Below are 72,089 nucleotides of genomic sequence, written 5' to 3'. Positions count from 1 at the left end.
TGTTTCTAACTTACTGTCACTCAGGTATGATGCCAATGTTTTTGGGTACAACTTGTACAGCTAAGAAGACAATAACATTGCAACAGTGTCAGTCTGAAGAATTTGTGCAGCGTCTTTATTGTCAGTCACCCGAAAAGGAATTTGAGAAGGAAATAAAATCAGAGTTGTTGAAACCAGTAAACTGCAGGGTTGGATTGTGTTTCTTCAGAGAGAAAAACAGAGAAGTAGAGTATTCAAAATGTTGAAACACACTAGAACAGAGAAGTTGATTGTGCACATTAAGCAAAAATAAATTGTAACTAAGCCTTTTTGTTATTAACGAATTCTGTTGTTTTTTTGTAGAATTTTTGGTATGTTTTCAACTTTCCATGTGCAGAGATATAATCAGGGGTCATTCACTGCAATGTTTTTTACCAGAGTTAAAGTTTTTACTGAAGCTGTTTTATGCTATTTTTCACAAATTTAATGGTTGATGCATTTAAATCCAGAGTAATTACCATCAAGCTAAAATCTATGCTTGTCTAAAAAACAAGTTTGTGCAAATTAATGTTGTAATGGTCCAATTTAATCAGAAGTTGTCCAGTAACACCATTAATTAAGCAGTGATGAAAGAAGTACTCGTATGTTTTACTTATTTAAACATTTAAAATGCTCTATAATAAATTAAAGCCTTGCATTTAAACATTTACCCACATGTATTTACAAAAGCATTATCAGTCAAATGTACATCAAGTAAATAAATGTTTGAGTAGCACCTTTGATAGTATGGATTATACATTATTGTTGGAGCAATTCAGTTAATTTATTTCATTGTTTAACATTATTTTTCTTACCGTTTTTGCTAAATGTAAATAAAAAGCAAAAGGGGCAAGATTGGAAAACCCAATATTGTACTGCATGATATTGGATTCTTGGCATAAACTTCCGAAAACGACATTCTCGCTTGAACTTTGGATATTTTTCCCTGCGTAAGATTTGCTAGCCGGTTCTTCAGTGGCAGTTTTAGTTTGGAGTTCATTTTCTGTTTTATTTCTTTATAATTTAGCTGCTACAATTACAGTATGAATTACTTTCTGGAATATTATTGCTAGGGGTGGGGGAAATAATCGATACAGCATAGTATCGCGATACTTTGCGTGGCGATATTGTATCGATACACGGATGGCAAGTATCGATATTTTATTATATAAACTTTTTTTTTTTTTTCTTTCATTTCATTTCATTTAATCGTTTATTTGAACAGGGACAATGCACATTGATGAACACTTTAAACAAATAATGCTTCAAATGTAAATATGCTGGATTTGAGCTTTGAGCTAATTTCCATCCATAGTCCCTCACATACAACATATAAGAACATGACATTTATATAAAAAAAAACATAAATACATGATATGCAGAAAGAGCAAGAGCAGCATATACAAGTATTTACCACATGGCAGTACAATGTAGCAGCTACGACATGTAAAGTGCAAGAGAAGATACAAGAGCTACCTAAAGTGCAAGAGGAGATACCCTTGTGTTAAAGTGCATTTAGCGGTGATTGCACGTCTGTTTGTTTCTCAACCATTCTCTGAGTTGACCTTTAAAACTATTGAGAGTGGGACAATCCCGTATCTCAGTTGGGAGGCTATTCCAGAATGAGCTGCCTTTAATGGAGAGTACATTTTGTCCAAAAGTGGTCCGTCTACGGTGGACTTCACAGTCTCCTCTGGTTTCATTTATAGAAACTGTAGCATATCCCTCCGAAAGATGGTCGTATATAAAACAGGAAGTTACGTTAAGACATGTATACAATTGCAATGAAAGTAACAAAAACAATGCCATCTCCTTTTCAGGTTCTAATAACACAAATTGTGTTATTTACATAAACTATTCATATTGCAAATATATTTTTTAACCAGGAAGGGAAGACGGACATGGATATGAAGCATGTGATTTGCAATATCACAATATATCGTATCGCAATACTTAGCATATCGTAGAATCGCAATACTATCGTATCGTGGCTTAAGTATCGCGATAGTATCGTATCGTAGGGAGCACCAGGCTCCCCACCCCTAATTATTACTGATGCATTGTAGCTTAAGCAATATTTGAATACTATATGATGAGCAAATTATTTCGTACACTATACGCTGTTGGATAATATAACAAATAAAATGTTTATAAAATGATCATATTAGTTAGTTAGTTTTAGTGTTAAAGTATTTGGACACTATTTTCCCTTCCTGCCGGTGTAGTGCAGTAGATGTATAAAGCAGATTATATTGGGAATACTAATAGTAGTAGTAGTATCTTTAAATTGTACTTAAATGCAATAACCTACATTCCACCACGACATGAGTTTTTTTAATTCATCATTATTAAAGTTACTTTACATAATATTAAACCGATATTATTGGTAACACATTGGTGTGTATTGAGTGATCTTTACAACAAGTCCTCCAACTCATACGACCAAATAGGTCGATTGTTCAAGCGCTTATTACGACCTATAATCACGTTTTTAAGTTTTCGACCTCTAGTGCTCCCGTTGATTGCAAACGTTACAGAGGGTCGTTTATTCACAAATAACCCTCTCTGTAAAATCCTAAATTGTAGGATAGTTTGGCCATTAAAATGCTTTTTGATTAGATTTCTAGTGAGAAGTGTATATTGAGACATGATTGTCCAGAAGGTAAGTCAGTGAGGGTCTGAGGTATCAAATAAGCATCAAACCATCCAAACTATTTAGTACATATGTGTGGATGACTTTCTAAGGTTTCTTCTCCTGACGCAACTATTCATGCAGGGCTCCTGCAGGTTTCGCCAACTCAAATTTAAGACTTTTTAAGACGTTTTTTAAGACCACTTTGAATAGAATTTAAGACCTATTTCACGGCAAGAAAGTATGAAGGAAAATTGCTAAGAAATACGTCCCATAATTACTTACAAAGTAAATTAATTCATGTTCAACATAAGAACAATGACTGAACATAACAGCATAACAGTACAGAACTGTGTTAGACAAAAAGTGTGTATGTGTGTGTGTCTCTGTGTGTGTTTGTGTGTGTGTGTGTGTGTGTGTGTGTGTGTGTGTGTGTGTGTGTGTGTGTGTGTGTGTGTGTGTGTGTGTGTGTGTGTGTGTGTGTGTGTGTGTGTGTGTGTGTGTGTGTGACAAGAGCTCTATTCAGAGCTCTGCTGCCTTGGCTACAATCTTTCATCGTTGCTGTTGTATGATTGGTGTTTAACTACGGTATTTAGCGTCTACAGCACCTCCGCTTTTAGGGTTGACGTCCCCCGGAGGTCCCCCGGTGTTGTTGCGGGAGTAGCTGCACTAGCTAACTCTGCAATAGCTAACGCTACATTAGCAAAACAAACACATTTTTTTTGCAAAAGGTGCAGCGGGCTTCAAACATGTTCCCCTCCACTGGTTTCAACCAAGCACTAAATCAGATGTTTTACAACCAAATACGGTTGACCTTACACTTCCCCATATTTATTTGTAAGTAGATTCGAAGATACATGAGTTTCTGACTGCCGCTAGCTGAAGCTTGGTTGCTAGCTGGGTGTTCTCCGATAAGGGGCCTGGGGAAACAAAGTTAGTGATTACTGGTTCCATGTTAATTTATTTCAATACAAATTGTTGGGGGGAACTGAAAGGCTCTCACCGTACTGGTTACTTTGCAGCCCGGACATTTCCCCCAAAACACATTTAGACGCTATCGCAACACAGAAGTACCTTTCAAATCCGATAATTTTTAAGACCTTCTAAATCATATTTAAGACCTTTCTTATTTTTTTGGTCATATTTAAGACCTTTTTAAGGCCTTCATTTCAGATGTTCACATTTAAGACTTTTTCAGACCCCGCGGGAACCCTGTCATGGTTTGATTATAATTTACCAACTGTTGAATAAAACAGTGAGTTTGGAAAAGATAACACAACAGAAATAAGGTAAAACATTTAAAATAGAACTTATGCATTGTTTTAGCTCTTGTTTCTATTTTAACTAGGGCTGTCAAGTTAACGCGTTAATAACGCGTTAACGCAAAAAAAGATTAACGCCACTAATTATTTTAACGCGAATAACGCATGTGTATTTTTTGTCCTCGGCCGCCCCGTAGTTTCAGAGCGCATCGAGTTTAAAATACCATCTACAAGCTGATGCTGACAGCCCCGCTCCTGCCGCCCGCTTGTGGCAGACTACACTTCCACGCTCACTGGCAGGCCCGGACTGGCCATCGGGAGGACTGGGAGGGTGTGTGTATGTGTGGCGCAACTCGAGCGAGGCACACCTTACGTGTTGTTGTTGTTGTTAGCATCTGGTGCTAGCTAGTTGCGCTAACGGATATAAGGAGCTGTTTCAATGAAAACAGAGGAGCGACATTTCGCCAAGCACTTGACTTTATGCAGGTAGCCAGACAGTGGGACATTGTACGAAAAGTCAGCACACTCACCACGGATAGTGCGCGCAACATGATTGCAGCGTCCAGGCAGCTCCCGTTCGAGCATATATGCCTTGAGCTGCACATAGCTCCAACGATCCATCACAGTGTCTCCACATTCACACACACACACACACACACACACTTTGTATTGAATTATTGTATGAGAGAGGTTCCAGGTTGAATTGAGGCGAATATTTGTAATGTTCAGAGGTTGTTGTGTTTAATATTCATGAGAATATTTGTCATTGTTCAAATGATAATAAACAAACATATAAAGCATATTTGTCCACTCATATGTTGATAAGAGTATTAAAAACTTGAAAAATATCCCTCTGAGGTACATTTAGAACAGATAAAAAATGTGCGATTAATTTGCGATTAATCGCGATTAACTATGGACAATCATGCGATTAATCGCGATTAAATATTTTAATCGACTGACAGCCCTAATTTTAACGCTACTACGATTGTTAACTGGTTACTTGCTGTGTTATGGATATTTGATATCAACTTGTACTCTTTTTGCACTTGGAGCTCGCCGGCCAACATATTTTTGGACAATTGAAACCAAATGAAAACAAAATGTCATACTTAAACCAGTCAGAGCAGCGACCCAATATTGTCCGAAGGATGATTCTCAGTTTTCAGTCACGTCTGCTCAATGTTAAGCTACTGCTTTATAATGTTGAATAATAAGTATTCACGGGGAAAGTACAATTTTCATTCTCCAGGACATTTACACAATTCTTCTGTGACTTGTTATGCGTTTATCATTTTTAAGACTGAAGAAATGGGACAAATGGAAACCCTGAACTAGACTTTATTGTAGGGTTGGTCATAGAGCATCTGGACCTTGTTGGTCAATTATTTTGGTTCCAGCTTCATGAAGACTCTGGATATGTTTTGAGATATTCCATTTGAGAGTATCAGGGAAACCAAGAAGAAGCAGCAGGATTTGATTCACACGTCAACTTGTTCCTAACCTCTTGGCCCTCAGGTATGATGCCAATGATTTCGGTTGCAGATTATGCAGCTCAGATAACGATAACATCGCAATAGTTTCAGTCCAAAAAATGTTGTGCATACACACGGCAACTTGTTCCTAACCTCTTAGGTCTGATGCCAGTGATTTTGGAGCATCAAGGAAGCAGGAAATGCTACATACAATATCTTGTTTCAAACTTACTGTCACTCAGGTATGATGCCAATGTTTTTGCGTGCAACTTGTACAGCTAAGAAGGCAATAACATTGCAACAGTGTCAGTCTGAAGAATTTGTGCAGCGTCTTAATTGTCACACACCCGAAAAGGAATTTGAGAAGGAAATAAAAGTTGTTGAAACCAGTAAACTGCAGGGTTGGATTGTGTTTCTTCAGAGAGAAAACCAGAGAAGTAGAGCATTCAAAATGTTGAAACACACTCGAACAGAGAAGCTGATTTAAGCAAAAATAAATTGCAACTAAGCCTTTTTGTTATTAACGGATTCTGTTGTTTTTTAGTAGAGTTTTTGTTATGTTTTCGACTTTCCATGTGCAGAGATATAATCAGGGGTCATTCACTGCAATGTTTTTTTTACCTGATGCTGTTTTATGCTATTGTTCACACATTTTGGTCAAACACATTTAATGGTTGATGCATTTAGTTGGCTATAACTCTTTATTATACACAGTTTACAAATGTGTGCAAATTAGTGTTGTAATGGTCCAATTTAATCAGAAGTTGTCCAGTAACACCATTAATTAAGCAGTGATGAAAGAAGTACTGGTATGTTTTACTTATGTAAACATTTAAAATGCTATATAATAAATTAAAGCCTTGCATTTTAAAACATTTACCCAAGTGTATTAACAAAAGCATTATCAGTAAAATGCACATCAAGTAAGTAAATGTTTGAGTAGCACCTTTGAGAGTATGGTTTATAAATGATTGTTGGAGCAATTCAATTCAGTTAATTTATTTCATAGTTTAACATTTCTTTTCTTACAGTTGTTGCTAAATGTAAATGTACCTTAAAAAGCAAAAGGGGCAAGATTGGAAAACCCAATATTGTACTGCAAGATATTGGATTCTTGGCACAATTATTCTCGCCTGGACTTTGGATATTTTTCCCTGCGTAAGATTTGCTAGCCGGTTCTTCAGTGGCAGTTTTAGTTTGGAGTTCATTTTCTGTTTTATTTCTTTATAATTTAGCTGCTACAATTACAGTATGTATTACTTTCTGGAATATTATTACTAGGGGTGGGGGAAATAATAGATACAGCATAGTATTGCGATACTTTGCGTGGCGATATTGTATCGATACACGGATGGCAAGTATCGATATTTTATTATATAAACTTTTTTTTTTTTTACTTTTTTCATTTCATTTAATGTAATCGTTTATTTGATATTGATGAACACTTTAAACAAATAATGCTTCAAATGTAAATATGCCGGATTTTAGCTTTGGGCTAATTTCCATCCATAGTCCCTCACATACAACATATAAGAACATGACATTTATATACATAGCAAAAAATAAATACATGATATGCAGAAAGAGCATGAGCAGCATATACAAGCATTTACCACATGGCAGTACAATGTCAACACACTCTCACTCCATAAACGTCCAGGAGCGATGCTTGGTCAGGGTCCCGAGGCGTGCAGTTGGGACGCTCCTAGGCTCCTTCAGCTTCATAAAGGGACGCAAATAGCTTTCAACTGATTGCAATGTACTCCCATCTGCGGCGGGATTTGACGCTCATGGAAGCACGGCATTCGTTTGTGTCGGCGGCTGTTAAAGGCAATGTGAGCATCCATTCCCATTGGATAACGAAGAATTGTACACCCGGAAGTAAGTATTCCCCTTACTGTCGATTGATTTGACAGTGATATCTGCACTACTCATCAACTCAAAAACACCAGATTATCCTTGTTAATTACACAACCTTGATTGGTTTAAATTGTGTGCAATGCTTTTGTGTTTTTCCCCTTCGATTCGGAGAAACAAATATTTTTTCAGAGTTTAGGATGGCAGAAGACACTACACTACCCAGAATCCACAGCTATCGTTTGGGACTACACCATGTGCTTTGTTTGACAAACCCCGTGATTGGTTCTCATTAGACCTCACGTCCTCCTCTGGTTTCATTTATAGAAACTGTAGAATATCCCTCCGAAAGATGGTCGTATATAAAACAGGAAGTTACGTTAAGACATGTATACAATTGCAATGAAAGTAACAAAAACAATGCCATCTCTTTTTCAGGTTTTGGAGTCGGTTGCCGAAACTCTAGTCCATGCGTTTGTCACCTCCCGCTTGGACTACTGCAATGGTGTCCTGTTTGGGGTTCCCAACAAAACCCTGGACAGGCTAATCTAGTGTTGTAGCTGCTCCATCCAAACTCACAACAACGTCATAAAGACAGAAACAAAACAGCGACTGTATTCGCCATGACACAGACAGTCTGTGTTTTGTTCATGTTTAACTTTTGTCCAGTTTCTGAACAGATATGAGGAGCTGTGAGCTCTGAGTGCTAACAGCTAATGGCTCATGTTTTGGTTTTCTGATTCAACGTCAGTGACGGCAGGCTGAGATCCTCACCGCTGATTGGCTACCACGAGAACGCGTCTCGCGAATTTGACGCTCAAGTTGAAAAAATTGTCGCGGCCCCCTTCAATCGCCTCAATCGCGCCGCAGCATTCGCGTCAACCGCTTCATTCGCACTACTGGAGCGGATTTGCGTCTGTCCGCGTCTTTGCATTGACTTGTAATCGCGCCGACCCCCAAAAATCGCATCGCGTCCGGTGTGAACGCACCATAAGACGGTGTCTACGATCTTTCGGGTCTAACTCCATGAAAACATGTATTAAAATGTCCATTTCATTGTGTTGGGATATTACAAGACATTGAAGGAAGTCCAGGAGAATGGCTGCATTGTTTGCTACACACGGAAACTTGTCCATAACCTCTCAAGTATGATGCCAATGTTTTTGGGTGCAGCTTTTGCGTCTCAAATAATTACAATAGTTTCAGTCTAAAGAATTGTGTGCAGACTCTTCCTTCTGACATACACGGAAAGGAATCAGTGGAGATTTATTTTTTTACTGCACAGCATTCTTAACATTTGTCCCACACATTTTGCCGATGTCCCGCATTTGATTGACAGTCGCACGTCTAAAACTTGGCTGTTATCCAAAGGTGTTGAGGAAACAAGAGAGCTGTGTTGGCTGTGTCAGCTGTCAAACAATCAACAGAAAACATTGATTAACTTGTGGGTGTAGAGGGAGATTCCCAGACAGCTTTTGTGAGATTTGACAGAATTCTTTTTCAATTGTTTCATTGAGGTGCATATCTTTTGAAGCAACGCTTCACAGAAACACACAAGAAATGCCAGACTCATAAAGAAAATATCAATCTATGGATACATTCTTCCTGAAACCAAAAGCGTATTACTGTTAGATGTATTCGTTGTTTTCGTTGTTTCCAGGAGAGAAACTTAAAATAAGGAGACTAATGGAGTCTCTCAAAAGGTTCAAATGGGTACTTTAATTAAAGGTAGGGTAGGTAAGTTTGAGAAACCGGCTTGAGATACACTTTTTGTTATATTCCATGGAATGCTCTTAACATCCCGATAGCAATGAATATCTTAAGTGCTTTGACAAAAAATCCATAAAAAAATGTCATCTGTGGAAGCCGTAGTACTGTAAAAAGTACGACCAATCATTTTAGCCGGCCCGGCTAAAATAACTCGATGGCCTACCTGCCTGTCAGCCTTCCATCTGTGCACAAACTTATCTCGTGCCCTCATTGGTCATGTGCACGTTCGTGTGTGTTGTAGGAGGGGCTCTATAAGGAAGTGGCAGATTTTCTCCGGTTGTGTATTTTCAAATTCTAGCGATCTCGAGCCGGTTTCTCAAACTTACCTACCCTACCTTTAAGTAGCACGGTAATGAAACAAACAGAGCGAGTACAGGTGGAGACAGAGCAGCTGTTGCCTCGCAATGGTTCCGGTGGGAAGAGGCCAAGACACGTTGGTTCTTCCCGCTTGTATCTCCCCTTCGCTCCTCCTCTCTGGGGGCTGTGACGTGGGGTTCCGCCCTCCTTTCTCCAATGTCCGATATTGCGCATAACAGAGGATTTAGACGTTGTGTATTTATTGCATAACTCCACACGCCTTTTCTCCTCATGGACTCATGACTTTTTATTTAATGCATTTTAACGACTGTAATCGTTGTTAACGTAATACCGGAAGTTAAGCTCACTGTTGATATCCGGAGACTTCTTCCGGTAAAGCTTTTCAAAATAAACTTTAGCAACAACGTTAGCCACAGACGAATGCTAACCGGAAGTGTTTTCAGAATAAAACAGTTTTAAGCTTACTGTATGTTTAAACTAAATTACGTCATTAAACATTGATATTAATTTCTTACAATCCCTCCTTACATACCCTTTAAGGTATGTAATTAATACTGAAATCAATGAGTTCTTCATCTGAACTTTGCATAGTACATAAATCATATCAAAAACATAAAATCAAAAATGGAATGGTTCAATAACCGTCATCAAAAATACAAAAATACAAAAAATACTTTGGTTGGTCTTCAAACTAAAAGTTTTTCTTGGTGCATAACTTCTAGTGTTAACATTCAATATCACTCTTCAAAATAGCAGCAATTAGCTTGGTATCAGGATATTTCTTACTCCCTCCTTTCACAGAAATCGTTCCTATTCCACATTCAGTGTTCAGACCGATTATTAAATGTGTTCATGAGATAATGTAATCTGACTCCATATCGTAATCTCTTTCCTTCTCATAATTACAAAAATAGTTTGCTAAAAGTTCTACCATGTTTTAATGTTCTTCTACTAATCTGTGGATGATTTATATTTAAATGCTATATGCTACTCACAATTTTTAAAATAACATTCAACCTCTCCCTCCTGTGGTGACAGATATGGCTCTATATAGCTGGATTTCAAAATGCCCTTATGGGCTTCATCATTGGTATGGATGATACCAGGCTGTCAGTGGCATTTGATTCATGTTTGGAAATCCTGTTCCTCTGCCACTTTGTCTTCCTCGGAAACCTCCTCCACCTCTTTGTTGATTCTGCACCTGAATCTCTGGCACTACCTGAGTTTGAACTGTTTGAGGTGTCTGTAAACTATAAAATCTACATCATCACACTATAAACACTACAACTTTACTCTATAAACACTACAACTTTAATCTATAAACACTACATCTTTACTCTATAAACACTACATCTTTACTCTATAAACACTACAACTTTACTCTATAAACACTACATCTTTACTCTATATACAGGGGTGCACACAACTTTCTCAGTGAGGTACTCAGATGAGTACCTGGAGTCAGTGTTTGGGGGGGGGGGGGGGGTGGTAGTTGGTAGTAGAGTACAGAGCTTCGTGACCGCAGAGCGTGTGAACGTTGTGATCAGCTGTTTTAGCGCAGGGCTGCTGTACAGACCGACGTTAACAACTGCCCTGTCTGTGCACACGGAGAACTAACCGCCTTCTGGAAAAGCTTCACATTTACGTCGGTACGCAAATGCGCTTTGTGACACAAGTGACGGTACGCATTTCAGATTGTTGCCGCGCATGCGTACCTGCGTACCAGTTATGTGCACCCCTGTCTACAGTATATACACTACATCATTACACTATAAACACTACATCATTACACTATAAATGTTACGGTTTTGTATTTATGTTTTCATTTTCCACCTTTTGTTTTGAAATGTTTTCCTCCTTGTGTCTTCTCTGTTCCTTCTTCCTGTGTTTGCCTTCCTGTCATTAGTTCCCCTGGTGTGTCTGATTGTGTTCACCTGTTGCCCTTGTGTTTCTGCCTCTCTTACCCCAGCTGTGTCTTGTCTTGTGATTACCCCTCCCTGTATTTAGTCTTGTCTCTTCCTGTGTTCCCCTGTCGGTTCATTGTTGGTTTTTCCTGTCTTCCTCCATGTCAGTCACGGTTGTCTCTCCTGTCTCCCTCCATGTGGGTCACGGTCAGTTTTTTGTACAACCCATTTGTTTCATGCCTTGTTTTGATCAGCTTTTAAAATAAAGCTCGCTTTTTGTTACGAGACCTGTTACCTTTTTGATAGTCTGCATTTGGGTCCTACCCTTCCACGCCATCCTAACAATAAACACTACATCATTACACTATATACTCTACATCATTACTCTATATACACTACATCATTACTCTATATACACTACATCATTACTCTATATACACTACATCATTATCTATATACACTACATCATTACTCTATATACACTACATCATTACTCTATATACTCTACATCATTACTCTATATACTCTACATCATTACTCTATATACACTACATCATTACTCTATATACTCTACATCATTACTCTATATACACTACATCATTACTCTATATACTCTACATCATTACTCTATATACACTACATCATTACTCTATATACACTACATCATTACTCTATATACTCTACATCATTACTCTATATACACTACATCATTACTCTATATCAGGGCTATTCAATTGGCGGCCCGCGGGCCAGATCCGGCCCCGGGGTGATATTTACTGGCCCTTTGAGTATAATGTTAAAAAGTAATCAATTTTTTTTTTTAAAGATTTTTTTTTTTTTTTTTTTTTTGCCATAGTGCCTTTATTCCAGAGAGGGTGTTACATTGAGAGATAGAGGGGTAGACAATGCCTGAAAACTTCGACGGGCTCGGGTTTCGAACCCACCTACTATACTGTAGTGACAACTCCTGTCATTGATTGCATCTCTGCGTGAATGATTAGATCATTTCACCTAAATGAAATCAAATGAAACATGTAGGCCTACTGAGTTCTGAACTTGCCATTTAGATCTATAAAGGCCTTGGGGCTATGTTGTTTGATTGAATTAAACACAATATATGCACTCCACTATGCTGTTGTAGTATTTACTGTATCTGAAGCTCTTAAATATGATTGCTCATATTTCAAGCCATCTTTTTCCCGGCCCCTTGCTTTGGATCATTTTCATCAACCGGCCCCCATTCCAAACTAATTGAATAGCCCTGCTCTATATACTCTACATCATTACTCTATATACACTACATCATTACTCTATATACTCTACATCAGCGGTTTTCAAAGTGTGAGGCGCGCCTCCCCTGGGGGGCGCCAGAGAGCTTCAGGGGAGGCGCAGCGTGAGAAAAAAATAAAGAGAAACAATGAAATCTAGCTCGTTAACTTCAGCTAACTTTATGCGAGCGGCAACATGGATCGATTTTTAGTGAAGTTACCTAAAGTGAGAGAGGAGACAGCGTCTGGCCACCCCAGTTGGCAGCTTTGTTTTGAAATAAAAGTTGTGGCTCATCGGACATTTATCAGAGAAAATCCCTGATGTCCGAGTGCAAGTGAATGCAGCACAAGACGCGAGCCTTGTAACCCTGGCGCGAGCGAGGAAATGTGATTGGCGGCGATTTCATTTGAACGGGCGGCAGAAAACGAGAAGCATTCGGACCCAAGTACACGGAAGGAATAAGGTATTTGCGGTCTACAATGACAGAGAAGAGACTGTCAAGTTTGGCTGTGCTCAGCATTGAATCAAAACGCACTAAAGCTTTGGATGTTAATACGTTTGTGAGGCGTTTTGCTGAACAAGATGGTAATCGCCGCATTCAGCTGTAATAGGCATGCCAACTTGATGCTCTGCTCACGGATGACTCGAGCATTAAAAACTGTTAAGATGATGACCTTACGTGTGTACATATATTTTTTCTTTGTGGGGGTCTGCCCTGAGAAAGTCAAATAAGATGGTGTGTAAAACTACACTGCCCAGACAAAAATAAGTAACCACTTTGATTTAACTAGGCCAGTAGGTAAGGGCATTCCACTGGATAATAATACCCCTGCATTATAGCAACAACAATAATAATAATAATAATAGCAATAATAATTGGGAGGGGGGGCGCGGCTGTTCTTATATTCTCTGAGGGGAGGCTCACCTTCCCACACTTTGAAAACCCCTGCTCTACATCATTACTCTATATACACTACATCATTACTCTATATACTCTACATCATTACTCTACGTTAGTAGTGCGTGAGGCCATATGTACAGATGTGTACATGGGACATGAAAACAGTGCATCTCATATTGACAAAAATAAACCTCACTAACCGAGTTTTCCAAATCACTCTAAAAATAAGCCGTTGTGATACACGTGTAGACAACATCTGCAGAATCATAAATGATCATTACATTGGGGTCATTAAACCATTATTTCGCTAAGATCAAAAACATTAATGTTTTGGATTTTAGTGTAATTCACAAATGTTCCACCAGATTGTGCCACACACACACACACCCAGGGGGAAAATATAATATATTAACCCAGCAATAAGTGGGCAAAATATGGGTACATTAGTGTTTAAAGTCGGGGGAACTGTTTTAATTCAAGAGGAGAGTGTATTTTAAGTGTTACCCGGTGAGCAGCGCCGCAAACATGGCCACATGAGTGTTAAAAGTGGTCAAACTGTTTTAATTCAGTCATAATTGTCATTTTTAGACTGTGTACATTGGAGTCAACAAACAGACAGAGATATGGACATAAACCTGTCAGTATAGACAGAACAATGTACATATTAATCATATTTAATTTATTAAATGTACAATAAACTAAAAACAGCAGAATCACTGCTTTAAGCAGCATATCACACTCAAAGGCACACACACACACACCCAGGGGGAAAAGAGAACACATTGACCCAGGAAAGAGTGCTCAAAACGTGGGTAAAAGTGTGTTAAAAAGTGGGGGAACATGTTTCAAATGACAGCAGACTGCTGCTTGTTGGCAGGCTGACTCAGTTCACTTGTCTCACACACCCAGAGTGTTAAAATCAGGTCAAACTGTTTTAATTCAGTCATAATTGTCATTTTTAGACGGTGTACATTGGAGTCAACAAACAGACAGAGATATTGACATAAACATGTCAGTATAGACAGAACAATGTACATATTAATCATATTTAATTTATTAAATGTACAATAAACTAAAAACAGCAGAATCACTGCTTTAAGCAGCTTATCACACTCAAAGGCAGCAACCCTGTCTCCTAAAAATTACGTTCCCACAGAACTAAACTGCATTCTCAATTACGTTTAGCTAGAAACGTATTTTCTCCCACGTTACGTTGGTTATGAACGTATCTCAAATACGTTTATTTTCTACATATCTTCTAGAAACATATTTTCTCCCACGTTACGTTTGTTATGAACTTATCTCAAATACTTTATTTTCTACATATCTTCTAGAAACATATTTTCTCCCACGTTACGTTTGTTATGAACTTATCTCAAATACGTTTATTTTCTACATATCTTCTAGAAACATATTTTCTCCCACGTTACGTTTGTTATGAACTTATCTCAAATACGTTTATTTTCTACATATCTTTGCCATTTATTGTCTTGCTTATAATAATGATAATAGTCATTTATAAATATCATTTTAGAGCACACATTTGAAATCGACGATCGGGCTTGATATCCTATGGTTAAATTAAAATCAGTAGGCGAGGCTGTAATTTCGCCAGCTGCGAGGCAGAAAATAATAGTTTTAACATGCCAAAAAGCTGCTGTGTCGTTTATTGCACCTCAAACATTAAAACAAATCCAGAGTTACGTGTTTCTGTACTTCCTCTAAGAAGAAAGGACAGTATACAACAGAAGAGCTCTGTGGCTTCAGGCTGATCGCCGTTCAAATGACAGCTGGTTTCCCCAAAAGTGGGCAGGGCTGTAAAGTGACGTAGGAAAGATCCTCAGCTCGCTGATTGGATGTTTTAGCCGCAATGCACGTCGGGATATGGTGTTAATGCGATATGAAATCCGAAAAGAAAATCAGAGTTTAGGATGGCCGAAGACACTACACTACCCATAATCCCCAGCTATCGTTTGGGACTACAGTCCCGTTGACAAACCCCGTGATTAATCTTCAAGCTCTGGGATTGGATGTTGGAGTGGCAGTGCGCCAAGGTTACGCCGAGCGCCAAACAGCTCTTTGAAATGGAACGAAACCACGGCAGACTTTCCAAAACTGGACTCGAACGCCCCCCCAGAACTACACATGCGGGCTATTGTGTTTCGCAACATGTTCTATGGCACGTCTCTACTGGGAATTGTAGTTTTAAAAGACGTTTTCGTTTTTCCCAAAATTAGAAGTTGACAGTATTAAACTGTGTACAGCCCTGGAGGTTTAGGGGATAGGAAACAAATTGGTGTGTACAAATGTAAAACATGTAATTAATAAATGGGTGAAAATCGCTTGTGTCCATAATGGGAAGCATTAATATATACCCACATGCCAGCTCATTGTTACTTTGTAATTCTACTCCACTACATTTCAGAGGTTAACCTGGTATTTTTACTCCACTACATTTATTTTAGTTACTTTGCAGATTCTGATTAATGATGTGAAATATAAACAACCCTTAAAGCAGACTTTAGTTACACCTGAGTAAAATTCAGGGAAAGGTGATTGTCAAGTGCCAACAATCAGGAGAGATATTAGTTGGTGCTTGAGAAGACTAAACATTTATCTGCAGATCTCTATAAAGTATATTCATTACTCGTTATTCTCTACTAATAGTTAATTAAAAACTGTATATAATAGCTATTTTGCACATCCCTTTCAAGATTTTCTAAGGTTTATTGACATATCATATACACAACTATGTTGAAGTTATGCAATTAATGAAAAACTTGGGTCACAGGTTCCTCAACAGTGCATTACAAGACATCTATCAATATGTGTGTATTCCTCCACCATTAAACTCAAATTCTGCACATGTCTTATACTATCTACATACATAAGAGTATAATTAATATATATATAATATCAGTTAAAATAAGTGCTTCAACACAGTTAACATTGCAGGAAAGCAATATATTAGACGTTAAGTACTTTGTCAGGCTTAATATTTATCTGTAGATAGATACCCCCAAAGCTTTTTTCTTATTTGAAAGAAAACCTAAAGTATTCTTTAATGTGTTAATAAAGGTTAATTAGTTTGTCTGTTTTGCACATCCTCATATTAATATCTTTGTACATCAGGCACTAAACTGTTTTATTGTAGAGATCACTTACAGTATCTTCTTGATTTTTTATATTCTATATTTCTATCATTGACCTTCTACTTTCCCCCTATGAAAGTATGTACTCTTAATATTTTATTCATCAAATAACATTATTCAACAAAAATAACATTATTCAACAAAAATAATTAAATAACGTGCTTTAACCACTAGGCGGTGCACACAAGGTACACACAGTATACTAATAATAACTTTGTATTATTAGTGTAGGACACTTATGTATGTATAACATCTGAAGATGTGTAGTTTTATTCATGTTTTTACATAATTGTACAGGATATTGCTATATTATTTCTCATGTTTACTTCTACACATTAATATCTGATTTGTAAAACATCAAAGACAGAAAGGTATATCCGTCATTTAATGGTAAGCTATTGAAATTGTGATTCCAGAGATGTGTCTCCCATCACCCAAATCCCCTGACTATTCTCTCAACTCAGTATTTACATTCTTATATTCAAAGAAAATCAGTAATATCTTTAAAAACTACAAGTCCTTTTCTATCAGCTGTGCACCGTTATGGTGTAAATATAACCTATCTACCAATTGGATCAAATATAAAAGTCAGCCGTATTAGTATTGATACTGCAAGGAGACGTATTTTGTGAAAAGAAATGTAAGATGTTGTTTAATTGTTGATATATTTATGATCCACGTCACGTATTCAGTTTCGGCGGCAGTTCTTCCTGTTTGTCCAGAAGTCTTCTCATCAGGGCTCTATAAATAAAGAACTATGGCAGATGTGTAATATTTAATGCAGCCGAACCGTGTATTACAATGCCGTTATGTGATGACTTTCAAAGAGAAAAGCAAGAACACTCGGAATAAAGTATTATTTTTTTTTTTTTTTATGTTTTCGGATTTCACATCGCATAAACACCATATCCCAACGTGCATTGCGGCTAAAACATCCAATCAGCAAGCTGAGGATCTTTCCTACGTCTGTTTCCGGTATTGTTCCTGTAATGAGAGTTCACATTTATGCTACATTGAAGGGTGGAATTGACTACACATCTTCAGAAACATAATTTGCTTCAGATATACTGTAACTCATAGCAATATTGTAACCATTAAGAAAAGCCAACTGCATTAAAAACCCAGTTAACAAACACTAGGTCAAGTATTTTTCCTTCAGTAATGAAGATGTAATTCCAATGTAGACACACCTGGGGTCGCTGTTCAGTCTGTTACGCTGAGCCATGCATTGTCTGGAACGAAAAAGGGACGAAGAAGACAAAGTGAAGTGACGTACTTCCGGTTCAATGTGAAAACATTCCCAGTTAAACCATAGATATATATAAAAACATATGTTTATATATATCTATGAGTTAAACAACAGAAACAAATCGCTTAATAAAAAGATAAAACACTGGCATGTAATTTACGTTAGAATAAATAGAATGGTTTTGAATAATAGATGAGAGTAAAATCTACGTCACAGCCCCACCCACTTTTGGGGAAACCAACGCTGTCATTTGAACGGCGATCAAGCCTGAAGCCACAGAGCTCTTCTGCTGTCCTTAGAGGAAGTTTGAGGTGTTTGAGGTGCAATAAACGACACAGCAGCTTTTTGGCATGTTAAAACTCTGCCTCGCAGCTGGCGAAATTACAGCCTCGCCTACTGATTTTAATTTAACCATAGGATATCAAGCCCGATCGTCGATTTCAAATGTGTGCTCTAAAATGATATTTATAAATGACTATTATCATTATTATAAGCAAGACAATAAATGGCAAAGATATGTAGACAATAAACGTATTTGAGATAAGTTCATAACAAACGTAACGTGGGAGAAAATATGTTTCTAGAAGATATGTAGAAAATAAACGTATTTGAGATACGTTCATAACCAACGTAACGTGGGAGAAAATACGTTTCTAGCTAAACGTAATTGAGAATGCAGTTTAGTTCTGTGGGAACGTAATTTTTAGGAGACAGGGTTGAAGGCAGACATACACACACCCAGGGAGGAAAGAGGACACATTGACCCAGGAAAGAGTGCTCAAAACGTGGTTAAAAGTGTGTTAAAGAGTGGGGGAACATGTTTCAAATGACAGCAGACTGCTGCTTGTTTGCAGGCTGACACAGTTCACTTGTCTCACACACACACCCAGGGGGGGAAAGAGAACACATTGACCCAGGAAAGAGTGCTCGAAACGTGGTTAAAAGTGTGTTAAAGAGTGGGGGAACATGTTTCAAATGACAGCAGACTGCTGCTTGTTTGCAGGCTGACACAGTTCACTTGTCTCACACACACACCCAGGGGGGAAAAGAGAACACATTGACCCAGGAAAGAGTGCTCAAAACGTGGGTAAAAGTGTGTTAAAGAGTGGGGGAACGTGTTTCAAATGACAGCAGACTGCTGCTTGTTTGCAGGCTGACTCAGTTCACTTGTCTCACACACACACCCAGGGGGGGGAAGAGAACACATTGACCCAGGAATAAGTGTCTGAATCATGGGCACTTTAGTGTTTAAAGTCGGGGGAACTGTTTTAATTCAAGAGGAGAGTGTATTTTAAGTGTTACCCGGTGAGCAGCGCCGCAAACATGGCTACATGAGTGTTAAAAGTGGTCAAACTGTTTTAATTCAGTCATAATTGTCATTTTTAGACGGTGTACATTGGAGTCAACAAACAGACAGAGATATTGACATAAACATGTCAGTATAGACAGAACAATGTACATATTAATCATATTTAATTTATTAAATGTATAATAAACTAAAAACAGCAGAATCACTGCTTTAAGCAGCTTATCACACTCAAAGGCAGACACACACCCAGGGGGAAAAGAGAACACATTGACCCAGGAAAGAGTGCTCAAAACGTGGGTAAAAGTGTGTTAAAGAGTGGGGGAACGTGTTTCAAATGACAGCAGACTGCTGCTTGTTGGCAGGCTGACTCAGTTCACTTTTCTCACACACCCAGAGTTATACTCTACATCATTACACTATATACTCTACATCATTACTCTATATACACTACATCATCATTACACTATATACACTACATCATTACTCTATAAACACTACATAATTTAATAAAATTATAAAATGCAATAACGTGCTTTAACCAGTAGGTGTCCCTTTCTATCAGCTGTGCACCGTTATGGCGTAAATACAGCATATCTACCAATTGGATCAAATATAAAAGTCAGCCAAATTAGTGTTGATACTGCAAGGAGACGTATTGTGTGAAAAGAAATGTAAGATGTTGTTTAATTGCTTATATATTTAAGATCCACGTCAAGTTTTCAGTTAATATACACACATTCCTTCACATTTAAATTTTAATTTACATTAAAGTATTTCGTGAGGCCTTCTAACTTCTAAACTTCTAACTATAACTACGGTTGTAAGGCAAGGCAAGGCAAGGCAAGTTTATTTATATAGCACCTTTCAACACAAGGCAATTCAAAGTGCTTTACAAAAATGGAAGACATTAAGAAAATGGCATTTAAAATCAGTCATTAAAAAGAAAAGATAATAAAATAAACATTAAAAGAAAAAATACATGGATAAAAGTTACAGTGCAGTTTAAGATGTGAATAGTTCAATTAAAAGCAGCGGCAAAAAGAAAAGTCTTCAGCCTGGATTTAAAAGTAGGAAGAGTTGCAGCGGACCTGCAGGTTTCTGGGAGTTTGTTCCAGATATTTGGAGCATAATAACTGAATGCTGCTTTACCATGTTTAGTTCTGACTCTGGGGACAGAAAGCTGACCAGTCCCTGATGACCTGAGAGTTCTGGATGGTTCATAATTTAGCAGTAGGTCAGACATGTATTTTGGGCCTAAACCATTCAAAGCTTTATAAACCAGCAACAATATTTTGAAATCTATTCTTTGACACACATGAAGCCAGTGTAAGGACTTCAGAACAGGAGTGATGTGATCCACTTTCTTAGTGTTAGTGAGGACTCGAGCAGCGGCGTTCTGAATTAACTGCAGCTTTCTAATAGATTTTTTAGTGAGACCTGTAAAGACACCATTACAGTAGTCGAGTCTACTGAAGATAAAAGCATGGACAAGTTTTTCCAAATCCTGCTGTGACATTAGTCTTTTAATCCTAGATATGTTCTTTAGGTGATAGTAGGCTGATTTAGTAACTGTTTTAATGTGACTGTTGAAACTCAGGTCAGAGTCCATGACTACACCTAGATTTCTGGCTTTATCTGTTGTTTTGAACATTGCAGACTGAAGCTCAGCGCTAACTTTTATACGTTCTGCCTTGGCTCCAAAAACCATTACCTCAGTTTTATCTTTGTTTAATTGGAGAAAGTTCTGACACATCCAGTCATTGATTTGTTCAATGCACTTACTCAGTGTTTGAATTGGAGCATAATCTCCTGGTGAAATTGTTACGTAAATTTGTGTCTCATCCGCATAGCTATGGTAACTTATTTTGTTGTTTTTCATTATCTGAGCCAGTGGTAGCATGTAGATGTTAAAGAGAAGAGGCCCCAAGATGGAGCCTTGAGGTACCCCACATGCAGAGATGGGGTCGTTACTAAAAAAAAGTAATATATTACATATTACATATTACTTTAAAAAAAAGTAATATCTTACACTACTTCGTTACTCTCTACATAAAGTAACTCGTTACTTTACTCGTTACTTTACTCGTTACTTTACTCGCAGGGCCGGCCCGCCCCTCCCTGCGGGCAGATCACGCAGACTGCTAAAGTTTCAAATGTTCTCTTTAGTTCAGTTTCCATTGTCGCATAAGACTGATCCAGATAGCTCTGACTATGGCTGTCCTCTGTCTCCTGCTATCTGTATTTTGCGCAGTATATCTCTGAACGATGCGATGGTGATTCCACTGTGCAAATGGGCAACATTACCTCTACTATGAAGGATGCTACAAGCCTGTCCATCTCTGCTTTGGTTACCGGTCCTCCAAATTCTAATTTGTGCCGCTTCAGAGTCGGCGGCGGCGACTCACAACATCCTCACTCTGGGTTCGGGGGTCCGGTCCTTAGCTATTAGCTTCACCTTAGCATGTGTTCTTTGCAGGTGTTTGTTGAGGTTTGACGTGGTGTTTGCAGCAGTGTATAACAGCTTCTGGCCTGGACACAGTTTGCACCTCACCGTCACATTCCTGTCTATTCTTCGGACGAACTCAAAATAATGGGCATACCTCCACCCCTCGAAAGTTATCGCTGACTCAGCCATGTTTATGCAGCACTGTGGAGATGTGGACGCGCAAATCGCGCAGATTACGTACATAGAAACCTGCGGCGGAAACCCCTCTTGTCTGTCAGTGTGATTATGACTGATTTTATAAAAGTAACGAAGTAACGCGTGTCGGGGCACTTACTTTGTAACGCGTTACACCCAACTCTGCCCACATGTCATATTTGTCAACTCAGATGTGTATTTACCTATAGAAACAAAGTTGTTTCTGTCCTTTAAGTAGGACTCAAACCAATTTAGAACTGTTGCCGAAAGTCCCACCCAGTTTTCTAGTCGGTCTAGTAATATGTTGTGGTCAACAGTGTCAAACGCAGCACTGAGATCTAATAATACTAACACTGAAGTTCTGCCACTGTCTGTGTTTAAGTGGATGTCATTGAAGACCTTTACAAGAGCAGTCTCATTGCTGTGGTTTGGACGAAATCCTGACTGGAACACATCCAAAGAGTTATTTAAATGCAAGAAGTTACTCAACTGTTGAAATACAACTTTTTCAATGATTTTACCTAGAAATGGCAGGTTTGATATTGGCCTGTAATTGTTCATTACTGAAGCATCTAGATTATTCTTTTTTAAGAGCGGTTTAATGACTGCAGTTTTTAGGGCCTCTGGAAAAATACCTGAGTGAAGAGATGTGTTTACTATATGAAGTAGATCTGAGGCCATGCAAGGAAAAACATCTTTGAAAAATCCTGTTGGAATAATATCAAGGCAGCAGGAGGAGGATTTCAGAAGTTGAATAATGTCCTCTAAGTTTTTATCATTAATCTGATGGAATTGTTTCATGGTGTTTGAATTGATATTAGGTGGACATAGGGACAACACATTTACTGTACCTGATGCAGAGGCACTGACTGCTTGTCTAATTTTCTGAATTTTGTCAGTGAAGAAGGAGGCAAAATCATGGTGGATAGAAATTCAGAGGCTACTGACACTGGGGGGTTAGTTAGTCTGTCGACGGTAGCAAACAAGGCACGTGCGTTGTTTTTGTTTTTGGTAATGATGTCAGAGAAGAAAGACTGTCGTGCGTTTTTCAATTCCAAATTATAAAGGCCAAGTCTCTCTTTATAGATTTCAAAGTGAACCTGGAGATTTGTTTTTCGCCACCTACGTTCAGCTTTTTGACACTCTTTTTTCTGTTCTCACGGTCATGGCCTTTCTCCATGGAGATATTTTCTTGCCAATCACTTCCTTTACCTTAGTTGGAGCAATGGTATCTACAACATTTTTAATTTTTGAATTAAAATGATCTACTAGCTCATTTACTGAGATGTTGGCAGGGGCAAGTGTGGATGAAAAATTAAGAGTAAACATTTCCCTAGTTTTCAGTTAAATATCGCTTTGTGATTACCTCTTTCTGAACATTTTTGTGAACAGAAAGAGAGCTCTCAAAGAAAACACAGGAATGATCAGAGAGTGCAACATCAGTCACCACAACCTTTGAGATATTCAGACCCTTTGAGATAATTAAGTCCAGAGTGTGCCCCTTATTGTGCGTGGGCTCCGCCACATGCTGAGTCAGTCCATAGTTATCAAGAACACAAAACAGTTCTTTAGCCCCTCTGTCCTGGGGGTTGTCAACATGGATGTTAAAATCACCAACAATGACTAGACGGTCAAAGTCAATACACACTATAGACAGCAGTTCAGTAAAATCATCAAAAAAGCTTGCACAGTATTTGGGTGGTCTATAGATATTTAGGAACAGAGCTCGAGAGGAGCATTTCAGCTGAAGGGCCACACATTCAAAAGAAGTCCCCATAAGATGTCTTCCTGCATTGAATGGAATCATTGAACAAAATAGCAACTCCACCCCCTTTCTTATGCATTCTTTCCTGACTCATAAAACTAAAGTTGGGAGGGGTTGATTTGATAAGAACAGCTGCACTGTTATTTTGTTCAATCCAAGTTTCCGTTAAAAACATAAAATCGAGATTGTGCTCAGTGATAAAATCATTGATTAAACATTTTTTTCCTGCCAAAGACCTGACATTTAATAAAGCTAGTTTAAGTTTGATAAATACACTATCAGTAAGATTTTTTGTGACAAGCTGTGGCTGACATGGAATCACTGCTAAATTTGATAACCTCACACAAACATTTGAGCACTTCCTGTTTCTAAGCTGATTCACCGCTCTTAATCTATTACCTATCAACACAGATATCGGCAAAGCTACTGGCAGGCAGGGCCCCGGCATGTCCTGGAAAGAGTTGAAAGTGCCATATGCCCTTGAGCCTGGACCCAGCACATATCAGTAAGAGTTTGTTGCGTTTTGTACACACACATCCTTATCAGGCTTCGGAGACTGCAGATGCTTTCTTGAAGGGAGGGGAGGTGGTTGACGTAGGCACGGTGATGAAGACGGGGGAGATGGTGCGCGTCTCTGCTTCTGTGATTTTGGTGGGCGTTGTGGAAGGGCGGGGGTAAAGGACATGCTGCCAGGGGGGGGAGGTGGTTGACGTAGACAAATATGCTTTATATGTTTGTTTATTATCATTTGAACAATGACAAATATTCTCATGAATATTAAACACAACAACCTCTGAACATTGTGTGTGTGTGTGTGTGTGTGTGTGTGTGTGTGTGTGTGTGTGTGTGTGTGTGTGTGTGTGTGTGTGTGTGTGTGTGAGAATGTGGAGACACTGTGATGGATCGTTGGAGCTATGTGCAGCTCAAGGCATATATGCTCGAACGGGAGCTGCCTGAACGCTGCAATCATGTTGCGCGCACTATCCGTGCTGAGTGTGCTGACTTTTCGTACAATGTCCCACTGTCTGGCTACCTGCATAAAGTCAAGTGCTCGGCGCAGTTGTCGGCGAAATGTCGCTCCTCTGTTTTCATTGCAACAGCTCCTTATATCCGTTAGTGCAGCGAGCTAGCACCAGATGCTAACAACAACAACAACACGTAAGGTGTGCCTCGCTCGCCCCACACATACACACACCCTCCCGGTCATCCCGATGGCCAGTCCGGGCCTGCCGGTGAGCGTGGAAGTGTGGTCTGCCACAAGCGGGCGGCAGGAGCGGGGCTGTCAGCATCAGCTTGTAGATGGTATTTTAAACTCGATACGCTCTGAAACTACGGGGCGGGGCGGCCGAGGACAAAAAATACACATGCGTTAATCGCGTTAAAATAATTAGTGGCGTTAAAAAATGTTTGCGTTAACGCGTTATTAACGCGTTAACTTGACAGCCCTAGTTAGAGATAAACAATCATGACCTGAAAAAACGTAAACGTTGACTTGTGTTAATGTCAACTAATTTCACATTGCTGTATTAGGTTAGTTGAACGCAATAATATTAAGTTGAACCTAATGTTTTTTATTTAAGCTTGATATTATTACTTTAACCCTAATACAGCTATGTGAGATTTGTTTACATAATACATTTAATTAAAGTCAACGCTTCAGTTTTTCAGTGTAGAAATAATTCAATAATCTTTCAAACTAAGCTAAAATGTTATAATAAAGATTAACAAAAAAATTATCTTTCTCGTTTGTTATGCATCTCTTCACTACAACACCTCTATGTATATTATCTCTCCCCAGAATACAAGGAAATACTAGCATTTATTTAGTTGTGATTAATCATAATTAATCAGATTATTATTGTGATTGACGCTATTAAATCATTGAATTGACAGTACTATTTTAGATATACAGTTCTGAGGGTTGTTTACTCTGTGCTAAAATGCATATAATGATCCCATTCATCACCAGTTATTAATTCCTATACTTATAGTTAACTTCTGGAACATGACTGTTGTAGGTCTGAGATGAATTGCATAAAGTAATAATGATGAAAATGTTCATTTCTTCAGGAGTTGACTCTATCGTGTGTCTCATCAAGAGCAATGACGCACAGTTCAGTTCTGCCTCTGCTGCTCCTGCTGGGCACGTGTTCGGCTTACACCTACCGTAAGTAGGATCTGGCTTTATCTAGTGTCTTTGTTATAAAACACTGAAGTGATTCACATGTGGTTTGCAATTTGTTACACCTCTTGGATGTTTGGGCTTCAGTGTGCAGAATGATGTGTGGGTGAAGAAGGCTGTTTTTACAATCAGAAAATAACCTCAGATTGTAAATCCTGCAAGTATGAGGTGATTTTGCGACATCACAACTACTTTGGAGACAAACATGGTGCAGTATGCCTACTAATGTGATAAGGAAACCTGAAGTCTCCAGAGGAAACATACAGCAGAGAACTGACCCCTTGGTAAATTAGGCAATTGTTTAAAAAAGAAAATGCACATTTGTAGATTACAGATTTGTCATGGAGGCACAAAGAAACATTATTGTTGAAAAGCTCTATCAGACAACAATTGACCAATCAAAACTTGTCTGTGGAGGATTTTTTCACATCATAGTGTCAATAAAAATATCCAGTGCTGTTGAATGGCATGATAAATTAGTGACTGATTGCAAAGAACTTTACTCAAAAGGAGGTGATATGTCAATGTTGTGTTCACAATTTGTGTTGGCTGCCCTCAAGTGGCCAACATTTTTTTTTTCTAAGCTATTGATGGAAGCCGTGAATCTAACTATCTTGCTGGTTCATGCACCGCTACTGGTTGGCAGACCAACCCCTGGTGGAGTGTGGACCTGCTGGAGTCCTACATCATCACCTCCATCATCATCACCAACAGAGGAGACTGCTGTGCTGAAAGGCTCAACGGGGCAGAGGTTCACATCGGCAACTCTTTGCAAGACAATGGTGCCGCAAACCCAGTGTGAGTGATCTTAAAGACTTCATAGCCTATATAGTAGAGGACTATATAATCACCAAAGACGTATAAATAAACAAGTGACGTTTGTTGTTTGAAATACTGCCTTCTTCTGGTAGGTTATGTGTAATTTATTCTTTTATACGTTTATGCTTTTAAAGTACTGCAGTTTTAAAACAATGTCCTGCAATGCTTCCTCTTTCTCTTTTTCAGGGCTGCTGTAATTCCTCATATCCCAGTTGGCAGGTCTTTAAAAATCACTTTTACCGGACTTGTGGAGGGACGTTTTGTGACTGTGGTTCTACCGGGTTTAAAAAGGATCCTTACACTCTGCGAAGTGGAAGTCTACGGGTTCCATGCCCCAACTGGTGAGAGTTGAATATATTTGGATGAAGTGTCACATGGTTTGATTTTCGAGTTGATGCCTCTGCCTCTTTTTATATAAAGCTCACCAGAGTTTGAACTGCTTTCATTTGAAAAACTTCAGGCACTTCCTGTCACTACAGTAATAAAGATAATCTCTCTTTTATTAGATTAATTAATTGTGAGAAGAACAGTTCTCAACAGTCTCCTGGACTCTGGATAGTTGAAGAAAACAATTTATACATTTACACTAGTAGCTGCTGGTTCATCCCTCCAGTTTTGCAATGCTGATCTAAATAAAAAACATGCATCCTCACAACTTTCACTGCAGTTAGGACAATTAACAAATACTTGTGGAATCCACTTTCAAGACATACACAGATTGGGGCCACATTGTTTTTCAGAAAGCATCAAGGAAAACCCATTATCAGTGTTGATATTTTCAAATATGTGCTTTGTGCAGCAGAGAACCTGGCAATCCAAGGGAAAGCCACACAGTCATCGCTGCATTCTACAGGCATTACAATGCTATTGATGGGAATCTAAACACCGTCTGGAGCACTTGTGCTCACACCGCATCTGATTTGAACCCTTATTGGCGCCTGGACCTTGGCAAAACTCACAAAATATTTTCCGTTAACATAACCAACTACAGAAATGTTAACTTACAACTTGTTGGAGCTGAGATTCGAATTGGAGATACTCTTGAGAACAATGGCAACAGCAATCCCAGGTACTTTAATGTCCATTAACTAAACATTTGTACAGTTATAGAGAATTATCATTGGGCATGTTTGAAACAACGAATTTTGCGCAATACAAAATAATAATCAAAGAACATAGGTTTGGCATATCATAGCAGTATCTTACATTTCTCACAATAGAAATAAGAGATTTTTCTTAGAGTGTATTTATTTAACTGATTTTTGATGTGTTAAAGTATGTTCTTCTTCTCCAAGGTGTGCTGTGATCTCAAGAATTCCTCCAGCTTTCACTGAAAGCTTTCAGTGTAACGGGATGGACGGTCGCTACGTTAACATCGTCATTCTTGGAAAAACCGATTACCTGGCCCTGAGTGAAGTAGAGGTGTCCGGCTCCAAACTGGATTAGGTGAATACAGTTACATCTCAGTTTCAGCCAAACACTCAACATTATAACTTTGGTGAAGGTAAGATTTACTGCAGGGCTGTTGTACTAGGCTGCATTTTAGATACAGTGTACCAAAAAAAGTGTATCTGGCTCTTTGGAGGCACCAGACTTTGATGTTATGTAAGAAGGTAAAAAATAATATCAGAATGATATGAACAACATCCAATTACCAAAGATAAAACTATTTTTCTTGCCAATTAGAGGGCTTACACCGACATTAGCTCAATCTGTAGGCACTTCCAGTTCAAGTCTTTCAAAGGACGAAGTACGGAGTGTTCTGGTTCTCAAACAGGCGGGTGATGCCCACGAGAAAGCCATCGGACCCCCATGCTGATCTCCAATGCGCTATAAAGCTTCCCAATGCTTCTAGTACTGGTATGGGTAATATGGAAATGAATTATGTTGTGAATGTATATGTATAATCTTTATACTTTTGTATTTGTACTGATCATACTGTGTTTTGTAAAGCTATTGCTGAATTGTTTTTGAATAAGTTCAAGATCTATACAACTGAGCTTTTGTACTGTCATTGTCTGCATGTTAATATTAAGAACAGTTCTCAACAGTCACCTGGACTCTGGATAGTTGAAGAAAATACTAGTATTATATGATGTCATTTTTGCCGAAATAAATTGAAAGGATAAAACAAACGTTATTCTTTAACTTGTATTCATTAATTCCTCAGAATAGTTATATTAATGTGTTAAATGTTAACATTATTATCACCTACTGAGGTTTAAGGGTGCTTGGAACTCACACAGTCACATAGTCCAGTAAATGGAAAGTTTTATTCTTGCAACATGTAAGTAAATAAGGAGTGTACATATATGTTGAGGTTACATTATGACATTAGTTGAACGTACATTGCAACAATGTTAACATGCAGTTCCCAAATACATACATTTGTACTTCCTGGTCAGATTATAAGAGATAAAATAGTAAAGTTAAAGTATATTTTTGCTACTATGCTGATCATACAAGGTATAAAATCACAGTTTGACTTAATCATTTGCATCTGGATTATAATATTGATGATGAAAAAGGCATTGAAAGAAAATGGTGTTGTGACATCATCAAAAGCAGAAGATAAAAGCAGAGAAGGTCTGATCAGTTCATGGATTTTTGTAAATACTTTTTTCTGACATGATTCATTTAAACTGATTGACTATAATGTATTTCATTTATTATATTAATATATGTCCCGTTGCAGCCCAAATTGGTCGCTTTCCACATTTTCTTAATTATAAATGCGACAGTTTAACACAATAAAAGTAGAGTGGAAACATTAATCCGTTAATATTCATTATATTTGGCAAGTCAGATTACTTTTTTGTTGGAGAGTCTCTGGTTAAACAAGGTACAAGTCCCATCAATATGCTGATGGCAAAAGAAGATTAAGCTATGATTGTAATTAAAGTATCAATAAGATTATCAGATGTTAAAAATCTTTCTTCTCAGACCTAATCCAGTCTGGAGCCGTACACCTCCACCTCACAGAAAATCAGGTACTCCTTTCTCCCAGGAATGACGATGGTGACGTAGCGACCGTCCATCCCGTTACACTCAAAGGTTTCGGTGAAACCTGCACTGATGCTTGAGATCAAAGCACACCTAGCAGAAGAAGACATGTGTTTGTCTTTGAATGATCATTTGAACACATTTTGGTAAAAAATATTTTAAAGAGATATTACTGTGAGTATTGCCAAACCTATATATTATTATATTATATTTATAGAGCATACAAGTGTGGTTCCAAACAAAACTAATGACAAATATTCAATCACAAACTTTAAGCTACAGTAGTAACAAAATTAAAGGTCTGTAAAGTACCTGGGGTTGCTGTTGCCATTGTTTTCCAGAGAATCTCCAATTCTGATCTCAGCTCCATTAAGTCGTGTTGCCCCATTATCTAGAGTGTTGGTAACTTTAACAGAAAATATTTTGTGGGTTTCAACCAGGTCCAGACGCCACCAGGGGTTAAGATCATTTTTTGTGTGGATACAAGAATCCTGGCCCCATTTACTTGCACGATTTCCATCAATGGCATTGTAAGCTAAGCCTTGGAAATACTGCACTGATGACTGTGAAGCTTTTCCCTGGAGTGCCAAATTTGCTCCTGTGAACAGAACACATTTGCAAGTACAGTATCAGCATTGATAAGTAGTGGTTCTTGATGCTCTCTGTATAAAAAAAACCCTGAAAAACGTGTGTATTATCATACAACTATAATGCACAAACAGGAAAGTACACTCTCCAGTGGTAACATATGCAGTAGAAAATGGAGGTCAAGGAAAGTTGTACAGATGCATTGATTTATTGTTGTTGGAGAAAGTGCAACAGCAGCTAGCAGAAGTTAATTTTGTATATCAGTGTCAACAGTGGGATGACAAATCATAACATGTGAGAAACTGTTTCTTTAGAGAATTTACCAAGCCAATACATAATTTAAGAGCTTGGTGTGACTGCAGCTGGATTAAAAGAATTAGACAAATGCACCACCTCGCCATAATTTCAATTCTCACCTGTTGGAGCACGGTAACCGTAGACTTCCAACTCGCAGAGCGTTAGGGTCTTCTTTAAACCAGGTAGAACCACAGTCACATAACATCCCTCCACAGGTTCGGTAAAAGTCATTATGTAAGAAACACCTTCAGGGATGTGAGAAATCACACCAGCCCTAAAGAGAGAGAGGAGGCAGTTCATTACGTTGGATAGGTGCAATACTGAACAGGTGTATAGCAACATAAAGTAAGACATTACACCCACATTTAACCTGCCTGAAGAACAGTAACGGCAGTGTTTCACACCCCAAATGCTACATGTGCACTGAGTGCAGCCATGACCCAGTCACCTAATGGATCATAAAAAGGGTGGCTTAGGTCTGCTAAATTATTTCCTGGGGTGAACCCAGTAATAAAAAAATCTGTACGATCACTCACACTGGGTTTGCAGCACCATTGTATGTCAAAGAGTCGCCGATGTGAATTTCTGCCCCGTCGAGCCTTCCTGCACAGCAGTCTCCTCTGTTGGTGATGATGATGGAGGTGACGATGTAGGACTCCAGCAGGTCCACTCTCCACCAGGGATTGGTCATCTCACCAGTAGAGGTGCATGAACCAGCAAGATAGTTAGATTCACGGCTTCCATCAATAGCTTTGTCTGCATCTCCATAATAGTCTGGATTACTCCCTGACTGGCTTGCTTTTCCACGCAAGGCCACATTTTCTGTGAAGCGGAAAATTATTTGAAGATGATTACAAATCACCAAATCAAAGTGAAGCACAAACATCCAAGTGAAAAAAACTAAATAATTGTTAGAACTTTTATAATGAGCGTAATCCCACTTACGGTAGGTGTAAACTGAGCACGTCCCCAGCAGGAGCAGCAGGGGCAGAACTGAACTGTGTGTCATTGTTCTGGTTGAGAAAGACAAAATTGTTAATTACACTGAATAAATATACAGTGTCATAATTACTGCATGAAATCTGTCCTAAACATACTACAATAATAATTAACTTCTCTTCCATATTTGCTGCACAACTGTTTTTAAAGACATCTTCCGGCTGGTTATTCCTCGTCACGTGACAAGCGGTGCCCGCTGCTGCGTTTAAATTGGGGCGCCTTGGATTCACCCTGAGTAAAAAGTCGTTTAACACGCGTCGGTGTCGTCCACCACTTATTTTGAGAGGCTGCATTGAATACAACTGAAATGAGTGCACAAGAAATGCACATGTGTACGCCTCCTAACTCGTAAAAACAACAACAAACAAAAAAATTGCATTGCAATGCATTTTGCCAAACCATGCACTAGCAAGTTTGTTGAAGTTTGTATATATATATATACACTCACACTGTATAGTTGAGGGAGGGAAGATGATCTCAAGGTGAGTGATAGAAGGCTGGCGGGTTTCCTGGGAATCAGACGAGACAGACAGGTCAGAGGCAGGCTGGGTTGGCAAAAGGAAATCGTGCTGGAGAGTCTTGCCTGAGTTCAAAGAACAATCTGGCAATGAGTGAGTGTGCAGGAGAGGCTTATATACTATCTGATTGGAGATGAAAAGCAGCAAGGAGCTGACGGTGTGGGTGTGGCTGTCCAATCATGTAAGGTGGAGGCGGGGTCAGTGGAAAAGTACTGAGGTGCAGCACGTAAGGTGAGAAGCAGGCCATGACAATAAGATCCGGGATCAGCAACTTTGATGTTGGAAAATGTTTATTTCCTCTGGTGCTAGCTTCGTTATTGTCGATAAAATATATAGACTGCCATTTAGAAACTTACAGTAAATACATTTGGCTTCAAACAATAGGGCTAGACCAAACTGTCTAGAAATCTAATGAAAACAACAAACACTTATGCTGAACTGAGGATGATCCTCTGTCACTTTAAACTAACTAAGAGGGTGTCTACGATCTTTTTGGTCAAACTCCATGAAAACGTTCTGTATTCAAATGTCCATTTCATTTTTGTTGGGATATTACAACACATTGAAGGAAGTCCAGGAGAATGGCAGAATTGTTCGCAGTGGCGTCAAGGGCTAATAATCAAGCTTTTTAAAAGGCGAGTGGATTTTGGCAGGCAGTGAGTGCGGACCAACGATTGAACGATAACAAGAATGGCTCTCATCAAGTACGACCCGGTTCCCCTCGTTCGTACTGGAAGAGCCGTTCAAAAGAATCGGCTTGATCGCGACCGACACATCACTAGTGGCAGTGGAATAGAGGAATACAAGTACAAATATAGTCTATAACAGTGGCGAGCTGTCAGGGCCCTCTAGGCCCTCTCTAAGATATTCTAGAAAATAAAAGATATATTTTTTGATATATTTTTCATTAGTTTTACCAAAATAACTTGATTTAATTACATTTCCAAATAAATAAATCCTTTGAATCTGCCTATTCAGTTGCAGTTGGAATGTGAAGGGTTCGTTGTGTTGATATTCCGCTGAAGTATACGCTGTGACTGGGATGCTCTCTTCAGGAAGGGACAGAGCAAGCTGTTCTTCCTGAGGAGGCTCAGGTCATTCAATGTGTGCACGAGGCTGCTGCAGATGTTCTACCAGTCTGTGGTGGCCAGTGTGCTCTTCTTTGCCGTGGTGTGCTGGGGTGGAATTAGGGGCGGACTGGGACTAAAATTCAGCCATGGAAACTGACCCAGTCCGGCCACATGAAATGTCAAATGTTAGAAATCCGCTGTTTATTATTTAAAGTTTTACGTCCGATTCGCTCCTTTTTTCCTCTCTGTACACAGCTCCAGTTTGGGCATTGGCCTGTCATCAGATTTCATTTTGAGTTGCTGCTGTAGTAGCGGAAGTTTAGTAAAATTATTTTTTATGAAATAATCCAAATCTCCACCCTCCATAATTGCACTTGCTTCAGTTGCTTGCTACTTTTTAAGGGCGGTGATGACAGTTACAGTACGAACTGAAGTTGATGCGATTTGATTTGATTGTGAGGCATGACGTGAGCCTCATCTGATTGGTCAATCCCTCAATTTCTTTTCACCAAGGGAAGCCAATTTCGGCTAGCCTCCTCTCGCAACAGAGTGCAATCTACTGTTTCACCATAACATCTAGAGGGGCGCTGTTTCACTCTTTGTAAAATACTCAATGAGAATGGGGGAGAGATGGACCGGCAGAATATTTACCGAAACTAAACGAAGTGTTTTTATTTATTTATTAAAATTATAACTACAATCCAAAAAAACAGGGGAAGCCTGGCTTCCCTTGGCCTCCAGGAGAAAACGCCACTGAGTTCAAGGGATAATTCTCACCCACCTCTTGCTCTTGCCCTGCACTTGTATGTGCCAGTTGAGCTGGTTCTTCCACCAGCTCAACTCTGTCCCTCATCATGAACGCAGGAGGCTGGCTGTATATCTGAACTCGCGCCCTCATCATTCTCTTCATCATCTTGCACTTGTTCTAAGCTGCTGCTGATAGTGCTTGTAGCAGCGCTGCTGCCAAAAAGGTCTGTCAATTTGCGACATTTATATGCATCATTTATATGCATCACCTGCGAGTTTATCAGTGGATGTTTGCTGGAACTGTTTGTAAACAGCGTGTTACCTGACGGACACACACAGCGTGACTCCGGTCAGGTAGAGACCGGTCTCCAGTCAGCACCGCTGCAGACTCGCTGTTTGAGGGCTTGATAACCCACTCCCCCTCCACACCGCTCCACACTAGTTGGTTTGGAACAGCACTTAAATGTGGCGGACCCTCCGCGCGAGGGCCTTCGTGTGGCCGGTCTTTTTTCTTCTTCGTGTGTGATTATTTGACAAATAAGAACCACACAACTGCATTAGCGGCCGCTGTCGCCCTCTGTCGGCCGTAAGCGCAACTTAAATGATGACTTTAAACAAAAAAAATGTAAAGGGCCGGCCGGCCGTCAACGGCCCTTGACGACCGGCCGTTCTGTGGTTCTCCAGATTCTACAGATGGCCAGTCCGCCCCTGGGTGGAAACACAAACACTAGGGACACTGGCAGGCTGAACAAGCTTGTGAGGAAGGCTAGCTCTGTAGTGGGAGTACAACTGGACAATCTGGAGGAGGTGGCAGAGGGGAGGACGAGGAGGAAGCTAGACAGCATCCTAGAGAACCCCTCTCACCCACCCCATGCAGAGCTAATGAAGATGAGGAGTACGTTCAGCCACAGACTCATCCCTCCACAACACAGCACCAAGCGCCTCGGACAGTCCTTTGTGCCTGTAGCCATCAGGCTGCACAACAAGGGGTCAAAAATGTAAAATAAAAAATAAAAAAATTAATAAAAAATCACTGGACACAACCCATGTTAATATATTAGTAGTAGATCAAATATGTTTTAGATATGTCACTATATGTACAGATGTCCATTTTCACTTTTCACTTGTCACTTTAACTCATTTCGTACTTCATAACTTAGATCATCAAATATGTATATATACTGACAGTTATTTTACTCTTATTTTTACTCATCTCCTATTTCATAGTCTTTTATTATTATTATCATTATTATTTAAAAAAAAAATGTCTTGATTTTATTTTTGATTTTATTAATCTGTGTGAATCTTTGCTGTCCTGTTTTTTCACGCTTACCCTGTTGCTGCTTTGTACAACTGAATTTCCCCACGGGGATTAATAAAGGTCCATCTCATCTTATCTTATCTTATCTTAATAACTCTTCTTTTTCTTTTTTTGAGGGAAGGGGGGTCAGAGGGCATAGGTATCAATCAATCAATCAATGTATATTTATATAGCCCAATATCACAAATGTTACATTTGTCTCAACAAATGCATGGACTAGTTTCTCTGCATCGTTTTGAGGCAAGATTTGCCTGATTTTTGCAATGTTGCGTAGATGAAAGAAGGCGGTCCTTGAGATTGATTTTATGTGGGCGTTAAAAGATAAATCCTGATCAAATATAACACCAAGATTCCTTACAGTCTCACTGGAGGCCAAATTAATGCCATCCATAGTTAATATATCTTTAGATAATTTGTTTCATAGATTCTTTGGCCCGAGTACAATAACTTCAGTTTTGGCCGTGTTTAACATCAAAAAGTTTAAGGTCATCCACGTTTTTAAGTCCTTGAGGCAGTCTTGAATTGTATTTAGATGATTGGTTTCATCAGGCTTGATGGATAAATATAGTTGAGTATCATCCGCATAACAGTGGAAATGTACAGAATGATTCCTTATAATATTGCCTAACGGAAGCATATATAGTGTGAACAAAATAGGTCGAAGCACTGAGCCCTGTGGCACTCCATGGCTAACTTTGGTTTGCATGGAAGATTCATCGTTGACACACAAAAACTGAGAGCGTTCAGATAGATAGGACCTAAACCAGCCTAAAGCAGTTCCCTTTATGCCAACTAAGTGCTCTAGTCTTTGCAATAAGATGTCATGGTCGATAGTATCAAATGCAGCACTGAGATTGAGCAAAACAAGAATAGAGACAAGTCCTTTGTCTGAGGCTATTAGAAGGTCATTTGTGACTTTAACCAGAGCTGTCTCTGTGCTATGATGTGTTCTAAAGCCAGACTGAAAATCTTCAAATAAATCATTGTCTTTTAAGTAATCACACAACTGTTTTGCGACTGCTTTCTCAAGAATTTTTGAGAAGAACGGAAGATTAGAAATAGGTCTATAATTGGCTAAAACCTCTGGATCGAGGTTGTGTTTTTTAAGAAGAGGTTTTATTACTGCTACTTTGAATGATTGTGGAACATAGCCTGATAATAAAGATATATTCATAATATTTAATAAAGAAGTGCTAATTAATGGAAAAACTTCCTTTAACAGCTTAGTTGGAATTGGGTCTAAGATACACGTTGATGGTTTAGAAGAAAGAATCATTGAATTCAATTGTTCAAGGTTTATGGCTGAAAAGCATTCTAGTTTACCATCTAGTGTAATATTAGAACTTACATTTCCGGGAGCTGTTGATAACACTATACTGGTAAAAAGCAAGAGGTCATTAATTTTGTTTAAGAGTAACAACTTTATCATTAAAAAAAGCACAAAATCATTACTACTGAGTGCTATGGGAATAGAAGGCTCAATCGAGCTGTGGCTCTCTGTCAGCCTGGCTACAGTGCTGAAAAGAAATCTTGCATTATTCTTATTCTCATCTATTAATGAAGAGTAGTAAGCTGCTCTTGCTTTACGCAGTGCTTTCTTATATTCATTGAAAGTAATATGCCAAATTAAACGAGATTCTTCAAGTTTAGTGGAACGCCATATCCTTTCAAGTTGTCTCGACTTTTGCTTTATTTTGCGGGTTTCGGCATTATGCCATGGAGCTAGTCTATGTTGTTTTATTTTCTTCTTTTTCATAGGAGCAACAGAGTCTAATTTTATTCGCAGGGCATCTGTAGCACTATCAACAACATGATCAATTTGGGATGGTGTACATTTTGTATAAGTTTCCTCCCTTACATGCAGACATGCTATCGAGTTAAGTATTGATGGAATCTGCTCCTTAAGTTTGGCTATAGCATTAACAGATATATGTATAAAAGTTGCGGCTCGCCACTGATTGTTTGTTACGACTGAATAAACGGGTTTGAACTCAAATGCACGACTCACACAGGTTTTAACAAAAAAGGTTTATTTCAAACCAAAGCTCTTCTACAGAGGTCAAAAAACTAAATGACTCTTAACGAGGAAAAACAGATACAAAACAAAGTCACTCTTAATGAGGAAAAACACTAACAAAACAAAATCACTTCAATGAGGAAAAAACACTAGGAGCATAGATAACTAAATTCTCAGAAAACAAGACGTGGCTCAAAGCTCTGCTTGAGATTTTACCTGGCATGATACACTTGTGGTTAGTCACAGGAAACGAAACGAACTGGCACAGGACAAAGGGAGACGAGGACAATAAATACACCAGGTAATGGGGAACAGGTGGAAACAATCAGGGGCGGGGTCGACAATCACAGGTGTGGGAGACACACAAGGAAAGGAGGTCAGAGTATCTGAAACGAGAGGGAAGGTTACTATTAAAAGATAAAGGGGAAAATCACTAGACAAAGACACTAAACTAAACTAACATAATTTGCGAGAGATGACAGTACTCCCCCCTTTAGGGCCGACTCCTGACAGCCCAGGAACCTGAGGGTGCTGGCGAAAAAAGTCATTAATGAGAGTCTGATCCTCGACAAATCTTGATGGGATCCAGGAGCGTTCTTCTGGTCCATAACCCTCCCAGTCAACCAGGAACTGTCTCCCTTTGCCTCTGTTCCGGACCGCCAACAGGCGCTTGATCGTATAGACCAGGCCGCCGTCGAGCATTCGGGAGGGAGGAGGGGGTTTGGCTGCGGGAACCATGGGGCTTTCCTTTACCGGCTTCAGTCGTCCCACATGGAAAGTGGGATGAACCCTCAGAGACCTGGGTAGACGAAGACGGACAGAGACCGGGTTAATGACTTTGGTCACTGGGAATGGGCCTACGAACCTAGGTGCCAATTTTTGTGACACCACATGAAGGGGAAGATCCCTGGTAGAGAGCCAGACCCTCTGGCCGGGTCTGTATTCCGGAGCAGGACGATGCTTCCGATCTGCCGCCACCTTCATGTGTTCTCCACTCCTAAGAAGAGCCCTGCGGGTGGCGGACCAGATCCGGTGACAACGCCGAACCAGGGCGTGGGCGGACGGGACTGTGACTTCCTTCTCGAGATCCGGGAAGGTAGGAGGTTGATACCCATAGGCAGCCTGGAAGGGAGTCAACCCAGTAGGGGCCGTGGGGAGCGTGTTGTGGGCGTACTCTACCCATGTGAGATGCCTGCTCCAGCAGGAAGGATTCTGGGAGATGAGGCAGCGGAGCCCAGTTTCTAATTCCTGATTAAGGCGTTCGGTCTGGCCATTGGACTCCGGATGGTACCCGGATGACAGGCTCACCGACGCCCCGATGAGGTTGCAGAACTCCCTCCAGAAGCGTGAGATGAACTGCGGACCCCGGTCTGAGACAATATCTTTGGGGAAACCATGGATACGGAACACATGCGTCATCATGATCTCTGCCGTCTCTTTGGCAGACGGCAGCTTGGGTAAGGCAATATAATGAACCATCTTAGAAAAACGGTCCACCACCGTGAGTACGGTGGAGTTACCTTCTGACACCGGGAGCCCCGTGACGAAATCCACGGAAATCTCAGACCAGGGTCGGCTGGGAACCGGGAGCGGCCGGAGCAGCCCCATCTGTGCCCTGGAGGATGTCTTGTTGCGGGCGCAGACAGGAGAGGCCTCCACATACTCTCGGACCTCTCGCTCTATGGATCTCCACCAAAAACGTTGCTTGATAAAGAATATGGTCCTCTTGATCCCAGGATGGCAGGTGAGCAGCGATGAGTGAGCCCAATGGACGACCTGTGGACGTACAGTAACAGGCACAAACAGACGGTTTGGCGGACAACCACTAGGTGCCGGGCTCTCACCGTTAGCTTGCTTAACCACAGATTCTATTTGCCAAGTGACCGCCCCTACCACACGGTTCAGTGGCAGGATGGATTCAGGCTTCTTGGCAACCGGCTCGGGGTCAAACAAACGGGACAGGGCATCCGGCTTGGCGTTCTGGGACCCCGGCCTGTAAGACAGAGTGAAGTTAAAACGGTTAAAAAACAGAGACCATCTTGATTGGCGAGAATTTAGTCTTTTAGCCTTCCTAATGTACTCAAGATTCTTGTGGTCGGTCCATACTATAAAAGGAAGCTGAGGCCCCTCCAACCAATGTCTCCATTCCTCCAGAGCAATCTTTACCGCCAACAACTCACGGTTCCCCACGTCGTAGTTCCGCTCTGCAGAGGAGAGTTTCTTGGAGAGAAAGGCGCAGGGATGAAGTTTGTTGTCTTCCTTGGACTGCTGTGACAGGACAGCCCTCACCCCTTCATTTGAGGCATCAACCTCCACCACGAACTGACGAGTTGGGTCGGGGATGATGAGGATGGGGGCTGAGGTGAACCTCTCCTTGAGACGGCGGAAAGCCTCCTCGGCCTGAGGAGACCACACAAAAGGCACCTGAGGGGACGTGAGAACATGAAGGGGAGAAGCAATGGCACTGAAACTTCTGATGAAGCGCCTGTAAAAGATCGCGAAGCCCAGAAAACGTTGCACCCCCTTGCGGTTGTCTGGCGTAGGCCACTTAGCCACCGCACTGAGTTTGGCCGGGTCCATCTGGATCAGACCAGGAGCTATGATAAACCCTAGGAAGGATACAGTTTTAGCATGAAACTCACATTTCTCTGCCTTCACATACAGTTTGTTCTCCAGGAGTTTTTGGAGGACCTGACGTACATGGTGAACATGAGAGTCTTTGTCAGGTGAGTATATTAAAATATCGTCAAGATATACAAACACAAAACGGTTTAAAAACTCCCTTAAAACATCGTTGATGAGAGCTTGAAAAACTCCTGGAGCATTGGTGAGACCAAATGGCATGACGAGATACTCATAGTGCCCTGTGGGTGTGTTAAAACCGGTCTTCCACTCATCCCCCTCACGAATTCACACCAGATGGTAGGCATTACGCAAGTCTAACTTGGTAAAAATGTTAGAGTCTTGAAGTTGTTCAAAAGCAGTAGCCATGAGGGGGAGCGGATACCTGTTCTTTACTGTAATGTCATTTAAAGGAGAATAATCAATGCATGGCCTAAGGGATCCGTCCTTTTTTCCCACAAAGAAAAAACCTGCCCCAGCCGGGGAGGAAGACGGGCGGATCAGACCTGCACGAAGAGAGGTGTCAATGTACTCCTTCATAGCCTCCTTCTCAGGACCCGAGATGGAGTATAACCTACCCTTCGGAATTGGAGCCCCAGGTAACAGATTGATGGCACAATCATACGGCCTATGAGGAGGAAGGGAGGTGGCGTGCACTTTACAAAATACCTTGGCCAGGTCATTGTAACAGGGAGGAACAGAAGTTAAATCTGGGGTTTGAGTATTAGTAACCCGATCGGTACTACGTTCCCCAGAAACCCCTCCAACTGCCATGTTTCGCAAACACTTAAAACAATCCTGTGAACACTCCTGCCCCCACCCCTTAATTTTACCTGACCGCCAATCAACATAGGGGTTATGCTTGGTTAGCCAGGGAAAACCTAGGATGAGAGGATGTTGAGCAGAATTAAACAGGTGAAACGACATGAGTTCACAATGATCATCAATCATGATAGTGACAGATTCGGTCTTGTGTGTGACATGAAATAGAAGTTTGCCATCCAGAGCATTGGCTTTCAAAGGGGACGACAAAAGTTCAGTTTTAAGTCTCAGTTCATGTGCTAATCCCCAATCCATCAGGCTTTCGTCAGCCCCAGAGTCAATTAACACTTTTTGAGAGTTACTTATTCCATGGCAGATTACCTTTATGTTGGTCAACTTGCGGGAAGGAGAATCTGCCGTAGAAAGACGGCTCACCAGTGCCCTCCCTTTCACTGGTGAGCCCCGTCTTTTACCGGGCATCCAGAGCAAAGATGACCTTCTTGGCCGCAGTAAAAACATCTTCCCTCCAGCAGGCGGCGCCGCCGCTCCTCCGTAGACAGCTTGGCACGTCCCAGCTGCATTGGCTCCTCGGCCTTGTTGGGAGACGCTGACCTCTGGGATGGAAGGAAAGAGGAACGTGGCATGGCAGTCTCCTGAGAGTGAGAAGAGTAGGGGTGCCCTCTAGGGTGGAAATAGGGTAGTGCAACCCTGTCCTTCTCCCGTTTCCTCTCAGCAAGTCTGTCATCAATCCTAATGGACATGGCAATGACCGAGTCTAGTTCCACAGGCAGCTCCAAGGGCGCCAGCTGATCCTTAATAGGGTCAGAAAGTCCATTAATGAAGGCATCGAACAAAGCAGAAGAATTCCAGCCACTATCGGCCGCAATGGTGCGAAATTCCACTGCGTAGTCTGACACACTGCGTCTTCCTTGACTTAACTTGTAAAGGACCCGAGCTGCTTCTCTGCCTGGGGATGTGTGGTCAAAAATGTTCGTCAGGGAGTCCGTAAACTGTCCCAAAGACTCGCATATCGGCGAGTCACGTGACCATTCAGCCGTAGCCCACGCCGCCGCTCGTCCGGTGAGATGGGAAATCATAAAAGCCACCTTGGATCGCTCTGTGGGAAAGGCTGTCGGAAGTTGACTATAATGTAGGCTGCAATTCACCAGAAAGGGACGGCAGTCATGGGATTCCCCGGAAAACTTCTCAGGCGGAGCCAGACGGATTGACACGGTGTGGGAAGCGGGCGCCGGGTCCACATTCGCTTCGGGTCCGGCCGGAGGTGGGGGTGAGGGCTCAGCCTTGAGGTGAGTGAGCAGGTGGTGAACCTGCTCCGCCAGGTGGTTAATCTGGTTTGTTACAGATGACTCGAACTCCCTCTGGCTGTCTGTGACGTGCGATATTCCCTGCTGGATGGCCGTTAAATGATCCTCCTGTTGAGCGAGGCGGCCTGCCTGAGAGCGAAGCGCTGATTTCAGCTGTTCAGAGTCGGCTGAGTTCATGTTTTGGCCAGTTCGTACTGTTACGACTGAATAAACGGGTTTGAACTCAAATGCACGACTCACACAGGTTTTAACAAAAAAGGTTTATTTCAAACCAAAGCTCTTCTACAGAGGTCAAAAAACTAAATGACTCTTAACGAGGAAAAACAGATACAAAACAAAGTCACTCTTAATGAGGAAAAACACTAACAAAACAAAATCACTTCAATGAGGACAATAAATACACCAGGTAATGGGGAACAGGTGGAAACAATCAGGGGCGGGGTCGACAATCACAGGTGTGGGAGACACACAAGGAAAGGAGGTCAGAGTATCTGAAACGAGAGGGAAGGTTACTATTAAAAGATAAAGGGGAAAATCACTAGACAAAGACAAAAACACTAAACTAAACTAACATAATTTGCGAGAGATGACATTGTTTGCTACACAGGGAAATTGTCCATAACCTCTCAAGTATGATGCCAAGGTTTTTGGGTGCAGCTTTTGCAGTTCAGATAACAATACCATTGCAATAGTTTCAGTCTAAAGAATTGTGTGCAGACTTTTCCTTCTGACATACGGAAAGGAATCTGTGGAGATTACTTTTTTTAAACTGATACAGCTTGGGCATCTTCACAGATTAGATACCTAAAATCCTTTTTGTAAACTCATACTGTGGTGGTGGGCTGACCAGGTGTCCCGCTTTGTGTGGGACTTCACAGGAAACAAGAGAGCTGTGTTGGCTGTTTCAGATGTCAATCAATCAACATAAACTATGTATTAACTCATGGGTGTGGAGGGAGATTCCCAGACATCTTTTGTGAGATTTGCCAGAATTATTTTTCAATTGCATCTTTTGAAGCAACACAAAGAAAATATCAATCTATGGATTCATTCTTCCTGAAACCAAAAGGGTATTACCGAAGAGACAAGGTTACAGCAGCTGATTTAATAAACGTTTCCCAGACTGTGCAACACTCGGTCCCAGGGCAGCAGACTGTGGCATTAAGCTGGCTCTGGTCATTTTTCCAGACTCGGAGATTGCATTATGATTTATTATGATTCTATGAATGTATTAAGAGAGCAATGTACTGATAATCAATGCTACACTAAGGAACCACAATGTTCAACAGAATCTGCTTTCTCCTGACTTTTTGGAGAAATACCAAGGCCCCAAAAATGTGTTTATTCCATAGCCGAGAATAATATTTTGCAAGTCCTGCACACTAGAGGACATGCCCAGTTTCCACAAATATGGGTATGGAGGAGGTGTCTTTAGGTTTTTCTTTCCTGTTTTGAGCATAAAAACACTGGCTGAGAGGGAGCAAACTCGAGAGAGGGGGGTTTTCCCCTGGTAGCTCTCTCCTCGGTAAAGCTCTCTCCCTGGGAGCTGGGTTTTTCCTCTGTAAGGTTCTCTCAAACTTGGTATATATCTCTTTGATTGATTGATTGAATGAAAAGTTTATTAACAGCTTGTATATTGGGTACAGTACAGTACAGCTCAAAACATACAATTGTTAAGGGGATGCAGACCAGAGAAAGACTTTCGTCTTGTTTACATCAGGGTCCCCCATTTCCAATTCATCATATCATTTAAGACATATAAGACATATTTGACATACAGATGGCTTATTTACAATTTACATACAGTTGGTTTTTTACATACAGATGGCTTATTTACAATTTTCATTTTAGATTTCGTTCTAATACATCCTAACCGGACATTTAAGACATACTGTACCAAGTCTACAGATATACAGTTAGTAACAGAGTCTAAAATGCGAGTATATACATAGATGGGGGGGGGAAGCTGTCCATTGTACGACAGGTTGAGATTTGTAGCTCTCTCCTCGGTAAAGCTCTCTCCCTGGGAGCTGGGTTTTTCCTCTGTAAGGTTCTCTCAAACTTGGTATATATCTCTCGAATTTCTTTGTTGAATGCTGATGAATTGTGTGTTGAATGATTATAACCCAGCCACCTGTGAGGAAATTCCTCCGAATTCATGCGGGAATAGGTGTGGAATTGATGTGAATCGATTTGTTGAATGAAAGTTTGAATGTTGTTTTTATCACCAACCTTTTATGAGGAGATGCCTCTAAATTCTGTCGGGATATTTTAATATCACAACTGAATTGGGCAGTTGAAGTTACAATTTAGTATAATAAATGTAAGACTGTGAACTGAGGTTTCCTATTAGTAATTGACCACAGCATGAAATATTCTGCATGATTGTCATGTTTTAACGAGAGAAGTTAAAAACCCTGTACAAGTGTGGACCACTTTTTCTTCAAATAAACTGATCCCACCCTTTGGATTGGGACAACTTAAAAGAAATCTGCGCTCTCCTCTCCTGCTTGAAAGGTAAGAAATGCACATCTGCCACTCTCACACTTAGGTAGGGCCACACCTCATTACTGATACCCAAATCCTTCAGGATTGCTTAAACAGATTTAGCGGGTCGTCTGAATTGAAACAGCAGTTAATTGAACGTGGTTCTTCATCGTTGGTGGATCTGAGCCAAGCAGTAAACTAAATGCACTCAATAAATGTTGTTAGGTCAATTAGTAGGTCTGAGTAATTTGCCGGAATAAGTTAACAGCCCTCCCAACTCCAGCAGGGGGAACTGAAAAAGGTAAATATTGGTCCAAATAAATGTATTATCTGGAACAGTATGCAAGACATGATTGTCCAGAAGGTAAGTCAGTCAGGGTCTGAGGTATCAAATAATCATCAAACCATCCAAACTATTTAGTACATATGTGTGGATGACTTTCTAAGGTTATTCTCCTGACGCAACTACTCATGGTTTGAATAGAATTGACCAACTGTTGATTAAAACAGTGAGTTTGGAAAAGATAACACAACAGAAATAAGGTACAAATTCCATTTGAGAGAATTGAGGAAGCCAAGAAGAAGCAGCAGAATTTGATTGACACGGCAACTTGTTCCTAACCTCTTGGGTCTGATGCCAGTGATTTCGGAGCATCAAGGAAGCAGGAAATGCTTCCTTGTTTCTAACTTACTGTCACTCAGGTATGATGCCAATGTTTTTGGGTACAACTTGTACAGCTAAGAAGACAATAACATTGCAACAGTGTCAGTCTGAAGAATTTGTGCAGCGTCTTTATTGTCAGTCACCCGAAAAGGAATTTGAGAAGGAAATAAAATCTGAGTTGTTGAAACCAGTAAACTGCAGGGTTGGATTGTGTTTCTTCAGAGAGAAAAACAGAGAAGTAGAGTTTTCAAAATGTTGAAACACACTAGAACAGAGAAGTTGATTGTGCACATTAAGCAAAAATAAATTGTAACTAAGCCTTTTTGTTATTAACGAATTCTGTTGTTTTTTTGTAGAATTTTTGGTATGTTTTCAACTTTCCATGTGCAGAGATATAATCAGGGGTCATTCACTGCAATGTTTTTTACCAGAGTTAAAGTTTTTACTGAAGCTGTTTTATGCTATTTTTCACACATTTTGGTCAAACACATTTAATGGTTGATGCATTTAAATCCAGAGTAATTACCATCAAGCTAAAATCTATGCTTGTCTAAAAAACAAGTTTGTGCAAATTAATGTTGTAATGGTCCAATTTAATCAGAAGTTGTCCAGTAACACCATTATTAAGCAGTGATGAAAGAAGTACTCGTATGTTTTACTTATTTAAACATTTAAAATGCTCTATAATAAATTAAAGCCTTGCATTTAAACATTTACCCACATGTATTTACAAAAGCATTATCAGTCAAATGTACATCAAGTAAGTAAATGTTTGAGTAGCACCTTTGATAGTATGGATTATACATTATTGTTGGAGCAATTCAGTTAATTTATTTCATTGTTTAACATTATTTTTCTTACCGTTTTTGCTAAATGTAAATAAAAAGCAAAAGGGGCAAGATTGGAAAACCCAATATTGTACTGCATGATATTGGATTCTTGGCATAAACTTCCGAAAACGACATTCTCGCTTGAACTTTGGATATTTTTCCCTGCGTAACATTTGCTAGCCGGTTCTTCAGTGGCAGTTTTAGTTTGGAGTTCATTTTCTGTTTTATTTCTTTATAATTTAGCTGCTACAATTACAGTATGTATTACTTTCTGGAATATTATTGCGAGGGGTGGGGGAAATAATCGATACAGCATAGTATCGCGATACTTTGCGTGGCGATATTGTATCGATACACGGATGGCAAGTATCGATATTTTATTATATTAACTTTTTTTTTTCTTTTCTTTTTTCATTTCATTTCATTTAATCGTTTATTTGAACAGGGACAATGCACATTGATGAACACTTTAAACAAATAATGCTTCAAATGTAAATATGCTGGATTTGAGCTTTGAGCTAATTTCCATCCATAGTCCCTCACATACAACATATAAGAACCTGACATTTATATAAAAAAAAACATAAATACATGATATGCAGAAAGAGCAAGAGCAGCATATACAAGCATTTACCACATGGCAGTACAATGTAGCAGCTACGACATGTAAAGTGCAAGAGAAGATACAAGAGCTACCTAAAGTGCAAGAGGAGATACCCTTGTGTTAAAGTGCATTTAGCGGTGATTGCACGTCTGTTTGTTTCTCAACCATTCTCTGAGTTGACCTTTAAAACTATTGAGAGTGGGACAATCCCGTATCTCAGTTGGGAGGCTATTCCAGAATGAGCTGCCTTTAATGGAGAGTACATTTTGTCCAAAAGTGGTCCGTCTACGGTGGACTTCACAGTCTCCTCTGGTTTCATTTATAGAAACTGTAGCATATCCCTCCGAAAGATGGTCGTATATAAAACAGGAAGTTACGTTAAGACATGTATACAATTGCAATGAAAGTAACAAAAACAATGCCATCTCCTTTTCAGGTTCTAATAACACAAATTGTGTTATTTACATAAACTATTCATATTGCAAATATATTTTTTAACCAGGAAGGGAAGACGAACATGGATATGAAGCATGTGATTTGCAATATCACAATATATCGTATCGCAATACTTAGCATATCGTAGAATCGCAATACTATCGTATCGTGGCTTAAGTATCGCGATAGTATCGTATCGTGGGGAGCCTGGTGATTCCCACCCCTAATTATTACTGATGCATTGATGCTTAAAGCTCCCATGTCATGCTTTTCCGGTTATTACCCGTCCCCTTGTGTGTTATGAAGGTTTTTATGCATGTAAACGGTGTGCAGAGTCAAAACCCTGAAAGTACACCCTGTAGCGAGTAAAACTCTAACACAGAAAATACCTCCCCAAAACGCCTCGTTGGAGATACGTCACTGCCCATTTGATTCTTCCGGGTACCCCTGTCTATATACTCTACATCATTACACTATAAACACTACATCTTTAACTATATACACTACATCATTACACTATAAACACTACATCATTACACTATAAACACTACATCATTACACTATATACTCTACATCATTACACTATATACACTACATCATTACCCTATATACTCTACATCTTTACTCTATATACTCTACATCATTACACTATATACACTACATCATTACTCTATATACTCTACATCATTATCTATATACACTACATCATTACCCTATATACTCTACATCATTACTCTATATACTCTACATCATTACACTATATACTCTACATCATTACTCTATATACTCTACATCATTACTCTATATACTCTACATCATTACACTATATACACTACATCATTACCCTATATACTCTACATCATTACTCTATATACACTACATCATTACACTATATACTCTACATCATTACTCTATATACACTACATCATTACTCTATATACACTACATCATTACTCTATATACTCTACATCATTACTCTATATACTCTACATCATTACTCTATATACTCTACATCATTACTCTATATACACTACATCATTACTCTATATACTCTACATCATTACTCTATATACACTACATCATTACTCTATATACACTACATCATTACTCTATATACTCTACATCATTACTCTATATACTCTACATCATTACACTATATACACTACATCATTACCCTATATACTCTACATCATTACTCTATATACACTACATCATTACTCTATATACTCTACATCATTACTCTATATACACTACATCATTACTCTATATACTCTACATCATTACACTATATACTCTACATCATTACCCTATATACTCTACATCATTACTCTATATACACTACATCATTACACTATATACTCTACATCATTACTCTATATACTCTACATCATTACACTATATACTCTACATCATTACACTATATACACTACATCATTACCCTATATACTCTACATCATTACTCTATATACACTACATCATTACACTATATACTCTACATCATTACTCTATATACTCTACATCATTACACTATATACTCTACATCATTACTCTATATACTCTACATCATTACACTATATACTCTACATCATTACTCTATATACACTACATAATTTTATAAAATTATAAAATGCAATAACGTGCTTTAACCAGTAGGTGTCCCTTTCTATCAGCTGTGCACCGTTATGGCGTAAATACAGCCTACCTACCAATTGGATCAAATATAAAAGTCAGCCGAATTAGTGTTGTTACTGCAAGGAGACGCATTGTGTGAAAAGAAATGTAAGATGTTGTTTAATTGCTGATATATTTAAGATCCACGTCAAGTTTTCAGTTTTGACGGCAGTTCCTGTTTGTCTAGAAGTCTTCTCATCAGGGCTCTATAAACAGAGTTAACTACGGCAGATATGTCATATTTAATGCAGCCGAAACGTGTATTACAATGCCATTATGTGATGACTTTCAAAGAGAAATGCAAGCACACTCGGAATAATGTATTATTTAATTTCTTTTAAATGTTTTCGGATTTCACATCGCATAAACACCAAATCCCAGCGTGCATAGCGGAATATCAGTATGAGAAAAACCCACAGTTAATATATACACATTCCTTCACATTTAAATTTAAATTTACATTAAAGTATTTCGTGAGGCCTTCTAACTTCTAAACTTCTAAATATAACTACAGTACGGTTGTAGTTGAAGAGTTTGTAAATTAACCGATTGAACCAAAGCTGTTGCCTGTTGCAATATACAGTCTATGGTTGCTACAGAGGATTGTGGGTAATGTAATGTCTTCGGCCATCCAAAACTCATAGAAAACTACTTGTTTCTCAGAATTGAAGGGGAAAACGTGACAAAAGCATTGTACACACACTAAAACTTATCAATGTCGTTTAATTAACAAGGATAATCTGGTGTTTTTGAGTTGATGAGTAGTGGAGATATCACTGTCAAATCAATCGACAGTAAGGGGAATACTTACTTCTGGGTGTACAATTCTCCGTTATCCAATGGGAATGGACGGTCACATTGCCTTTAACAGCCTCCGACACAAACGAATGCCGTGCTTCCATGAGCGTCAAATCCCGCCGCAGATGGGAATACATTGCAATTAGTTGAAAGCTATTTGCGTGTTTATGAAGCTGAAGGAGCCTCGGCGCGTCCAAACTGCACGCCTCGGGACCCTGACCAAGCGTTGCTCCTGGACGTTTATGGAGTGAGAGTGTGTTGTTTTTTATGAACCACATAGCTTCCGGTCTTCCAAGACCCGACCGGACAAAAAGACGTGTTGCAGGCACGAAACACACTACCAATAGAAATACATTGCTTTTAAAATCGTTCTGTGTGACACGAAAAAAGGGGAAAATCGTGTTGGTGAACACGAATCAATAGATTAAATGTCGTGACTATAACACGAAATGCCATGAGACTGGCTTGCCCGAGCAGCCGCACATCATCTCTGCTGTTTCTGTGTGTGAGCAGTGGCGGCGCCAGAGTATTTTTGTTGGGTAATCTATGGTAGGGCTAACCCATACAGTGGTGGTGCTCAAGTCAGTATTTGAATGTAATTACATACACGCTATATTTCCCCCTTTGACAGTGAAACGCCACGCGTGAGGTTTCGATTATTTCCCTGTCTCAATCAAAATGGAACTGTATGAAATAAAACGGCACATTTGTCTTGTAGTAAATAAAAAGGGATCACTGTGAACGTGACGTATGATAGTACACGTTGAAGATCCAATGGGGATACTGAATGGCGGTTTCGACTGATCTCAATCAATAAGGCATGACGCAGACCCAACGTTGCGTTGCTCTGATTGGCTGTAGGTCTATTCAAATTGCATTCGGAGGCATTTTGATCTGACCGCGGCCGCGCTGATTTTATAACGCCAGAGAATTTCCACACCTTTGGTGTATAAAACTCCCCCACTACTTAGACTATTCCTTGCACCCCTCTTCTAGCATAACCCCGAATGGTCTCAACCATATTGCATCAGTAACGTGTACTTGTTGTTACAGCAGGATCAGTTTGTGTGTTGTGGACACGACCCGTATATTTTCGCAATCCGTGTTCTCAACATTTAGCATTTTGCTTATTATTTTATTTAATTTGCTTACTTTAACATCATTTTTCATGGTGGGGCTAAGCCATTTCTTGGTATGGCTGTAGCCTACCCCAGCCATACAGTGGCATACACTGTGTGTGAGGAATGTTTCTCTGAAAGGTCACAGTGCCATTGTGAGGGATCGAGCGGCTCCTCTGTGTTTGTACACCGATCCTTATCTCTAAGGGCGCAACATTAAATTGCCTTTGTTTGCACCCGTGTGCTGTGTCAGTGTTTGTGTCGCTGTGATCTCATTCCAGGGTCACCGCCACTGTGTGTGCGTCTCAGTGTAAATAAATATATAAATATTTTGCATGCAGGACTTTAACTATTTTCCTACACTCTGCTACTTCTACTTTTACTTAAGAAGAAGATCTGAGTACTTTTCCCACACAGCATCATATAAACATATATGTATCTTGCATTTGTAGCTATGAGACAATATATATATATAATATATCAGTGGCGAGCCGTGAGCTTTATACCTAGGCCCTCTGACCCCCACCAATTCCCTCGAAAAAAAGAAAAAAAAAGAGTTATTACGTCACAGTGTATACTTCAGCGGAATATCAAAACAACGACCCAGGGTGCAAAACGCATCAATGACAGCGACCCTCTACCACACAAAACAACACTTGTGAACCCAATTTGTGTTCTTTGACATTGAAAATGATATTGCATTGTGTTTGTTACTTTCGTTGCAGTTGTATGTCTTAAGTTGAATTTGGCATGCTTTTATTTTGAAGGCGAGTTCACACTGTTGACAGGAAGTTGTTGTTGGTATGGAAACAAGAAAAGTTTCACAGCGGGCGGAACTTGTCATAAAGTCCGCGATAATAAAACCCACCCATTTAGAGGGAAGATATGATTGGTCAATTGTACTGTCATTTGACATTACTCTCTCGTTCAGTTACTATAGCGGGCCCTCTGTGAATCGCAGAGAGGGCCAGACGAGCTTCTTCACTTCACATTCAACAGAGACTGAACAGGCAGATTCGAAGGATTTATTTCTTTGGAAATGTTATTTTAAATACAATTAAATCAAGTTTTTTTTCGGTAAAACTAATGAAAAATATAACAAAAATAATATTAAAAAAATATATATTTAAAAATAATATATATTTTTTAAATGTTTTTAAATATTATTTTTTAGAATATCTTAGGCCCTCACAGAGGGCCTAGAGGGCCCTGACGGCTCGCCAATGTAATATATATATGTCAATGTGATAAACTAAATCCTGCTTAAATTAAACTGTTGTTCATCAGTGTGTCGTTAGATAACTACTGGAACCTTGATCTGCTGACTAGAACTGGGTTCATGTGCATGGGAGTATACTACATTGTTTTTTGAGCAAATTGTCTAACAACATGTACAACTTCATTGATATTATTGACTTTGTTCCCATTTTTGTTGCTTTGATTATGGTCCTTATAAAAAATGCACAACATGTTACAAATATTCGTTAACCTGTTTGGCCCGAGAGACCCCGGTACCGGGGCCCTCCCGCAACCTCTTGCAGGAAACAGTGTCTGAGGGCATGTTCATTTAATAAACTATGAATGTTTTATATCCATGTAACGGGAAGAAACTCATCTAACTGATCATTTTTTTTTTTTTTTCAAAATAAAACCCACAATGCTAACGCTGAGCCTCTGAATTAGCAACAAGCGAAAAATGCTAACAGATTACTGCACCGAATATCACTCACAAAACCTTATTATTTATCTTTTCTGCACATCCAACACATGGATTCACATGGTGAGGTGACACAGAATCGATGGGTACATACATTATTACTCAATGATACGAACTTGCGACTTTATAAACAAAAACAGACATCAAAACATGTGGCGCTAGGTAGCTAAAAACGCTAACATGGCTTACCTGTGTCGTAGTTTGGTCAAAAGTGGTCTTCAATGGCATTAAAACGATAGAAACGCTGCTGAAGTTAATCCATAGGTTAATCCAATGTGTCTGTGTCCCTTTGAAATGATTTATGATAATCCATAAGCAATAAAACGGCTTTTCCGTTTCCAGATGTCAGAGCTAGAGTATAGGTTCACTCTGATGCAAAACTGCATGCGCGAAGCCCCCACCTTTTTTTTACCATGTGTGTGTGTGGGGGGATGCCCCTTTGATTCTATTGGCTCTAACGGTCAGAAAGAGGTGTCAACCATCAAAATCGACAAAGGGGGGCCAGAGATATGGAAAATCCACCCAAATGACCCCAGAAGTGTTTTTTTTTTGCTAAATCTCTCTAAAAAGGTCAAATGTCACTTGTTTTGCATCAATCTTGATACAGGGTACTGTACTATTATATGTTGTACTTTGGATTCCTAAAGGTTTTAGTCTACTAACCCATCATCCAAGCGTAGTTTTCACGAGCGCCATATATATATCCTCGAGCGCTACACCCCAGCCAGACCTTTAAGGTCTGCTGACCAGCTGCTGCTGGTAGTGCCCAGGACCAGGCTTAAAACCAGAGGGCACCGAGCCTTCGCAGCAGCTGGCCCTAGGCTCTGGAACACTCTGCCCCTCCATGTGAGGTCGGCCCAGACCCTAGGGGTTTTTAAATCCACTCTAAAAACACACTTCTTCTCTCTGGCTTTCTAGTTAGAGCGGAGCACGACTCCTGACTTTTCCTTGTGTTTTTATTTTAATTTTGTTTTTTATATATATCTGTTGTAACTTATTGTCGTTTATTGTGATTGTAGTAATGTGTTTTTATTACATGTACAGCACTTTGGCTCGACCAATAATCGCTTTTAAATGTGCTATATAAATAAAACCTGATTTGATTTGATTTGATAGATAGAAGAGTTACGACAGCGGAAGTCCAAAATGCTTGATCGTCACGTGGTTCAGGGAGAGTCAATAGTTCCCCGGAAGTTCGTGGCGGGACATATGAATGCATGATTACCGGAGATAGAACTACGATTTTTGGTAATAAGTAGTGAATAAAGGTCTTGATTTGCAATATTTATACAACATACCGATATGTGTATGTATTTACATCAATATGTTTTAAAAAATAAATAGAATCTGCTAATATTTATGGATAATATTAGGAATAGTGTGAACAGCTAGTTTACTTGTTAAAGGGCCCATGTCATGGCCATTTCCACTGATCATAATTACATTGTTGAGGTATACTAAAATAGATTTATACTGTGCAATTTTCCAAACTCACATTGGTTTCGCATACAGCATCTCTGTCAAGCATGTGTATTCAGCAGTATTCACTTTCTCCACTAAACGACTCGTTGGAGCTCTTGCCCCCCCCTCCCTGTGAGCCTAGTGTGCTCCGATTGGTCAGCTCGGCCACTCGTTCTGATTAGTCAACCACCAGAGAGGCTGCGCCCATGTCAGTGCTTTTCCCGGCTGCTCTCAGCGTAACATCAGTCTTATCATGGCGTCGGTACAGCGGTATATTTTATATACATATATATTTTTAACTGTTGTTATAGAAGAGTGTGACGGCCCCAGGGCCTTTGTCTTACGGTGGGGTGGAGCTGAAGAGGGTAATCAGCGCGATCACGGACACCTCCGTAGCCGGTGCTATTAATCCCAGCGGCCCGGAGTCTCTCTCCAAAGCGGCTGCAGAAGGACGAACTGAGCGACCCTCTCCCCTCGACCACCTGTCTCTGCATTTACTACAATAAATGTGCCGTGGTTTTGTAAACTCGTGTATGTCTCCTTGTCTTTGTGGCCTACGAGCTACTCTCATAACAAAGAGTAAGTTATTTTTACCCGTTATAAACTACTACTGTTTGATGAGAAATCAAATCATGGTTTGCTATATATGAATTCAGGGAAGAAAGGATAGGCCTACTAAGTATTTCCATTAAACTTTATTTTTAGAAATGTACAAAATGAACATAAATATACATATATACACGGTATATCATCCATTCCTCCTCCTCGCATCTTGCCTGCGCACAGTCGGTGCGGTGCCTTTTAGCACCCTCAGTAGTAGTAGAATCCCTTCCCCGTCATGGATTGTCCGCCAGGATCTGGCTGGACGAAATCAAATGCAAATCACAAAATATTAGAGAAACTTAGTTGTTTTAGATTCGTTAGTAGTAGTTGTGTAATGAACAGCTTGCCTGCTAATATGCTAACCTAGCTTTGTTTACCTTGGTAGCTAACACGATATGAACGTTAGCTTGGAGGAAAGGCAACTATAATGCAGTGTAATAAAACTACTATGAACAAAAGCTAGTGGTTCATATTAGGCTAGCAATAACGTGTTTATAATTGCAATCGTATACGGGTATTCTGCTACGTTCGGTCATACAATGTAACTTGCATGAATACATTGTTTTGCGCTAGCATACAGCTAGCCTCGTTAGCTACATGCAGTATATGTACGGTCACAATGTACGGTAAATCACAGTACAGTATACTGTATGAGTATTCCGTGTGTGTGACTGCAGACATTCTCCTGCCATGACAAACATGTAAGGCCATCTGCTGACATTGTAGTTGATATATTTAAACGCTAGCAACGTAGCATCACAAAAATGTTTTTCTGACCGAAACTAGCTCTAGCTCCGTGTGTTAGATCGCTACGCCAGCTATAATGTAATTACGTTTCGCGACTGACCGGCAAATCACCCGGAGTATACTGTCAATAGGTATTTTGTGTGTGAATGCAGACATTCTCCTGCTATGAGATACATGTATGCAAGGCCATCTGCTGATATTAGAGTTGATATATGGAAACTCTAGCAACTTAGTTAGCACTGTGTCAATGGCTTAGCAGTCCAACACAGTTTACACATTTAAACAGTCTTGTTTGATAAATACACAAATAACAATGCAAACTTACAGGTTGTATACCCAGATCTTCCCCTGCTCCAAACGGTCCAAACAAGCTGTGCATATCCGGCCTCAAACTGGGCAATGTTTTGGAAGCTTTCGTCTGTGAAATGCCGGTTCTTCGAACCTCTGGAGGAGGAACACGCCGCTGCTGGTGTGGCCATAGCTCTTCGGGATTGGTCCATTTCGTTCCGGGTACCGCATGACATCAGGCGGTACCCGGAACTAAATGGAAGACTCAAATGGGCAGTGACGTATCTCCAACGAGGCGTTTTGGGGAGGTATTTTCTGTGTTAGAGTTTTACTCGCTACAGGGTGTACTTTGAGGGTTTTGACTCTGCACACCGTTTACATGCATAAAAACCTTCATAACACACAAGGGGACGGGTAATAACCGGAAAAGCATGACATGGGAGCTTTAACATATACATGTTAGGCTGTTGCCTTGGTTAAAGAGCCTGTTGCTGTTGTGTATTGCTTTGAATTATTTAAAACAAATATTATCTTCTTAAACAGGTATGGTAGTCAGGTGCATCACTTCCTAATGTTTATTGATATATTTAGAGGGAGGGGATGGCAAGGAATGCTTCAAAATTTAGATTAGATTAATTTCTACCATTTTTTTAATTCATGGTGGTTTCAGTAATCCCATGGTACTTGAGGACATAAGTAATCTAAATGACTAATGTACTCTTTATGACTTTCAGAAAGGACAGGAGACCAACAGGTAACTATCAATGGACTAGCAGCAACATGATTATGACGTTAAAAGTGTTGTTTTAGGAACATCCATTGTAAATACATGGAATTCAATAAACATTGAATAGCATGTCATGCAGTTTGTCTGTGCCTTTTCCTCCGTGTTGTCCTGGCATATAGTCTCCACCATGGTTTGCTGTGCTGCATGGGGATGCTCCAATCGCTCAGAGAAAGGAGTAAGAATCAGAATGTACGGCTTCCCCACTGACACAGAGAGGAGGAAAAAATGTCTAGCTCAAGTCAGCAGGAGCAATTTAACAATCAAAACAGACAGCCGCAACAAAATATGTGAGGTAATCATATTCAAACACTGCATTTGCACTTTTTCACAAAACGAAGACCACACCATTGGGAAGCTTAATGTTTGGTTTAATACAAATAACAGGGAAAGGCTTGAAAAACTCTGAGAGTTGAGACTCAAGGTGCAGGGTGAGGGTCTCAGTGCAGGTATTCAGGCTCTATTGAATCCCCCTCTGGTTCTTGTGCTGAAAGAGGGAGAAACAGACAGGAGAATGGGTTATACACACCTATATAGCACACCTATTGGATGGGAAATTGCCTTGGGGAGATAAGGTGTGGTCTTTGTTTCCAACTGAAGTTATGGAACTTTATTATTTGTGAGTTTAACAAAGTATGACAAATGGCATCAGTAATGGATGTGATATGAATTTGTATAAAGTTGTCTCACATTCTTGGTCGTATTTTACGTACAGTATGTAATGAGTGTATACATGTCCAGTAAGTCCTCCACCTGTAACATCACTGCCCCTCCACCTGCCATACAGTAGGTTACTAATATACACTAACAAGATTACTTATATAATACAGTGATAGAATACATGTTTAGTATGCTTACTTATATACAACAGTAGTATTACATTTACCTTGTGTTTTCACTCTCACTTTGCCATCATTTCAAAATCAGGTGAGCTGCAACATAATACAGACAGGTAATAATCAACAGAATACACTAAAAACACTCACCCATAAATTACGTTTTTGTTTACTGTTTGGAAGTCTCAAATATGCACTCTAAATTAATATCAATAGCGATGTATCACACAAATAGCTCTCTTCCTTATTATTGTGTAACGTTAACTTTATTATAATAGTTTGTAGGCCTACTCCAAAATGGAGATCGTAATTTCTCCACCTCCACTCATTACAATCACACGTGCCCCAATGTTATATTTAACTAATATTATATTCCTCCACCCCACAAAAAAATCACGTTTAGAAGCCCTTTTTCTCTAATTCCACAACGTTGGATGAAATAACATTAGGAGAACGGATTAATAGCTGTTCATGGTTAACGTGTGTTGCTAACTTTATCCGGTATCCTAGCCTAATCTGTTATCTGTAAACGTTCCCGAAATCTACTGATTTAGGGATAATCCACTAACATCCTTTAATACACATGTTCATTTGACTCAGATGTGCTGATAATATCCGCAATATAAATCTTTAAACGTCTTCTTACCTTTAAAAGTCCATCACGAACGGTCTATTATGCTGCAACTCTACTGTGCTGCTGGCCCATAGTGCTGGCCGCAATTAGTGATGTGTCGGTCGCGAACGAGCCGGCTCAAAGACCCGGCTCTTTTAAGTGAACGACGGGAGCCGGCTCGCGCCCGCGAACGAGCCGTTTTTTTTTGTTATTTTGTTGTTAAGTAATACAAGACAGAATGATATGATGATCTCCGCGCTACAGCTGCTCCGTGCATGCATGCAGTGACATGTAATATCCAAGGATTAGAGACTGTTGGATGCTGCTGTACTGAGCATTGCAATATATTTATTTTCACTATGTCATTTATTTATGATTATCCTTGGGCTCAGCAAAGATTTGATGTCAGCTGTTGCTGTCTTTTTTTCTATAGTTAATACTGAAATAGAGCCCTGCTGTTTAGTCAGGGCCTTTTCTTTAAATATAATTTTAAAATGTCGATACAGTAGCCCCTTTATTTAAATGTCTATGCTTAAGTTTTTATCTCAATCTCAATCTTTATTTATTTATATAGCACATTTAAAACAACCTTCAGTTGACCAAAGTGCTGTACAGGCAATACATATTAAATAACACAATGGGAGTACAATAATAAAACAATAATTAAAAACATGATAAAAAGCACAATAACTAGAAAAATATTTAAAAAAAACACATACAAATGTAAAAATGTAATGTTCAACTAGTATTAAAAGCCAGTGCAAAGAGGTGAGTTTTTAGCTGAGATTTAAAAAGTTCAATAGACTCAGCAGTCCGGATATATACTGGGAGGCTGTTCCACAGTCTAGGAGCTGCAACACTGAAAGCCCTGTCACCTCGGGTTTTTTATAGGTGTTGCTATCTGCTTTGTGTAGCGTGGTTCAAGCAAGTCAGTGCATTCATTGGGTGGTATCAGAGAGATACAAGGGTCTGTAAATGCAATGAAAACTGGCCACAGCAAATAATTGATATTAAACATGTAATTTTTACTTTTGAATACTTCAGTACAAAGGATGTATTGAATAATTTAAGTGATATGTGTACACATATAAATCATGAGTCAAAACAGGGCTACATTTGATTGAATTATAAAAGGTATAATATGTAGTAAACTGAAGAGCCGTTTGGGAGCCGAAAGAGCCGGCTCTTCTTGGTGAGCCGAGCCAAATGATCCGGCTCACCAAGAAGAGCCGGAATTCCCATCACTAGCCGCAATAGTTCCCCGGAAGTCAGCGGCAAGCTAACTTCCAGAGAACTATTGACGGCTCCACGATCCGCCATTGCTGTAAAAAAACTGGTCCATTGGAGTGAACGGAGATGTCGTAACTCTTCTATTATACGGCTCTGGTTTTCACTATACTGTAAGTAAAAAATAATTTTTGGACGGACACTATAATTTACAGTTTTTTACTATGTTCAATCTGAATTTTCTTTAAAATAAAAAACATCTATATTGATTCTGACTTTTCTACATCCAACTCACAGGTTTATCATTACTTTGAGAAAAAAGATTATTAATTTAACCCTTTTAGAAGGGAAGATATGGTCGAGCAGCAACGAGCTCGCAACGTCCCGACCAATCAGAGCACACTGGGCTCACAGGGAGGGGGGGGGGCAGAGCTCCAACAAGTCGTTTAGGACAGAGAGTGAATACACATACTATACAGAGATGCTGTATGAGAAACCAATGCAATTTTTGAAAATTGCACAATTTAAATCTATTCTAGTAGACCTCAACAATGGAAATATGATCAGTAGAAATGGCCATGACATGGGACCTTTAAGAAAACGACATCTTAATCAAAAGTTCTAACAGATAATAAGGGTTAAAGCATTTATACTGTCCTACTGTTCCATTTCTCCAACACACTTTTACATTTTAGGAAATATTCTTGTTTGCTTTTTTTTGCCGAAAAAAAGAAGATGGTGAGTCTGGTCGTCACCATGATTTATTTTTAACCGGCGCCACAGTTAGTGCGCAAATTCTCTTAGTGGCCAAACAGTGGTACTACAACTTCTGTATCAGTCCGTGACGTCATTTGGCCCAAAAATACTTTTTTACATTGACTTACATTGGGAAAGAGATGTCTGTAATATAGCGGATATTTTTTTGCTAGCTAAATCAACTACCAAGTATGAACACTTTGATATCCCTTATTTAAATGATAATGTCCTGAAAAGTTACGAGTTAAAATCTTAGGCTTAAAGTTGGGGTAGGTAAGTTTGAGAAACCGGCTCGAGATCGCTAGAATTTGAAAATACACAACCGGAGAAAATCTGCCACTTCCTTATAGAGCCCCTCCTCCAACACACACGAACGTGCACATGACCAATGAGGGCACGAGATAAGTTTGTGCACAGATGGAAGGCTGACATATTCATTGCTATCGGGATGTTAAGAGCATTCCATGGAATATAACAAAAAGTGTATCTCGAGCCGGTTTCTCAAATGTACCTACCCCACCTTAAAGTCCCTTGTCCATTAATTTGACTGAGCCCTACAAGCCATGATACTGCGGGTTAGAGGCGGGGCTTTAGGAAAACACAAGTGTGCACATTCTTTGATCCCAGACCCAAGTATTTCTTGTAATGAAGAGTCAGGCCAATTTGGTTTCAACGGGTTCCGCCTCCGATGCTGTATCCAGTTCTCTTTTTACATCCATGGTGGAGACTTCAGAAGGGACTGATTAACCAAAATGGATACCGCAACTTCCTGTTTATAGTATGCTTTTGGTTTTTGTACATATCAAACAACACTAGGGAGCTTTAGATGTTCTTGTAGGTGGCTTTTGTTAGCTCTCAACAGCCTCATAAGCTAAGTTAAGCTAAGCATACTGGCTGTAGTTTCATAGTTAACGGATAAGATATGAGAGTTTTCCCCTCTAAATGTTGACAAAAAAGCATAATTTAATTCAAAAGGCTGCATGTGTTTGCACTAAATTCTGTATTGATGAGTGAGCTGGAAACAGGCCTGCTTTTGTTGTTTTGTTCTGAGTGAGCGGTGTTTGTGTGTTGAAACAAAGGACACCATGTTTGTGCCTCACTGTACTCAGCATTGAGCCTCAGCTGTAGCCGCTGGTGTCCTTCAATAGCTCCACTAACTTAATTATTTCTCCCACCTAATACAATTCTTCTGCTCTTCCATTTGATTAGCAGCAGTGAGCGCTAATCCCTCTTCATCCCGAGCCAACCCAGTCTCACGGCATTTCGTGTTATAGTCATGACATTTAATCTATTGATACGTGTTCACCAACACGATTTTCCCCTTTTTTTCGTGTCACACAGAACGATTTTATAAGCAATGTATTTCTATTGGTAGTATGTTTTGTGCCTGCAAACACGTCTTTTTGTCCGGTCGGGTCTTGGAAGACCGGAAGCTGTGGGGTTACATTAGTGTTATCAAATGTAAAACATATAATTAATAAATGGGTGAAAATCACTTGTGTCCATAATGCGCAGCATTAATATATACCCACATGACAGCTCATTGTTACTTTGTAATTCTACTCCACTACAATTCAGAGGTTAACCTGGTATTTTTACTCCACTATATTTATTTTTGTTAATTTGCAGATTCTGATTAATGATGTGAAATATAAACAACCCTTAAATCAGACTTTAGTTACACCTGAGTAAAATTCAGGGAAGGTGATTGTCAAGTGCCAACAATCAGGAGAGATATTTGATAGTTGGTGCTTGAGAAGACTAAATATTTACCTGCAGATCCTTATAAAGTATATTCATTACTCGTTATTCTCTACTAATAGTTAATTAAAGACTGTATATAATGGCTATTTTGCACATCCCTTTCAAGATTTCAAGATTTTCTAACCCTTACGCAAAGAAAATATATTTCCCCATATATTAAAGGTGGGGTAGGTAAGTTTGAGAAACTGGCTCGAGATACACTTTTTGTTATATTCCATGGAATGCTCTTAACATCCCGATAGCAATGAATATCTTAAGTGCTTTGACAAAAAATCCATAAAAAAATGTCATCTGTGGAAGCCGTAATACTGTAAAAAGCACGACCAATCATTTTAGCCGGCCCGGCTAAAATAACTGGATGGCCTACCTGCCTGTCAGCCTTCCATCTGTGCACAAACTTATCTCGTGCCCTCATTGGTCATGTGCGCGTCCGTGTGTGTTGGAGGAGGGGCTCTGTAAGGAAGTGGCAGATTTTTTCCGGTTGTGTATTTTCAAATTTTAGCGCACTCGAGCTGGTTTCTCCAAAATTACCTACCCCACCTTTAACTGTCAATATATTGCATTATTTTGTTTTCTGATTTACTGGTTAATTGAAAAGATTTAATCAAATAAATCTTGCTGTTGGCTACACCAACTGATACTGATTAATAATCAACATGAAAAACATATTTATTCATATCTACAAAATATATTGAAGATATATAGAATAATATATTGTGTTAAAATATTACAATATATTGATATATAGAATAATATATTGTGTTAATATATTGCAATATATGGGATAATACATCAGTAATTGCCGCTTTCCATATATTGAGTAATATATGTAAATATATATAATATATTGGTTGTGTATATATGTGAACATACATTTACTATATATTAACATTTGTATGGGGACATGTATGTACTCTATATTCAGATGTATATGGAGACATGTATGTATTATATATTCACAATTATATGGGGACATGTATGTACTATATATACAGATTTATATGGGGACATGTATGCACTATATATTCAGATTTATATGGGGACATATATGTAATATATATTCACAATTATATGGGGACATGTATGTACTATATATTCAGATTTATATGGGGACATGTATGCGCTATATATTCACAATTATATGGGGACATATATGTAATATATATTCACAATTATATGCACTATATATTCAGATTTATAAAAGACCATGTACGTACCATATATATTCCGAACATGCGTGCAATATATGTTCACAATGAGGAGAAATGCATGTTCTGATAAAAAAAATCTTTAATTCGTTTTTTTCTATCAATGTGTAACAGTTATCAAAATACTCATTAAAAGAAGGACAAGGAAAGAATAAAAGAAAAGGCCTATAAACAACACATTATGTAATGACTCAAGACAATTTCCACATAATTATGTAATAAAACCCACATTTTGTAATAATCTGCTGCATTCTGTAATCAACAGCCTGAACGCAATATAAAATACATTTCCCTGCATTTTGTAATAAATTATTACATTTTGCAATGGTTATTACAAAATGCGTGAGTTGCCCTTTAAAAAAACTGTAATATTCATTATGTAACCATAACCAAACTGTAAATATATCCCAAAATTGATGTTGATATACATGTTGCCTAATGAATATGGTAACACTTGATCTAGTTTTGGCCAATGAAAGATATTCTACTGAAATATTTTTAAATTATGAGTAAGGATGATTCATGGTTGAATAAATAAATAAACAGTTGTAATGTTATTGTTTGCAACTCATTTTGTAATAACCACTGCAATATGTAATAATATATTTCAAAATGTGGCGACATGTATTACATATTTGCATTGAACTTGTTTACTACATAATGGGCAAATTAATACAAAAGGAGGTGTTATTACATAATGAAGGGAAAATGTATTGCATTTTGTATAGGTATAGTTAATAAATGATGCATTGTTATTTCATACAGGGCCAAAAAGAGCAGTCTGTTATCCTATTTAACAATCTTGTTTTTTGTTTCAGCGGTTGACAATTTTAAACATGAGCTGATCACTCATTAAAACAAGGTCCGGAACAGGGCCAAAAAAACAGTCTGTACCCTATTTAATCGTCCATCTTGTTTTTTTCGCTTCACCTGGTGCCTTAACTCACAAATTCTTGTGTTAATGGATTTTCTTATATCTGATGTCTTGGTCCCTGGATGGTGGTTTACTACAGCATCTGTGGAACAGAACAATTACAAATAATTAGAAGTTCACAAAAGACAGCAGGAATTATAACAATATCCATAATATCTATATTAAAGCATGGGCTGGCTTGGTGAATAATGTGGGAATGCAAATAGTGGAAGAATAGGCTTTGTACATTTTCGTCTGAGTGTGGCGCTACTGGTTGGTATATTTTATGGAATTTGGACCAAGCATCTGCATCTGTAACAGTTCTGTTTAAAACTTTTAAAAATGTAATTGCATTCATCTTTAAAGGTGGGGTAGGTAAGTTTGAGAAACCGGCTCGAGATACACTTTTTGTTATATTCCATGGAATGCTCTTAACATCCCGATAGCAATGAATATCTTGAGTGCTTTGACAAAAAATCCATAAAAAATGTCATCTGTGGAAGCCGTGGTACTGTAAAAAGCACGACCAATCATTTTAGCCGGCCCGGCTGAAATGACTGGATGGCCTACCTGCCTGTCAGCCTTCCATCTGTGCACAAACTTATCTCGTGCCCTCATTGGTCATGTGCGCGTTTGTGTGTGTTGGAGGAGGGGCTCTGTAAGGAAGTGGCAGATTTTTTCCGGCTGTGTATTTTCAAATTCTAGTGCACTCAAGCTGGTTTCTCCAAAATTACCTACCCCACCTTTAAAAGACTACTTTTATTGAATGAGAGTTTTACCTAGCACAATGAGCCTGGGATGGTGGGAAGGGAGAACTGGGCCTCGGCATCGGCAGGAGTTGTAGTCGCCTATGAGTATTAGAATTTAGATGAACAAAGGCATAGAAAAACCCTGAAATATGTACTGACACAAAGCTACAACCCTCGATTTTGTAAGTAGTAGTAGTAAATACATACGTATATACAATATACAACAATACGCATAGTGCAATTAGCAGTACCAGTAATAAAATAACTGAATAAATAACTAAGCTGAATAGTGAATAAAGTGATATGTGAAAAGTAAAATTACAGTGAAATTAAATGACAGTGCGTTCCTCACCACTGCGATCTGGCTCCTCTGTCCTCGTGTCTTTTGGGTCTGATTCCTCACTACTGATGTCTGCCTCTCTGCATGGGCCCTCTCTCCTTATTTCTTCTGCCTCAGTCACCACTGCTATCTGGCTCCTCTGTCCTGTTGACTTATGGTTCTGCAGGCTTAGTTCGACCTATGAATTTCAACAATGCTCCTGTAAAATATATAGATATAGTATTATGGGTCAACATTAAAATAATATACATTGGAGAGCAAAATGTGAAATTCCATTGACTGTAGGCTACTGTACATATTATCCACACAATTGTCAGCAGGGGCAATAACAACTAAAATGTGAACTAACTTGAATGCATTAGTCCACAACACATAGCATAACTAATGTTAGCCTACATAGTTACTAACATCAGAACACATAGACTAACTGTGGTTACATTACTTAACTAGCTCATCATCTTCACCAGTCAGAAAATGTCCGTTAGCCGCGAGGCTAGTTTCCGCTATGTTAAACTCCATTGACTTATGCTAAAATGTTAGCGATCTAAAGGTCCGCTATTTTTGGCTGTTTTGGGTCGACTTCAGTTGACTGTAACATCGAAAATCTTTTAAATTGAATGTTCACACCGGTTATACACTTATACACGAGGGAACTAACATAGCTAATTTAACTAACGTTAGCTAATGTAGCTGTTGTAGTGCCGAGAGACGGGACATACGGATTAAGCAACTAGACTACTTGTAGTGTACATGCAGAATTATTTCAATTTAAAATAGTTTTAAATGTTCACACACATACCTGACTCTCGTGCTGTATTTTCCTCTCGTTTCTTTTTAATTTTCCGTTTCGAAGCACCTGATGAATGCTTTCTCTTTGACAGCGCCATCATCAACAGACATTTGAATCTGCCAATCAGATCAATCTATTGCTGGAGAGGGGGGGGGGCTCCCCGAAATCTGTGAGATTGATTGGTGATTATCACTGGCACGTAATGTGTCCAATGAGAACGTTAACACGTTTTAGAGAGTTATGTTTAGCGAAGACGGAGGTCAGCCACTGTCAGCCGGAAGTGGTGCATTCGATTATTGTTTGGGCTGTCTGCCGTGGATGGGCTGCATTCCACTCCAAATAGCCGGTCGGCCGTATCCAAACGCAAGCTGTTTTATGGATTCTCATTTAATTTCCAAGAATATCTCAGTACTGAGTTATTATTATTATTATATTTAAGAATGAAAACATATGTGCATATATATATATATGCATATATATATATATGCGTGCATATATGCATATATATATGCGTGCATATATGCATATATATATAGATATGTATAAATGCATATTTATATGTGTATATATATGCATATTTATATATATATGCATATATATATGAATGTGTGCATATATGCATATATATGCGTGCATACTGTATATGCATATATATATATATATATATATGTGAATATATATATGCATATTTATATATATGCATATATATATATATATATATATGCGTGCATATATGCATATATATATGCATGCATATATGTGTGTATTTGTATATATTTATAAACTGTATATTATTTTCCATCATTCAATGGACAATGGAGTATTTGTACTTTTTTAATATTTACCATCAAACATATGTTCATATATAAAGTGGGTAACTATACAAAACGAAGTGAGATAACTGTTTATGAATATCTGTTCAATTTTATGTAAACTTGTGTCACTCATGAAAGATAAATGAGTGTTTCAATAAAACTATTACATATAAAAATGTATAGTGCAGTTTTTGTTTTCATTGCAATATTTTTTGATCCACGTCACGTATTCAGTTTCGGCAGCATTTCTTCCTGTTTGTCCAAAGGTCTTCTAACCTCTTAAGCACGGCGGTACCCCCATTGGACCCCTCCCACCGTTTTTTTTTCGAGATAATGTCTCAGGGCTTCTTAACATTTATGAAACTATTAATGTGTAGCACCAGATTAACGGGAATAATCTCAGCTAACTGAAGATATGAACCATTTTTACCAAAACAAAACACAAGTCTCATGAGAAGCGTCTAAATGACCCCTGAGCGAAAAAATTCTAACGCACTGCGGCACACAATTCAAGAGAAAGATACCCTTATTACTTATCGTAGCTGCACATACAATATAGCCGATTAAAGCTGAGACTCCACTGATTATTTAGGTATAGTATCATCACTGAGCGATCCGAACTTGCGACAGGGGAAGCAAACACAGACAAAAATCGGAGCGGAAAAGTTAGCTGCTAATGGTAGCCACCAGAGTGTATGCAGCTTCCGGTTTTGGTAACGCGTCACTCTCACTCCTTATTTGTTAACGTTTTGGTGTGTATAGAACTTTCCCTCGATTCCATTGGCTCTAGCGGTTATAAAGAGATTTCATTCATCAAAATCGAGTAAGGGGGGCCAGAGATAGGTCAAATCCACCCAAATGACCCCAGAAGTGGGTTTTTTTGGCTAAATCTCTCTAAAAAGGTCAAATTTCACTTGTTTTGCATCAATCTTGATACAGGGTACTTATTATATGTTGTACTTTGGATTCCTAAAGCTTTTAGTCTACTAACCCATCATCCAAGGGTAGTTTTCACTATAAGTAAAAAATAATTTTTGGACGGACACTATAATTTACAGTTTTTTACTATGTAAAATCTGAATTTTCTTTAAAATAAAAAACATCTATATTGATTCTGACTTTTCTACATCCAACTCACAGGTTTATCATTACTTTGAGAATAAAGATTATTAATTTAACCCTTTTAGAAGGGAAGATATGGTCATTTGTTCTGGGAATGGCATTTTCGAGCCTGAGACCTGAAAAACAGGCTCAGGGCTTAAGAGGCTAATAAGGGCTCTATAAATAGAGAACTACGGCAGATGTGTAATATATAATGCAGCCGAACTGTGTATTACAATGCCGTTATGTGATGACTTTCAAACAGAAAAGCAAGAACACTCGGAATAAAGTATTATTTTCTTCTTTTTAAAAAAAAGTTTTAATATCGCATAAACACCATATCCCAACGTGCATTGCGGCTAAACAATCCAATCACAGAGCTTGAACAATAGCTGAGGAACTTGGGTAATCAGTTCAGTGGTTGTGTATCTATTTCCGTTTTTTTTATTTTGAAATTCAGTTCCTGACGGACGCCAAAAAAGCCAGAGATTATGGAATTAAACAAATAAATAAAAACAAGGATAATTGTGTGTTATTGTTGAGTAAATAACAGTGTGTTATTTAGAAAAGAATAACAAATTAGAAGGAAAAAAAGATTTAAAAAAAATACAGATTTCAGTATTTTGAGGCTCTGAGCCCCATTTCTTTTCCTCACTGACGGCAAAAAAAGTCCGACATTATACGATTTAAAAACAATAATCGTGGCTTGATATTGAGTAAGAACCATAGACTGTATATATAAAGAACATGATTGACATGGTTTTTATGAACCACACAGCTTCCGGTCTTCCAAGACCCGACCGGACAATAAGACGTGTTGCAGGCACGAAACACACTACCAATAGAAATACATTGCTTTTAAAATCGTTCTGTGACACGAAAAAAAGGGGAAAATCGTGTTGGTGAACACGAATCAATAGATTAAATGTCGTGACTATAACACGAAATGCCGTGAGACTGGGTTGCCCGAGCAGCCGCACATCATCTCTGCTGTTTCTGTGTGTGAGGAATGTTTCTCTGAAAGGTCACGGTGCCATTGTGAGGGATCGAGCGGCTCCTCTGTGTTTGTACACCGATCCTTATCGCGTGAATGGATCTGATTGAGGGCGCAACATTAAATTGCCTTTGTTTGCACCCGTGTGCTGTGTCAGTGTTTGTGTCGCTGTGATCTCATTCCAGGGTCACCGCCACTGTGTGTGTGTCTCAGTGTAAATAAATATATAAATATTTTGCATGCAGGACTTTAACTGTAACAGAGTTTTCCAACACTCTGGTACTTCTACTTTTACTTAAGTAGAAGATCTGAGTACTTTTCCCACACAGCATCATATAAACATATATATATTTATCTTGCATTTGTAGCTATGAGACAATATATAATATATATATGTCAATGTGATAAACTAAATCCTAGTTAAATGAAACAGTTGTTCATCAGTGTGTCGTTAGATAACGACTGGAACCTTGATCTGCTGACTAGAACTGGGTTCATGTGCATGGGAGTATACTACATGGTATTCAGTGATTGGATGCTGATCATGATTATTGATTGACTTTGGGGGAAGATATCAGACAAATAGCTCAGCTTTAAGGGTTTTTATCTACAGACACTTCTTGAAGTTCTGAGATGAAGTAACTTCGGCTCAGAGTTATTTTGTTGGGACAAAACCTCTATTCTCACCGTGAATCAGGGTAAGCATTTCAATTCTCATTCCTACTATTTTATTTAAAAATCTTGTATGTTTCAAATATTTTGTATTAAGAAGTATTATTTTCAAACTGGATAGACTACTGTAATGCACTTTTTAGTGACCTCCCGAAAAAACGACTGTCAGACTTCAGCTCAACCAAAACTCTGCAGCTCTGCGGATAACCAGAACTAAGAAGAGAGAACACATTAGTTTTAAGGTCCTCCTCCTGACATATAAGGCCCTAATGGGCAAGGACCTACAGTAGCTATATTGCTAACTACCTTGTCAGCCACAAGCCGTCAAGAACACTGCGTTCCTCTGTTGCTGGTTTGTTAGAGGTTCCCAGAAACAGCCGCAAAAAGACATTTGGTGATGCAGCTTTCGTTAATTATGCCCCAAAGCTATGGAACAAAATACCTAGAGACATCAGGGATGCCTGCTCAGCGGAAGTCTTTGAAAAAAAACCTCAAAACATATTTGTAAAAATGTGCCTTTTATGAAGCAAACTCCTGCTCTCTGCTGCACTTTCTCAATGCACTCTGATGCATTTTGACCTGTCACCTGATTGTGTGTTGCACTATCCTCCTTTTAAAGGGGACCTATCATGCAAAATGCACTTTTTGATGTCTTTTATATGTGTCCCCGGTGTGTCAGGGATGTTTTGTATCTTACAGACAGGTTACGAAAAATCATGAATTCTCAGAGAAGGAATATCCAATCAAAGTCAAGGATTTAACAAAGCTCTTCCCCATTGTTAATTATTTAAAACAATATTATTCGTTCTTCTTCGTGAAAGGTCTTCATCATAAAGTATACATTCAAATTGCAGCTTTAATTGTATTAACAGTTGTATTAAATATGTTCAACTTTAACCTGTCAAAGACATAAGGGGCGGGCTCATGGTCTTAATGTTTAAATCGAACTATTTCAATACACTTAGATTCTTAAATGATGCCTTTCAGAAATAACAAAGAAAATGTGTTTTATGTTAAATATATATTCTATGAATGACTATCCTAGGTCTCATCCAGAATGATGAAACTCAGTGTTTTCCTTCTCATGCTCCTCATGGAGACGTGCTCAGTCTCCACTTATCGTGAGTATGAATTGTTTATATATGACGTTTTCCCTATAAAACATAACAAGGAAGTGAACGTAAGGCTGTCCATTAGCAAGAAACGCAGGTTTATACAAATTAAAGGGCCCATGTCATGGCCATTTCCACTGATCATAATTACATTGTTGAGGTATACTAAAATAGATTTATACTGTGCAAATTTCCAAACTCACATTGGTTTCGCATACAGCATCTCTGTAAAGTATGTGTATTCAGCAGTATTCACTCTCTCCACTAAACGACTCGTTGGAGCTCTTGCCCCCCCCTAGTGTGCTCCGATTGGTCAGCTCGGCCACTCTGTTCTGATTAGTCAACCACCAGAGAGGCTCCGCCCATGTCTAACAGTGCTTTTTTCGGCTCGCTCTCGGAACATCAGTCTTATAATGGCATCGGTACAGCCGTATATTTTATACGCTAACTAACCGAACTGTACCTACAACTGTTGTTATAGAAGAGTAAGTTATTTTTACCTGTAATAAACTACTACTGTTTGATGAGAAATCAAATCATGGTTTGCTATATATGAATGATATGTTATAGGAGCAAATAATTCAGGGAAGAAAGGATAGGCCTACTAAGTATTTCCATCAAACTTTATTTTTAGAAATGTACAAAATGAACATAAATATACATATATACACGGTATATCATCCATTCCTCCCCGTTGTCGGCATCTTGCCTGGGCACAGCCGGGGCTTTTTAGGACGAGGCCTCAGTGTGGTATTCCCGTCCCCGTGATGTATTTTCCGCCAGGATCTGGCTGGACGAAATCAAATGCAAATCACAAAATATTAGAGAAACTTAGTTGTTTTAGATTCGTTGGTAGTAGTTGTAGTAGGAGTGTGGATCTATCTAATCCATCTATATAATCAACACAGTAAGCTTGCCAGCTAATATGCTAACCTAGCTTTCTTGTTTACCTTAGCAAACACGATATGAACGTTAGCTCGGAGGAACGGCAACTATAATGGAGTGTAATAAAACTACTATGAACAAAAGCTAGTGGTTCACATTAGGCTAGCAATAACGTGTTTATAATTGCAATCTTATACGGGTAGTCTGCTACGTTCGGTCATACAATGTTTCCCGCTAGCATGTATAGCTAGCCTCGATAGCTATACATGCTATCAGCGTCGGAGGAAAGCCAACTGTAATGTACCGTCCTTTGGGGGTCTGTGAGCGGGCAAAGAGAGGGGATTTCCCCGTTGTCTCTGCTGGAAGTGTGAAATAAACAGAGTCCCCATTTCAGGGACACCTCTTGGAGGTCTCTAGGCCGTCCTTTGGGGGTCTGTGAGCGGGCAAAGAGAGGGGATTTCCCCGTTGTTTCTGCTGGAAGTGTGAAATAAACTTAGTTGTTTGATGTTCGTCAGCTTGCCAGCTGGATTACAATGCTAATCTACGTTTGCTAGTTGTTCAGTTGTTCAATATGCTATACTATACTATGAACAACAGATAGTGGTTCATATTAGGCTATCAAGCACATGTTTACAATTGCAATCTTATATGGGTAGTCTGCTACATTCATTGTAGCTGGCATAAAAACAATGTTTTTCCGAGCAAACTCATGTCTAGCTCTTAGTAGCCTTGTTGTTTAGCTCGGTAGCATACACGCTCGGAACGCCAGCTATAATGTAATTACGTTTCGCGACTGACTGTACGGTAAATCACCTGGAGTATACTGTCTATGAATATTTCGTGTGTGAATGCAGACATTCTCCTGCTATGAGATACATGTATGTAAGGCCATCTGCTGATATTAGAGTTGATATGGAAACGCTAGCAACTTAGTTAGCACAGTTAGCACTGTGTCAATGGCTTAGCAGTCCGAAACATGTTTACACATTTAAACAGTCGTGGTAGATACCTTGTTTGATAAATACACAAATAACAATGCAAACTTACAGGTTGTGTACCCGAATCTTCCCCTGCTCCAAACGGTCCAAACAAACTAGGAATAGTATCGTCCTTCAGTTTCAAATGCTGTGCATATCCGGCCTCAAACTGGGCAATGTTTTGGAAGCTTTCATCTGTGAAATGCCGCGCACACAGTAACGTTCTTCGAACCTCTGAAGGAACAGTGTTAAAAAGACATTTCAACCATTGACTTCGTCGTGGTTCTTCCGTCGGTAGGACAAACAGCTCAGATTTCTCCTCACATTTCAGGAAACAG

The 72,089-nt window shown here is 39.2% G+C and overlaps 2 protein-coding genes and 1 pseudogene across 2 annotated transcripts in view; 2 read left to right on the top strand and 1 right to left on the bottom strand.

The window, feature by feature from the left end:
• Positions 1–25,610: 25,610 nt before the first annotated feature.
• Positions 25,611–27,984, top strand: LOC117494739 (annotated as a pseudogene).
• Positions 27,985–28,777: 793 nt separating this feature from the next.
• Positions 28,778–32,034, bottom strand: LOC117494764. The gene is made up of 6 exons (XM_034145723.1): positions 31,859–32,034; positions 31,357–31,424; positions 30,948–31,233; positions 30,531–30,685; positions 29,839–30,124; positions 28,778–29,619 (listed from the first exon to the last, which is right to left on the bottom strand). Exons 2-6 carry the CDS (start codon positions 31,418–31,420, stop codon positions 29,469–29,471), a joined length of 942 nt encoding a protein of 313 aa, XP_034001614.1. The 5' UTR covers positions 31,421–31,424; positions 31,859–32,034; the 3' UTR covers positions 28,778–29,468.
• A 37,793-nt stretch (positions 32,035–69,827) lies between these two features.
• LOC117494772 (fucolectin-7-like) overlaps positions 69,828–72,089 on the top strand; it is a 9,948-nt gene continuing 7,686 nt past the window's right edge. The window contains exon 1 of the mRNA XM_034145732.1: positions 69,828–69,898. Within this exon, the coding sequence (XP_034001623.1) occupies positions 69,835–69,898 (64 nt within the window). The 5' untranslated portion in view covers positions 69,828–69,834. The remainder of the gene's footprint in view (positions 69,899–72,089) is intronic.

The sequence above is a fragment of the Trematomus bernacchii genome, unplaced genomic scaffold (genome assembly GCF_902827165.1).
Source record: "Trematomus bernacchii unplaced genomic scaffold, fTreBer1.1, whole genome shotgun sequence".
In the NCBI taxonomy this organism is placed as follows: Eukaryota; Metazoa; Chordata; class Actinopteri; order Perciformes; family Nototheniidae; genus Trematomus; species Trematomus bernacchii.
Note: the sequence above shows the minus strand (reverse complement) of the source record. Positions and strands in the feature narration are given on the sequence as shown.

What these genes read in the sequence shown, in the direction of transcription:
- LOC117494764 (XM_034145723.1), bottom strand. Translation starts at nt 31,420, where the DNA reads ATGACACACAGTTCAGTTCTGCCCCTGCTGCTCCTGCTGGGGACGTGC. An exon ending in GTGCTCAGTTTACACCTACC is followed by an intron (nt 31,234 to 31,356) that starts GTAAGTGGGATT and finishes TCCGCTTCACAG; the next exon opens with AAAATGTGGCCTTGCGTGGA. An exon ending in CGGTTACCGTGCTCCAACAG is followed by an intron (nt 30,125 to 30,530) that starts GTGAGAATTGAA and finishes TTCTGTTCACAG; the next exon opens with GAGCAAATTTGGCACTCCAG.